Raw genomic sequence first — 59,977 nt, 5'->3', positions numbered from 1 at the left:
TTGCGAACCAAGCGTAAACCGTCATGCGGCTTACGGGCTGTTGGTTAAGAAATCGTAAGTTGGGCCTCGAGTCATGTCTTAGGTCCCTTTGGGCCGTCTTCTGACTCGAAGTGTTTATTATGGCTTCTTTCGATAAAGAACGAACTTTCCGCGGGTTTTACGGTAAAGTTTGATCGATAACTTAGAATGGCGGGGAACATGAAATGGGTTCGTTACGGTCTTTGGGAGATAGCATCGAAGGGTAGACAAGAATGCATGGGCTAATGTCGTATCGACGTTTCGGAAGAGCTCGGTCGCTATGTAGCGATCGAGAGGAACGGACGCTTGGTCGCTATGTAGCGACCGGGCTTTGGCTCGAGCTCGGTCGCTACGCAGCGATCGAGCGGAACACGCGTTTGGTCGCTGCGTAGCGACCCTTTTCGAGCTCTTGTCTGATGTCTCGTGTTTCCTCCGCAAAGCTTTTGGTAAGGAAGAATCTATTCCGAAAAAGTATTTGTCGAAGAAGTTTTTTTCGTTTTCTTCTTCGGACGTTCTTGAATGTTAACTTCGTCGTAACCGTTTTTTATCCCAACAAACAGACGATCGAAGCTCCCCGGCAACGACGCCAAATTTGATACCACTCAAATTACCCTAAGGAGTGATTTATACTCTCTCAAATAAGAGGTCGAGTTGTAGTACTTAGGGATCGAATTCACAGGGAGCTAGGGAACCTAAGAAATCTAATATGATTTGTTAAGTTGGATGTTTTAACGATTTTAAATGTAAATAGCAGCTTAGAAATCAAGCAAAGTATTTGCTCAATTGACTGGTTGAGGTTTTGGTGTTTATTAAGGAAATAGCTAGACTTAGGATTTTTATTCAGGAAAATTGAGATTATAATCCTACAGATGCCTAATGAGTTGCTTGCATGATAATGTAATGCGCAACTACTTGATCAACAAGTCCATCAGCGTTCGCAATGTTTGGACTCGTCCATTAACTATATCTATTGATCTCAACTGTCGTATTTTTATCAATAATCCTATAGGGATACATTTTGCCCCGCCGATCGATTATTCAAATGTGATATCGATCGACGCGCTCTAGTCAAGCTTTATGCGCGGGTTGAATTGCATCTTACTAAGCTCACTAGATCAGCTCTCGCCTAGCTCGTAGCAAGAAACATAGTTCTATTAGAATGTTTTCAGGATGAGATTAAAGCTCTCGCTTTTATCAATCGAATCTAAGGGGCAGGTTCTAGGTAGATAATCTAGACACATGCATTATATCACAATCCTAAAGATGATTATCACAACTCAGCAATCTATAGTTGGGGCTAATCCTTCCTAACCTATTAAAAAAATCTAACAAAGAAACTACTCAGACATTGCTAAGCAATTCATGAAAACAATTAGGTATAAAAACTGCATTAGAATAGTAAAAAATAGATATCAATGGAGTTCCAATCACAAATATAACTTTGGATCTTCTCTCCAATCTATCAAAATCCTAGAAAACTTTTGCTGTAAAACTAGTAAAATAATAAAGCACACTTTGCCTCTAACATGGTGGCAAAGCTTATATAGTTAGGTTAAAACTCATCAGGGGTAATCTTGTAAATTGGTGAAGACTTGGGCTTCAAGTCGGCTGTGACCAAACAGGCTTTATGCGCGCTTCGCTATCGATCGACATCACAATGTTAACATCGATCGATTGCTTCTCTTCGATATCAACTGATTGTCGAGCTCGATGGTCATCTCGGGTGCTTGCTCCAAATATCTCCAAAATGCTCCAAAATCATCACTTATCTCCAAATCACTCCTGATCTTATAAATATAGTAAATAGACTCTATAATATAATAATTATTAGAAAAAAGACCTACAAAACATGGGTAAAAGTAGGTCAAATCCATGGTCTATCAACGAGGGTACGTAGGCAACTCACGACACGAGTCCAGTCACCCTCCAACTACAAAACTCGGAGTGAGCATATCGCAACACCCGAGGAACAACGGCACGACAATATTAAACTGCCTTCTTTCCACAAATTTGTAACGAAAGAAAATCCGACATATTAATAATTATAGTTCTTTGATATCGCAGTTCGAGCATATCAGATTCCCTATATCTACAAATCGCAAAACTATGACAGTCGACCAAAAACCAAGACCCTGATCAAGTCTTTGGTTGCGGCCAACTCCGCCAACGAGCGCGACAAAACTAGCTAACAAAATCTTTTGTTACAGCAAAACCATCGATAAAAGTATCTACAACAAATCGACTCACGGCCCCAAAAGATTGGCCTCGCATAAACATAAAAATAACAGCAAACAAACCGGGACCCATGACCCCCTCTTTATTAAATAATAATAAATAAAGCAACAAAAAGCAAAAAGAGAAAACAGAAACAAAAAATCCCTAATGCTACTCCTCGATGCCGAATTCGCCATCCTCGAACTGACCACCCGAGCACTTCGTCACATCATCCGCCGCAGAAGGAACCTTAGCAAAGAAATATTCTGGTAGATCCTCCAAAATCTGAGGCGGACCGAGCTTCCCAATGGAGAAATCCGAAACCGCCTTCACATCGAGCTCGGACCCGAGCTCGACCTCCTTCGTTCGAAGTCGCAACAACTCGTCCGAATCCAGAAGATTGATGTTCATAATTTCCTTCAAGAGATCTATATTTTATATGACCTCCCTAAGACGAGCTTCACAATCAGTTGCGGCCTTCTTCTTCTCCCACTTCTCCTTAAGAGATACCAACACATCCAAGTAGCTGTCCGCTAGAGCCTTTTTAGCGTCATAAGTTGCGTGACGAAGGTCATCATAGAACTTATTAGCAGAAGATTCAACCTTCGCTTCCAAAAAGGAAACTTTCTCGAGGGTCGATTTCCTCTCGTTACTCACAACTCGCAGACGAGCTTCGAGTGAAGCAGCCTGATTCCCCAATTTCTCAGCAGTGGCCACTTGAGCGGCATTGGCACGCTCTCGATCTTGAGCCATCTTCAGACCAAGATTTAGCTCTCGAATGACCTTCTTTATCTCGTAAAGCTCGTCAGAGTGCGGGACGTCTTGCATGCGCTTTTCCAAAGTCGCCGTGAACTTGTTACTAGCCTCCATGGCCTGGAACATAGCATATCGGCACAGACAAAACGAACCAATCAACAAGGATCGAGTGTCAAAAAGAACGACCTTATCATAAGCCACAGCCAACTTCACATAAGCCTCACGTTCCACCATATTTCAGAAAGAAGGAAGCGGACACCCAGCAGGTTTGAAATGCCTCACCAAGTGAGCAACACTGTCTGGATCTTCCGTAATAGGGCAATTCTTGGAGTGTGAGAACTACCAATGAAACGGTTTAGCAACAACCGCTTCCCCTGAAACACCAAGACGATGGTCCGAACCATTCTTTTTCGCCTTCTTCGGGGGGCGGTCACGCCCCTCCGAACCTGTTGGGCTACTCGACTTAACACGAGCAACAGATTTTTCACCCTCGAGGTCCTTGGCCTCTTGGGTTAAAGTCCGCGGAAGTCGGATCTCCTCACGAAGAACTTCTGTGAGCGCTTCGCTCACGTCTCCACATCGAATGCGCTCCGCATTAGCACTACCAGTTCGAATTTGCACCCTATCAGAGTCGCGAGGGCTTGATCTTCTCGAAGCCATGTTCCTTTGACAAGCAATAACGAAATTAAACGAAACACTTTGGTAAATCCTAAAGAAAGTGAAGCTTTATAAGGATCAAGGTCTCGCCGTATCTCAACGACCCAAACAAAGAGAATCTCAAAGGCTAAGGAAACGAAAATATCCCGAAACATTATGCTTATCCATTAGAATATCCAAGATATCACGATCAAAGATCGCGAAAAACAAAAAGATATTAAAACAAAAAAAAAAACAGAAAAGAAAAATTTAACTAGAAGCGGAATCATCGGGGACAGACGACCCCCCGCCTTGATCCACTGAATCGTCTGAGACTTGAGGAAGATCAAGCTCGGAGATTGACCAATCCGGCACTGTGGCTGAAGCAACGAGATCCTCACAATCTCCTTCCATCTCCTTTAAACGAGCAAGCTCTGCGTCCACAGTCAAACCCCTATCCTTGAGTTCGTTCAGAAGATAGATGTTGGCGATCACTTCTTGCAGCTGAATCTCGGCAGACACTCCCTTTTCCTTTCTCTTCCACTTATCCTTCAAGGATTCAAGGATTTCCCGGTACCGAGTCGCGATATCACGACGAGCAACGCGAGAAGCACGACGAATGTCCCGTTCTCTCTCGGCCTCGAGCGCCGCGATTCTTGCCTTCTGAGCAACCATCTGGGTCATAAGAGCCTCGTTCTCCTGGTGAATTCTCTTCCAATCCTCAGTCAAAGCCTCGATCTTTTCGGCATCCTTCTTCCCTTCTCGCTTGGTGGCTTCGAGCTCCTTTGAAAGCCTCTTGATCTCGGAACCAATACTCTCGATTTCCTTGTCGTTCCGAGAAGCCACGACGTGATCTTCCATCACCACAACGTATTCAATGAAAGCTTTCATCACCTGAGAAGAAATCAAGATAAAAAAATAAGAACCTCGAAGCAAATTTTCAAGGAAAATAAGGTGGGAAACGAACCTTAGAGCTTGCCACCGCAACCTTGGCGTAAGCTTCCTTCTCGGCTGAGGAAGCAAGAGATGGAATACGGCAGCCTGCAGACCTCATGCGAGCAGCGAGGGAAATTAGGTCACCTTGGGCCGCAAACAAAGAACCATCTCCCTCAGGAACAAACCTAGGACGAAATGGGCCGGGCAAGGCACCCTTCGACGACCGGCGTTGCTTGAGAGTCGCCGCAACGGTATCGTCCTCCTAGCCAGGGCTCAACGAGACAGGAGATCGTCTCTCTTCCGAAGCGTCTTCATCGTCGGAGTCGTGAATCGAGACCAAGGGAGATTTTCCAGAAGCTCGGCCCCTCGATGCAGAACCGGAAGTGCGGAATGACGACCACCTCACGAGCTGTCTAGTTAATCGATCCGAAGACTGGGCCTGAATGGAAGGAGTCGCTATGACTTCCTGGGAGTGTTCGGCCTCGTCCTCAGAACCCCCAACCAGAGGGGCCCTGTTGATCCCCTCCGGCATAGCAAAGACGGTTCGAATCCGAGTTTGATCAAACAAAGACCAGTTAAAACGACCTCTCCGAAGAATCCCGATCAAACCACGAATCTCGTCTGACATCGAAGAGCTTTCGGAAGGAGCTGAATCGATCAAAGAAAAACAAAAAGTTGAGTCACCTATTTCCCAAAGAGAAAAATCGACACATAGACAAAAGAAAACTAACCGATATTCTCGGCCCAACTCCGAGGAAGCCGAGAGAAGTCAAATTCACCCATAGATGCTCGATCCATCTTGAAAATGAAAAATTGTTCACGCCACTTCTCATCGCGATAGGGGTTGTCCTCGATGACGTGGCAACCTGGGCGCGGAGACACAAGGAAGGTACCTGGGTTCTGCTGGTTCTGCTTCACCAGAACGAGCTGTCGGAACTCACTAAGGCCAAAAGAAAGACCTTCCTCCTTAGCCCTAACCAAGAAGGCGATAAGATACCTAAGAAAGTTTGGGAGGATCTGAGTAAGCGATAAACCAAGCTCCGCCAGAATCTCAAGTATGGGCTCCAGGATCGGGAAGATAAGACCACATGAGTGAAAGAAAGAAAGATAGGCTCCACAGTAACCTTCTCGCACGGTCTCGGAAGTCTCATTCGTACCGGCCAAACTGAGAACGACGGCATGATCGACCCCGACGTCTTGTAAAGGTCCTCAAGATCATCGGCTTTAGTAGTCGGAGAACGGAAATTGAACGACGAAGACATCTCGAGCTCAACAAACAGAAAATTTCAGAGCAAAGGAGAAAGAAACGAGAAAGAGGGAACAAAATTGAGACAAAAGAAGATCCCTTACGTATATATAGCCACCTTAACGGCTCTATCGTCGTTTTCAAGAAAGATAATGATGACCTAGTTTACGCCCTAGCAGCGGCTAAGATAGCCATTATGGATTAAAATAATAATAATAAAAACGCGCCAACAAACGGTTTTTCAAGAATCGTCATTAAGTCGAATCCGAGTGGTATCGGTTACCAAGCGATGAGACCCCGGTTAAAAGCTAACCGCCTCTTTTCTTTTCGATCAAATCAAAAGAGACTGGGGGATAAATGTTGGACCCAATATTGGTCAGTACATTAATGGGTCGCGATCAATGACATGGGCCGTAAGGAACTGAAGCCCATAGCAAGCAATCGAGCTCGAAAGCGAAGGAGTCGAGGTCCCGGAGATCGCGAAGCAGTCCCAGAGATCGCGGAGCAGTTACGAAGATCACGAGGTCGACTCACTATAAAGGAGGAGGAATGGGAATGAAGAAGGACACGTTGAAAACTCTAGAGAGAGCTACACACTTACATCGACCTTGTTTTCATCCCAATCTTAGATTCTTTCTTTACGAATCTCATTTGTATCACTCGATCTAGTTCCACTCATTGTATTCGATCTTATTCATCAATAAAGTCCATTTTTACCTACTGGAAACTGTTTAACATTGTTGTATTCTAAAGATTTCGTTGCCTACATCATTTGTCTTCCTTAGATCAAACCCCGATCACTATCAAATACTTAGTAGGGGTTATTGGTTGTTGTATTTTAATGGATTTGAAATTCCAAACTAAATCTAGTGTTATTGGTTCTATGATTTTCAAATCTGTATTAAAATCATGTGTTATTGGTTTAATGATTCATAAATTCTATATCAAATAAAGTGTTATTCAATCGTACGAATTTACTAATATATTTGATTTTATAATGGATTTGAATGGATTTTTTTGTTAAAAATACAAAGACTCAAATCTGAGAGAAAACCTCCGGATTTGCATATTTTATTTGGATTTATAAATACTATATGGATTTCTAAATCAATCAAAATATATAAACCAATAACACCTCGTTAGTGTAGATTTTAGGTTCTACACCATCTATTATGGGCATGAGTTTGGATTTTCTTTCATTAGAAAATCTCTCATTTCTCAAGTGTATTCAAACTAAATTTCCTTCTTCAAATATCATCTCCTGCCTTCCTTCGTTAGTTTATTTCGCATAGAGTCTGGTCTTTTTTTCTATATTTTATCACAATAGTATGTTTTTGATATTTTATAATGTTATAATATGTTAATATTAATAATTTATTATTAAACCGCTGCAGTATCTCATAATCAATCAGTCACAAATATCATGCAAACACACCAATTCTAACCATTGTACCAATCGTACAAATCGCTTAATAACACTAGAAACCATAATCACCCACATTCGCAAACTCCGCAACCGCACTCGTAACCGTTGTGTTTCAACCAGTCATGCCCTAAATCATACCCTTACCTCGTCTTCCTGGGTTGGTTATCTACCGGTTCAAAGTGTGGCTACCTTCCTATGTGACTAGCCGGCTTAGGTTCCAAATCATGTATAATCCTATCTTTGAATGATCAATATAATCTGTTAGTGAAAAAATATCATAAAATCAAAGCCAATTTATTTTTTTGTATAGTGATTCTACAATGGAAAAATTGATATATATTGTTTAAAATTCAGAAATTTTGACATAAACATAAATTTTTATCATATAGTGTGTAATATCAAAATTTCATTTAAGACTGTTAAACATGCATACAATCTGCAGCGATGAAATCTGTTTCGACATTGTACGCTAAGAAGAGATTTCCGGATCTCGGGCTAACAACGAATGGTTGTGTCAAAGTGAGCTTGATTGAAACTACTGTTTACATTTTTGGATTCTCCCAGCTGCATTTCTACTAACCTTTGCTTCAAGAGAGGTCACCATTTAAAAATATCAACTTTAAAGCCAAATTGGATTTCTTGAAGAACATTCATGAATCATGGATGGTGGGGATGTTCAAAAAGTTGGTCAAAGAAGAAGACTCAGCTAAAATATCTGAATCTCAAACCCCTTTTACCCATTTAAAGGAGCATCTTCAAGATCCAATACATAAAGGACTGGGCAGACATTTACAAGAGATCGAGCTAGATCGAGCAAGCGCAGCAATTGTATAACAACATCTATACGGTTACTTGATGCTTTATGTCTGATCAGGAAATTTAGTAACAATTCCTACGTGAACTACCATGATCTATCGGAAAGAACAAGAAAAATGCAAAAGACAAGTTTTAAACAAGCTCAAGTATGGAGATAAGAGTACTTCAAAGACAATTTTAAGTACAGATAAAATCCAATGTTAATCTATAACTGGTTGATTGACTGAAATATATTGCAATCATGGTAGTTTATACGTTTTTTTTAACCTAGGGTATCTCGGATCTATGGAAGGACACAGACTATTCCTCAATGTCAGATGCAGCCTATGAACGGACCTTCTTTCCGGGTAGTTAAATGAGACCTAAAACATGATTTCTTATCCACGTAGCCACAAAATAAAATGTATAAATATGCTTTGGAACCCGAATTGCTGAGTTCCCCAAAGTCCGTCTACCATTAAATAATGACCTTGTGGTTACGAGATCATGGAGCAAAATGTAGTTTCTAGGTTTGAAACATCAGACTTTATTAATAAGAAATGATACAATATATATATATATCCCCAAAGGACATCCCTAAACACACCAAACCAAATGAAAATCATGTCACTCTAGTTCATTTTGAAAATAATTGAATTGCAAAAAAAAAAAAAAACTCACACATAAACAAAAATAATTGAATTGCAAGGAAACAAAACTTGACGTGCAATTCCAGTTTTCCACAAACAAAAACTGACAGAACCACATATTGACGAACTTGATTGGTTTGAACCGACGAATTTGATTCTATGTGGACGCTTTAAAGAACTTAAACTTTTCTACATCTCGTTAAAAAATATTCCATCTAACTCAATTTAAACAAGACTAGATCTTGGGAAAGTAATCTGATTTGCTCCACTTACAAAAAAATTATTCTAGCTATCCCTTGTATTTTCTCACTACCCCATTTTTTTACCTTATCTTATTACCCTTCTTTTTATTATTACTTTTGACATCTCACCTTTTACAGATCCAATCTTTTTTCTTTATCTTTTTAATTTTTTTAAAGAGCCGCGGACCTCGCTTTCCTCATATTATATTAACTAGGGATCTTTAACCCCGCGCAAGCGCAGTGTTCTTTTGCTTTTTCATTGCCATTTCGTTGCTAATTAATAATTTGATTGACCGGTCTTGTAAAAAGCTTCGGAAGTGTGAGATTTTCAAGTGATTCCACTCAACTGTCTCTACGCAAAGACTGCGCAAATAGACCAGAGCTTGAAGATGCCTTTATCTGCCACATGCATGGCCACTGGTTTTGCTTATAAAAGAGAGCGATCGAAAGGTAAAACATAGACAGTATCCTCGCAGCACCGCACCACCTATCGAAGTTACCTTCCTGCGATTATTGATTCTCTGAAAGGCTTGGGATGGATTGTCCAATGTTGTCTTCTTCCAAAGGTTCCAATGCTCCGCTCTCTCACTTCTTTAACCTTTCTCTCCTTATTATGGTGTTTGTGTGTTCTGTTCACTATCTCCATTCTTCTTTCATGTGTTCTTCTCATTTTGTTCTCCTTTCTCTTTCTCTGCATGACTTAATCATTTGTCAAATAATGAAATATTAAATGTTTCAACATTTGCTTTTATGAAAAATAAAACAAATAATTCTCATTTTAAAACTTTGCTTCTGTTGTTTTGAAATTAGTACAAAATCGCTAGGATATTAAATCAAGAGTATAACAACATCAAAGGCAAGACCATAGACCGAACTTTTTGTCAGCTTTCAATCATGCATAATAAGTGAATTTAAGAAAACATGCTCCCTACCAATAAAAAAGTTAACAATTTTAGAAATTTATTTGGTTCCTGAGAGACAAATGCTCAGCTACGTCTTCTCTTGGTCTTCCTATGGGGCAGAGGCTTGCATCATTATGGTACAATCCGTCTTAGCTCCCATACGCTTGCTTTGTCTTGTTCTTGTGATGTAACTTGATCCTTCTTTCCCTTCTCTTTTCTGAAGTGTAGTTTATTTGCTTCCTTGGAAGTTATTTATATTAATGAAATGATGTATGTTGAAATGGCCGAGGTTTATGTATTGTTGACGCCATCTGACATTAGAAAATAAGCAAAGACACGTTACCGCTCACGTCCCTTTATTATTGAAAGTCATAATAATTCTTACACCAGTAAGAAATAGGTTGCAGCAGATCAAAGAGAAAATCAAAGTTCAAAGTAGAGAAAAAATATGAAAATTTAAAATTGAAATGAGAGTAAAGCTAAGTGGGGTTGACGGTTAGATGGCCTTGGGGAAATCACTCACGGGGCGTTTGCGTTTGTTCTGGTCGGTTGCAGGACCTGGCATACTTGGCTTCACCAACTTCCAGTGAAATCTTTTGCGCATCACCCCTATTGTTGGCAGATTCTGTTGCTTGTCCGACTGAAGCTGGGTTGAGAAACAGTAGCACATATGTGTTAATTTATATCAGCAAGTAAAAATACTGTGAATACATAGATGATCCCACCTGTGCCTGAGTGTCAAATAACACGTCATCACTGATTTCTTAGGCGGTGAACGGTGATTTAGAGTGAAATTCTCCTTTTTCTCGGTTTTTCTTGATTCTCCGTCTTTCCTGATGTTACCCAATCCAAGAAGCAGAGGAGGTGACCAACATGAATTGGGAAGTTCTCCCAAGTCGGAGAGCGTGAAGGTTGCATGGTGGTTGGCTGATTGGTCAACATGAAGTCATTTTCCTAGGAGGATTGTAGGGTTTCGAGAGTAAATAAACTGAGAGAACATGTTGGTGATGCTTGGTTCCACTCTCAACCCTCTCCTATATATAGGGTTTGAGGTGTTTTTTCGGTTTAGATACGTATGAAGCTTTGACTGTAAAAGGAGGGAGACAGAGAGTTTATAGGAGTTAATGAGTTAAATATAAACTAAGATTCATTGTATAGGTTACAGAAACGTTGAACGGAAGGTAAGGAAGAGACGGGCATGAAGATATAGGGGAGGTGGAAAGTTCAGTTAAAGGAGTTTTGGTTTTGTTTTGTACGGCAAAGAAAGATATGTTGAATTGTCGAATATGGAGACGACTCCAAACCTAATCGACTCGAACCTTAAACGCATACTTTGGATTTGTTTTGGGCTATAATGGGTTTGGAGATCAATTGGTTTTCTTTATTGGACTTGTAGCATTACCTAACCCAATTAAATTAAAAACACGTTAACAATTAAAGGAAGTTGACAGAATGAAAAATTACCGTAACTGCTTGCGTCTACACAGTAATTATGTGTGTGACCCAATAATGCTGACGTGGCAAAACCTTATAACATGATTGGTTGATTTTACCGTCTGACGTGGACAGTCTATCTGAGATTCTTATTCCCCCTTTATTACTTGTTTGATATTTAGTAGATCCTACTTGATGACAAAAAAAAAAGCTTAATGGACCCCCACTTTCTTACATGTGTTCATCTTCTTCCCCTTTCTCTAACCACAGACATATTCTCCTCCATTGGTTCTATATGACAATTTTGAATCTTATTTTGAAAATAATTTAGTATCATTTTTTCATAAAATTTTCATAAAAATATAGTAGTTATGTTGTATGTGCTATGGATAACAAAAATTATCACAGTTTAATTATAAAAATCATGGGGGGTTTTAAAACGAATATGAAAATGGTGTTTAAGGAATATTATGTATATTTCTCTACAATTTCAAAAATAATTTAATAAAAATATTTATATTTTTCCTAAACTAAATTTTTATCTATTTTATATAAACTTTTCAAATATAAAATAAGATATGTCATATTTTAATCAACAATTAATTTCAAAGTATTTATATAAATTATTTCAATAATATTTTAAAATATAAATTTAATAAAATATGTATTTCAATAATATTTTAATCAATAACCAAATTTTAAAATAAATTGAATAAAATATTTATATAAATTTTAGGTATAAAATTTGAAAATACAAATTTAATAAAATATTTATTTCGATAATATTTTAATCAAGAATTAATTTCAAAAATAAATTTAATAAAATATTTATATAAATTATATTCCTAAATTAAAGTTTTTATCTTTTTTATAAAAGCCTTCAAATTTAAAATAAGATATTTCATATATTTTATATTTATAATTGAATTAACAATTTATATGACTTATGAATAATATTCTCTTAGTTTCATAAAAAGTAATTTTGACACTTTTTATTGTTATATAAAGAATATCATTTTATAATTCCAATTCAGTTATATCTATTTTGACTTTAATATTATTTACAAAATACTTTGATTTATAAAAAAAATTGTTTTCTAAATTTTGATTTAATAGATGTATTTCCTAAGAACAAGAATGCTTTTAAATCATTTTTAATCTTTGTAAAAATATCAAAATTATATTCTTGACGAAAATAAGGATATATAGCTTTTTATATTTATTTGAAGATTTATATTATATTTTTATTTATAAAAAATTGATGAGTAAATACTATTAAGTACCGCTGGTACTATTTCGGATTATTATGTGTATTGTGGACAACTAGCACTACTAGGAATACCTTGGACTACTGTAGACTACCTTGAACTACTATGTATTATGTATATTTTTAAGAATTTTATATTTTTGGCTTATTATATATTTCTATCTGATATAACTTATATATTATGAAATTATATGTCTATACATTTGTTAATAACATAAAGAGATGTTTCAAAACCAGATGACTGAGTCAATAGTAAAAATCAGTTACCTTCAAGATTATCAAGTGAAGCCCTCATATAAGAGAGTAAATCAACATATGGAGAAGAGAAAGACGAAACTCGAGATACTCATTTTACTGATCTAGACCTACTTTGAACTACTTTGAATTACTATATGTTATGCATGTTTCTAAAAACCTTAATTTTCGTCTTATTATTTGTTTTTAGCATATCTATTTCATATATTTTGTATTTATATGTACGTATATGTGTTTAATTAGCAGTGTGACATAAAATATGTTTGATTTGTTAAGTTGATTGAGAACTTCTCATTTTCTAAAAAAACCTCCTTATACTTTTATGATTAATGCCTTGACGTTAAAGCCATAATGAGGTGAATATCACAAAATACATGTTTTCTGATTTTTTTCTGTCATTATGTTATATGCAATCTAAAAATGTCTAAATACATTGGTATTACTTATAAATTTAAATTTTTGACATGGTATTGCTGGTAAATGTTGAATTTTGCAAAAGTATTATTATAAAGAAAAAAATATTACTACAACCTTGAGTACTACTAAGTGTAAATATTCAAACATGTGTTAGACATATAATACGGTTAATTTGCCACGTTTAAAACATGTTTTTTTTTCACCTGAAATTTTTGTCACGTTTTAGACATGTTTTTTTTGTTCTTTTTTTTGTTTTGAAAATGTTATAGACAAGATTTAAATTTCTCAAAAATGAATTTTTAGGTATATCGATATAAAACAAATATGAAAACTATGTTTAAAGATTATTTGATATATTTTTTCCTTATTTTAAACGCTATTAAATCAATATAATACATTATATTTATAATTAAATTTACAATCCATAACTTATATATTTATATATCCGTATATGTGTTAAATATCAAATTAGTCATGAAATCTTTAATATTTCTTAAGTTGTTAGAAAACTTATCATTTCCACAAAAAACTTCTTTATACTAACAAATAATATCTAATAGTTTAGTTATCCAAATATGTTTTAGTCTTGTAAAATTTATAAAATCAAAATATTGAAATTCTACATAATCCAAAAAATCCAATAAAACATTTTTTGTATATTGCAGTTATACATTATTAAAAAAAGATTTGCTGATATTTTTCTTAAACAATTATTAAATATATATTTACACTTTTTAGACATGTTGTTAGATTTTATTATTTGTTCTGCTAATACCTAATAAACCAAATTGTTCAAAACCGAAGAAAAAATATTCAATAATTTTTATTATTATTTGTATTAGACATGTTTCAATAGTTTCTACTTTCTATTGAAAAAGTTTCTTTTGTCGCTTAAATGTGAGTATTAAAAAAAATTTCCACCATGCAAATACCTAATAATTTAATTACCCAAATATGTTCAATTTAGTAAATTTTTATAAAAGCTAAATATATATTATAAAATTTTACATATTTTCAAATACAAAATAACCAATATTACACATACAAATATGAAATAAAATATAAACCATTAGGAGAATTAATAAATCCATGGAATGATGCAAAAACAGTGCTCCATGACCTTAATCTCATCCTTGGTTGCTTCCACCTTCTCACCCAACTGACCATGTGTTGGCAGCAAGAATGGCGACTCTTTTATCCTCTATACTTTCTTCTTCTTCTTTTCCTCTATGCAAACCCAGATTCTAGACAACAATCTTCATATCTGGAATGGATTTCATCTCTTTTTAGCCTCAAGCAACTTTCTCCTTATCCATAATCTCTCTTGTCTCTCTGATGAATCTTTCTCTCCCCGTCAAACAGAATCGCCACAGAGATACCATTGTAATGTTTGATTCCTGAATTTCTCCAATTGAACATGGAACTGCGTATTAAAGTGATAAAGGCTTCTCCTTTGATTTTTGGATTCACTGAAATCAGTAGCTAGCCCGATGGAGATGGTGTCAGTGTTCGATGAGATGGTCTCCGGCATGAGATGAAAGTACTACATGCTTGGAGCGAAAGGAGGAGTGGGAAAAACTAGATGAACTGCTTGTAGAGATGTGAGATTCGCCAATAATGGACACCCTGAATCTTGTTTCAGTTGTTATCGTGTTTATGCTGCCAACACATAATCTCGTTTTGGTTCACTTTCCCGTATTTTTGGGTTTCCTTCGAATGGATTAAGAACAACCTCAAAAAATCCACCGAACTTTACAACTTTAACATCTATTTTTCAGGCAAAACCAAAAACCGAGGATCCTGATGTGAGAGAGAGAGAGTGAATTAGGTTAGATTGATGGTAGATTAGATTTGATTGTGTTTGGGTGGGTGCAGTGGGGGATCCCGAAATTTATTTCAGGGATGTCATAAATTAAATTATTATTTTATTATTATAATATTAGATTTCCTAATATTTTGTTATTTAAAATTTAAATTATTATATAAAAAATTTAGTTAGTAGTGTGGAAATTGTCAAAAATAAACATATATATTCAAGTTAGGTTTATAATCCCAAATAAATAAGAAAGACAATAAATAATTTAACTGAAAATTTCTGGCGCAGAAGATTAATTTTGGATTGAAACCAAAAAAATAAACATATTTTGGGCCTTTGGCCCGTAATAAATAAAAAAAAATAAACTGAAAAAAGAGTGCAATTTGAGAAATCGAACTTGGGTTTAGGATTTTAGGGATGTCAGAAGTAAGGGGTAGCAGAATCTCCGGCTCTTGGGTAAAGCCATGCCTAAACCGGAATTCATATTGAAACCGATTAAACGAGTCTCACGTCCGAGCATCCGTCATCTTTTCCAAGAAACTTGGAATTCATCTTCGTTTCAGAAGCGGCGGTCACGATTACGAAGGCCTCTCTTATGTCTCAGAGATGGAAAAAACGTTTATATTGATGGATCTGTCAAAGCTGAAAGAGATCGATATTAATATTGAAGACAACAGTGCGTGGGCTCAAGCTGGTGCTACCGTTGGTGAACTTTACTACAGGTATAAATAAAGTCAACAAAGTGTTAACACAAAACTGAAGAATTTTGGGGACGTACATATTTAGTAAGAACTTAAAAAAGAAAAAGAATTTCTCATGATTTGGCGTTTATGTCCATGTATATAACCTTCAAACTTTTAGGGGTAAAAGACAATGATGTCTCACTGAATGTACCAATATCCACCCTGATTATATAGCTGATCAAGAAACTGTTTTGGTGCATGTAGGATTGCAGAGAATAGCAGCGTCCATGGGTTTCCGGCTGGTTCGTGCACGAGCTTAGGCATAGGTGGCCATATAATAGGTGGTGCATATGGCTCCATGATGAGGAAATACGGTCTCGGTGGAGATAATGTGTTAGACGCAAAGATGGTTGATGCCAATGGTAAATTACTCGACAGAGCTTCTATGGGTGAAGATACGTTTTGGGCGATTAGAGGAGGCGGTGGAGCAAGTTTTGGGATAATTCTAGGATGGAAGATCAAGCTTGTTCCGGTTCCTGAGACAGTGACGGTCTTCACCGTTACCAAAACGTTAGAACTAGACGTGCGCAACAAGATTCTTTGGAAGTGGCAAGTGGTCGCTAACAAGCTTGTTGAAGCACTATTCATCAGAGTATTATTCAGCGTAGCTGTAAACAACGGAAGCAAGACGGCGAAGATCAAGTATGTAATGGCTTGGCCAAACAGCGACAAGAGACCGACCAGGCACATTATCTGGATAAGAGATATGTACAGTTACATGATGCCTTATGTCTCAAGCAACCCGCGAGAAGCCTATGTGAACTACCGTGATCTTGACCTGGGAAAGAACAAGAAAAACGCAAAGACTAGCTTCAAACAAGCTCAAGTCTGGGGAGAAAAGTACTTCAAAGACAATTTTAACAGATCGGTGACTATCAAATCAAAGGTTGATCCAGAGAACTTCTTTAGACATGAGCAGAGCATCCCACTCCTGCCCGTTTAAGGCTGAACTCGTTATATTATCACAACTATGTACAATAAGTACAAGGTATATTGCACCTTGCTTAAGAACTTGCAATAAACTAGAAGAAATCTATAGACTACAATGGTTCTTCCGTATTTTTTTTTCAATGGTTTGGCTATAATAATATTAAGGTATCCGTGTGATACTTATTTCTTATGAATCCCCTAAGTGGTTTTGAGTACGCACGGTGGAGGATCTAGAAATTTTTTTTAGTGAAACCATAAATTATGTAAATTTTTAAATAAAATTTGTTTATTAAAATTATTCATAAAAAATAATATAATATTTAAATTGAAAATAAGAATTATTATATATAATATTGTTTAAAAACAAATAGACATTAATTCAAAATTAATTTCTCCATATTTAATTTTCTCAAAGTAAATATACGCTGAAAAATAGTTATTCAATAGACAATAAATATGATTTAAAAAATAGATACAGTAAAAAATATATTATTGACAAATGAAAATTTTTCTAAGATAGTAATAAAAAAATTTTATCGTGGAAAAAACATGGGAAATACCCTAGGATAACACTAAAAAAGGTTATGTCACAATATAGACTCTATAGATCAAAATAACCAAAATATTTTATTAAAGAAGTAAATACACTTATACCCCTAGGGTTAACTTATCTAAATTTTAGGGTTTAGAGTTAAGTAGTGGAGATTTGGGATTGAGATTTAAAATTTTATAAAATAAAAAAATGAATATTAAAAATTAAAAATTTTAAAATAAAAATTTTAAAATAAAAATTTTAAAAATAGTTTCAAAAAGTATTTTCGAATTATGAAAAGAAAATATGGAAAAAAAATAAAAAACAAATTTCGAAAAAAAAAGTTTAAATTTTTTTTATATAAAAAAATCGAATTTGAAAACATATAATCTAAAACTATAAAAAAGTATTTTTTTAATTATTTTTATATATTTTTATATTTTTTTATATATCTAGGGAATTATGATCCATTTACCTATTAAATGAAATATTTTGGTCATTTTACTCCTTGTGGTCTATTTTTGTGACCAAAACTTGAAAATGATCTATTTAGAAGAATTGACTAAAAACATACAAGAGTCAAAATGACTAAAATTTTCATTAAAGAGGTCAAAATAGACTTATATCCCTGACGCTAACTAATCTAAATTTAGGATTTAGATTTGACGCTAACTAATCTAAATTTAGGATTTAGATTTAAGGGGAAGAGTTTTTGGGGTTGGGGTTTCTAAGATTTAAAATTTTGAAAATAATTTCAAAAATATTTCTGAAAAAATAAATATTTGCTTTAATTTTTAATTATTTCCTTAAATATTTATTTATATTTATATATCTATAAATTAAAAATAAAAGATAATTTAACCTCTTTAATAAAAAAAATTTTGGTACTTTTTTGTGTGCCCTTTTCATCAAAAAGTCTATTTTAGAGTCTTTTAGTAGATTTTTCCTTAACAAATATGTCGAATTCATAATGTAATGACAGTTAGATAAGCAGTTATGGGAAAGGTAATTAAAAATATTTTATGCTGGAAATTAAATAAATTTAACAAAGTAAAAACTAAGAAACAGAAAACAAAAACGTTACCAAAATATAAACAACAGGGGAAAATATTTTTAGTCAATGAGGGGCAATCATCACTGATTCGTTGTAGTCAGCATTATCTTTCAATTTTGAGACAATTAGGTAAATATACTTAGGGTCTGACTGGTTCAAACGCAATGGTTGCGGTTGCAGTTGCGGGAGTTTGCAGATGCGGGTGGTTGCGGTTTTAAAAGATTTGTACGACTGGTTCTACGGTTAGAAATTGGTGTGTTTGCGGGATACTTATAACTGGTTAACTACCAAATGCAGCAGCGGTTAAATAATAAATTAATAATATTTATATTTTATATAATTATAAAAATATCAAAATTATAATATTGTAATAAATATAAAAATTATATTTAGAAGGTTATAGTTTTAAATTTTTAAAAATTATATTTAGAAAGTTATAGTTTTAAATTTTTATAAATTATAGAAAATATTTTTATTTTTAAAATTTATATATTAATTAAAATATAATAGATATATTTTAGTATTTTCATAATTCCAATTTAAAATTTTTATTGAATATTTTTATTTTTGTATTTATATTGTTTTAAAAAAATTAGAAAAAAATTATCCTCCCGCAACCGTCAGCAACCGCTAGCTGGAACTAGCTTTTGAATTTATGAGGTTTAGAGCGGTTTACAGCAGTTTGAGTGATTGTTGTAAAACGTCAACAACCGTTACCAATCACAAAAGCTAAAGCTGCGTTTGCAGGTGGTAATGCAGAAACCAGTCATACCCTTAATGGAAGCATATATTTGCTAACTACATATTGATTGATGTTAATTAATGGTCTAGTGCATGGTACTTAAGTCATAAGTAGACGATTTTTCCCCTCCTTAATGATGAAAGCTTCTGATGCAAACTCTGACACTGCATAAAGCAAAAAGTGTGTCAGCTAAATAGAGTGATGTTTGAAGTCATAATCTACACCTCGAGCGTTTCTAGCCACATGATTTATATCCATATTTATAGCTATATCATTAAAAATAAAAATTGTAATTTATGAAGAGAAATTTATGGAGAAAAGTTAATAAAATGGCTATCCTTTACATAGTAAAGCACAAGTCACTCGACCAATAAAAATTTGATATTTGGAATTGCTTTAAAAAAAGGGTTTTTTACAAAAAACACCTTTAATGTGGTTTTTTTTTTTGCAAATTAATCCGCGAATTCAAAAACTCATGGGTCAATCCTCCAAGTGCCTGTCAAACCGCAATATAACCCTCAGTCGTATATATGTGTATTTGATTATGTATAATTTTAACATTTTTCAATACTACGTCGTTTTGACACTAAATTTTTAATGAAAAAAATTTGTTGAACCTTACATTTATTGTGCATTTACGCAAGCTCCCATGTCCAAGATAAGAAGAAGAAACAAGGTCATTTCGGAATAAATTTTTAGAAATCTATATAATTGCGTTTGTTAAGTAAACAAATATATTTGTTGGCCGAGATGGTTATATAGCATGCACATGGTGTTTAAGGTTCAAGTTTCAAACCCCGAGTTCAACAATTTTTTTTCATTAAAAAATTAGCGCCAAAACGACTTAGTATTGAAAAATGTTAAAATTATACACAGTCAAATACATATATATACGGCCGAGGGTTATATTGCAGTTTGACTGGCACTTGGAAGATTGATCCGTAGGTTTTTGAGTTCGCGGATTAATTTGCAAAACAAAACAACATTGAAGGTTTTTTTTGCAGAAACGGTTTTGCTTTCTATATAACTTTCACTCTTTCTTTTTTCTATTCTCTTTCTCAGTTTCAACTGCTTCATTTTTCTCTTCTGTTGAGATCTTCTACTGATGACAAAAAAATCCATACAAGTTTGTGATTACTCTTAATTAAGATTCAGTTTCCTCTTTTCTCAATTAACCATCTCTTAATTGTCTTTTTAGGTTTAAAAGGGCACTCGAGTGTACTGTTCCAAAGTTCTGTCAGCAACTAAGGTAATAATATGTATCTCCAACAAAAAAAAAAAAAAAAAAAAAAAAAAAAAAAAAAAAAAAAAAATAATAATACGTATCTCCAACTCTGTTAGCTACAAAATTGATATTTTACGAATCTTTGTTATTTCTATTTATCATTATTCATTAGTCAAATACTTGCCTTGCTTCTGTATCCAACAAAACCAGAGTCTTTCGCAAGAACGAAAGAGTTATCAGGTTAAGAGACAATCAAGAAAAAGAAAAGACTAAACTACAAACAAGAAGATGGATAGTTCTCTGTAGCAAACATAGTAAAGGAGCAAAATTGTACACAATCTAAAAACAAGTTGTATCCTTATTTTTTTTAGGATTCTCCCTCTCATGTTACGCTTTAATGTTTTGTTGATGTAGTCTTGAAAAAGTTATATCCCATGGTTGACAAAATAATGATCAAAATATGTGGAAAGACAGCAAAACAAACCTAACACTCTACCAAGAAAAAAGACTATCAAGTATAGCTATGATGATGCAATTTTGAACTATTACAAATTTGTTTGTTATGGTTTGAACTATTACAAATTTGTTTGTTATGGTTTGGCAAGCATATTCGACTATCATACCATTTTTTTGTTAGTCTATTACATAAAGACTTGACTACCATGTTTAGTTTCATTGTTTTATTTTAAATATTAATAGTAACTAAATCCGTATTTTAGAATAAATTCATATACAAAACATATACAAATAATCTAATATATTTTCTGGTGTCATGTTTCTATTTGACTAAAATAACGTTCAATTTTAGTTAAACACAAAAAAAATAAAGAACATTTCAATTCTATATATGAAAATTATAATTTAAGAGTACACAAAAATTGACCCGTGCTTAGCACGGGATTGATAATACTAGTAACAATATAAAACAAATTACTAGGAACAACTATATCTCTACACGACGATCAAACAAACTATATTTCACCACAATATAACAATATGGCTAACTCATTTCTATATGATATTTATAACCTCGCTAAAAAGACATTTGTCTTACAAATTTCTTTTCATTAGTCTCAAACTAAAAGAACTACGAGCATATGAAAAGGAATATATTTAGGGGATCTTCCGATCTGTCTAACAGCAATGGATAACACGTAAAGGTTTCAACTAATGTAATTTGTAATCGCTAAGGCATAGTGTTATATATAATCTAACATAACATTTACCAGATAACAAGTTATATATCCGCTAACAAAACATGTACCAGGAAACAAACCATCTATCAATTTTTTATATCAAAATTATATATCAGATAACAGAACATGTATCATGTAACAAATATTTTATCGGATAACAAAACCTTTATCAAATAACGTATTAACTCACAAAACAATATATCAACTCATTTGTCAGCTACCAAACCATGTATCAAATAATGTACAAACTGACAAACCATTTATCTGCTACACAATACAAACCATGTATCAGTTAACGAGAAGTCTATGTATCATACCAACCATTTATTAATAATTTGGTATCAAGCTATGTATAAGCTAAAATAACATGTACCATGTAACAAATAATTTATCAGATAACAAATAATTTATCAAAAAAGTATCAACTCGCAAACCATGTATCAACCATCTTGAAATATTTTGAAAACCATGTATCAACATCTGAGAATACAAACCATGTATCAACCATCTTGGAATCCAATCTACCAACTCACAAACATATTTTTAAGTATTTCGAAACAATTAACACTCTTGTCAAGCTACAATTACCCAAAAACTCAAAGGGAAAATTGAATCTTACATAAACATATTTAAAACAAGCATTCTAATCAATAAAAAATATTTTTTTGAAAAAAGATTGATTAGTTCTCACCTAATAGTCATGAGATTTCTTAACAATTAGCCGGTTCACTTGTCTTCAATTGATTCTTCTATTCATTAACCAACTATAAAATGGTGGAGAGAAAAGAAAAAGAAGATCAAGCGAAAAAAAAGAGAATAAGAGAAGATAAAAAAATCTAGAAAATGAATAAGAGAAGAAAGAAAAAAGAGAAAATACAAATTCAGTGTTTTTCACTTGACCGACACATTTCAGAACTTCATCGAACAATGCAATACAGCAGCATGCGCAGTATAGATCATAGGGGCAATATCGTCATGAAAATAATTTTGACAAAGGGGTGGTATATCACCAGTTATGGTTGTCTCTGGGGCTATAGATGTCAACTATGTCTTCGATTTTTTGGTGAGCCGGGACTGCCTGTCTTATCAATTTATCCCGTAAACTATTGGAAATATATTTAACTTAAAAATAATTACTGGATGCATCTGTCCATTTCCTTACGTCACCTAACTTCACCCCTAAATACGCCACCATCGTCTAGGTGTATACGTTCTTGATAGATTAAATCTTTATAGAATCATCTCTTAAGTTAACTCTTTTAAAGAAAAAATTAGAATATTTAATATTCTATCAGTCTGATTTAAGAGATGGTTTTGGATCATTGTGCTCTCGGTCTACAATATTTAAAGTTACCTTGGCTGCACTAATTTGCTGCATCGAACCACTAGAATGTTTTCTGTTTGAATTCTTGATCTTTTCATGAATGTCTTACATTGTTCTGTTCAAATTCTAGTGGTTGAAATATTGGCTCATGAGATGTCAATAGGCTAAACATGTAACAATTTCCTACCCCTCTTTCATAGGTAAAAAAAGCTGAATATAATACATCGTATTCAAAAATTCATCCAACAGATTTTCCAAGACAACCAACTTCTAGATCTCTTGATTCATAACGTTATTTTAGTCTTTGTCAAGATGATATTTGATATCTTACATTACACAGTATTCGATGATCTTGTTCTTATTTTCGTTCTGCATCACATTATGATTACCAAACTAAATAAAAGAACTTTTGTGTTGATTGAATACTAGCTTTGTTCTTAATATAAGCTGAACTAGACTACAAATATACACCTGAATTGTAATTTATATTTTATAACAACAATTATATAGTTTATGTTATATGTCAACCCAGAAATATACACCCGAGTTATAGTTTATATAGTCAGCGAGTAATCATTTTCATTTTTACTCAGACATCAATCACAATTAAGGAAGAAGAGACAATGGAAAGAGGTGAGGAGACATGGGTGGAGACGGTGGTGGCAAGGAAACAATTAATTGTTATGGTGTTGCGATGTTACAGTGGAAGATGATATTTGATATCTTACATTACACAGTATTCGATGATCTTGTTCTTACATTAGATCTCTTGATTCATAACGTTATTTTAGTCTTTGTTAAGATGATATTTGGTATCTTACATTACACAGTATTCGATGATTTTGTTCTTATTTTCATTCTACATCACATTATGATTACCAAACTAAATAAAAGAACTTTATGTGTTGATTAAATACTAGCTTTGTTCTTAATATAAGCTAAACTAGACTACAAATACACCTGAATTGTAATTTATATTCTACAATTATATATTTGTATGTTATATGTCAACCCCGAAATATACACCCGAGTTATAGTTTATATAGTCAGCGAGTAATCATTTTCATTTTTACTCAGACATCAATCACAATTAAGGAAGAAAAGACAATGGAAAGAGGTGAGGAGACATGGGTGGAGACAGTGGTGGCAAGGAAACAATCAATTGTTATGGTGGTGCCGATGTTACAGTGGAAGATGATATTTGATATCTTACACTACACAGTATTCGATGATCTTGTTCTTACATTAGATCTCTTGATTCATAAAGTTATTTTAATCTTTGTTAAGATGATATTTGATATCTTACATTACACAGTATTCGATGATCTTGTTCTTACATTAGATCTCTTGATTCATAAAGTTATTTTAATCTTTGTTAAGATGATATTTGATATCTTACATTACACAGTATTCGATGATCTTGTTCTTATTTTCGTTCTACATCACATTATGATTACCAAACTAAATAAAAGAACTTTTTGTGTTGATTGAATACTAGCTTTGTTCTTAATATAAACTAGACTACAAATATACACCTGAATTGTAATTTATATTTTATAACAACAATTATATATTTTTATGTTATATGTCAGCCCATAAATATACACCCGAGTTATAGTTTAAATAGTCAGCGAGTAATCATTTTCATTTTTACTCAGACATCAATCACAATTAAGGAAGAAGAGACAACGGAAAGAGGTGAGGAGACATGGGAGGAGACGGTGGTGGCAAGGAAACAATCAATTGTTATGGTTGTGCCGATGTTACAGTGGAAAAGGTGAGGAAAGGATAGCGATGGTGGAGGACACGAATACCGTGGCTAGGATGAAACAATCGGTGGCGATAGTGGGTACCGATTTTACATGTAGAGGTGATTGAGGCAGAGTAAACAAAGGTTTATATGTTCGCCGGTATCAAGGAGTAGCAGAAATCTGAGACTTATTCTATTTCATACAAACTGTATAAAAATACAAAAACCTTTGCATATTTTTAGCTTGGTAATCCGACGTGTGCTACCACTACGCAATGAAAGATGCAAAGACTGATAATGGCAATCGTACAATGGGTGGACCAGTGAAACTGATAGGTATGTTTGAAGAGACCAAAATGGTGGAAGGAAAATATTATTTTACAACCATTAAAAAGAATAGAACATGATAAATAATATATTACTTATTAATGAATACGCTAAAGAAAACAAGTATTGAGACTTAAGGGCACGACATACTGTTCATTTTCAATGAAATAGTACATAAATACAAGAGTAAGAAGAGACTATATCTTAAATAATATAGCAATCTTACAAAAATAGTTGTAGTAACAAAAATTATAGTATAACTTCTTCTCACATAATATAGAATAGTCGGTGAGCCATCTTCTACATCTACTCTTTTTCAAACACGGTGACACATTCACTGGTCCACATTTGTCACTCTTCACCATCAGATTTTCATAGTGGCCCGGATCTGTGTTGGTGCAAGATTCAGAATGAAAAACAGAGTATAAATACAAAGTCATGAAGGCAATTTCTGTTTGGCTTCCCTAGAGTTATTGCCGATCAGACAAACACCATTGGAGAAGACGAAAACAGAGAAAAATTAGTGATAAAAATAGACGCAAAAGAAAGGACAGAGATTTAAGGGTTCATCGTAACAAAAGTAGACATCTGAGAGTGGAGAAAGAAGAAAAAACAAAAGAGGTTATATGTTTTTTTTTTGTGACGTCAGAAGGCCATTCTATTACTCAAGCTTGAGGTGGTTTGGGTAACCAGACCGGAATAGAACAACCAATAAAATGTAACTCCCTATGGAAGGATCTAGCAGTCTTAGCTAAAAAGTATGGAAAATGATTTCGCGCTCGTGGAACATGAGTGATGTTGAAGTCCGGAAAGCATATATGTAGCGTCTCTATCCTCTCCAATTCCGTCGCAAAGCTTGGCCAAGCATGAGTTCATTTATCATTGCAATCGGCTCCTTACAGTTTGTCCTAAAGGTCTGGCATGTTGAGTGTTGAAGCATATTCTCCATTGCCTACCGCAATGTTTCTACTTCCGAATGCAAGGCTGATTCCCGTCGAGTGAAATTTCTTGTCCCAAGAAGTTGTATGTTCTCACCACAGTCCATCCAAACCTATCCACATCCACTAAAGTGAGCAGAGGCCTCCAAGAGCCATCTAACAAGCAAATATTACCCAAGCTTATGACTTGGGGTCCCTCAGTGTTGTTATCTTGAACCACTGTTTGTACCACTTCGTTCGCATCAAACCAGGCTTGGCATTCACTTTCTGCATGTCGAATTAGCTCCAAAGGATCTCTGGCTATCCTCCTGAAAAGTTTGTCATTCCTAGCCTTCCAAATATACCAGATTATCCAGAAGTAAGGATCCATGTCTCGTTCTGACACAATAATAATGTTTTTCCTCCAGAATAGGTAATCCATATTTGTGTAGACGCTTGGCACTGGAAATATATATGGGCTTGTTGGAGTCGATGATAAGGACCACACTTGTAGAGCTGGCGGACATTCGAAAATGGCATGGGTTACAAATTCTTCTAGTTCTCCACATCTTGGGCAGTAGTTATCACACCTCATATAGCGTCTTGCTAAGTTCCTCGTTACTGCCACATGACCAGTTAACAATTGTCATATAAGGTGGCATATCTTCTTAGGCGCTTTTAACTTCCAAGCAAAGGCTTGAAGCTTAGTGATACTCGGCTCCAAGACTTCCTTCTCTCCCTCTGTCTTTAATAAATTCTGAGCCATCCAATATTCAGATTTAACCGTGTATTGGCCATTCCTTGTGTAGTTCCAGCAGAAAATATCACGATGATGAGTTGAGCTTATGGCCAAACTCCTTATGAGTGGTATGTCTTCAAGATTGGCATAGTTCTCCAATAAACCAACATCCCAATTCTTCGTTACCTAATTAATGATATCGCTGACTCTCATATTATGATGCATAACTGGCGCTACAGGGATAGCTGGTCTCGCAGGGGTCGTTGGAATCCACGGATTCTCCCACACCTTGATTTCATAGCCAGAGTGTATCTTCTGTCTAATTCCCAATAATAACAACTTTCTTGCAGCAGAAATGCTAGTCCACACATATGATGGGCTGCTAGCAGAATTTACTCTCAGTGGTGAGCTAAATCTATAGTATCTGGTTATTTTACAAGGGTGTTTTGGCATAGATTTCATGAAATATATCTAATATCATGGTAAACTTTTTTTAGTTAGATATTCAATTATATATTTTTGGTATATAAAATCCAACTTTTCTTTCATGTTTCTCTTTTTAAATGGTCGATAAGTTTGATACACAGAACCACCAACAATTTTGACGCATCCTAAGTAGACCGTGTCTTTTTCTCTATCAGTCATTTATCACACTGCCATAAATTTAATTTTTACATTTATTATAGTGATACAGATACACAAGCGTGCTTCACACGCCGTACAGTTATCGAATCCAACAATTAAGATATCCGGATCCGGATCCGGCTTTGACGGATCCAACATTTTACTATCCGGATCCGGATTCGGCCCCTCCGGATATCCGGATTTTCGGATCGGATCCGGATCGAATCTCGGATCGAATCCGGATCTCGGATAAAAGTCCCAGGCCTACAACCACATAATAAAAAGATGGCAAACATTAAATGTATACAATTTGTTTTAAATATAATATAGAAGTATGTTCTATTCTATTATAAACTTATAAAATAAAAGTGTTATACAATTTGTATTTTGTTTATTTTCTCACTTGTAACATCATTATCATCATCACAACCGATTATTTCATCGATGTCATTTTTTTTTCTTCACCATCGTTGTCACTCGTCGTCTCCTCCCCTCTTTCTATCATTTTCTAACTCTTCCACTTCTCATGACAGTTTCTTTTCCTTTTCCTACCGTTTTTTTTTTTTTGCATTTATCTCATGTACTAATAACAATATTTCATCTTAATTCCTCCGTTAGATACATCTTTGCTTCTACCGACTTTAGATAAATAACTTGTTATTTTTATATGATATTATTATATACCTATAATATAGAAATGTTAACCATGTGTGATATATTTAGGTATGCCTTAGCAAAAAAAAAAAAAAAATTATTTAGGTATGCTGTAACTATAAATGAATTATTCTATATTGATAAATATAGTGCAGTATACATTCTTGGTTGCACACATCATGCTTGTTAAACTATCACAAGCGGAATAAATTGATCTATTTTAATTTAAATAAATTTGTAATATCATCCAACCACTTTATTACATAGTTATTTTGTAAAAACAAAATTCTTATATTATTCAGCTATTTTAACCATGGTTGGTGCCTTGGTGGAAGGTATGTTTGGTAAATATTCTTGAGAAAGTTTTCCAATAAATTCGTCAACTTTGTTGGGCTGGTGCCTATTAGTTAAAGAGTTAACTGTTTATTGGGTTATTTTATTATATAGATTTTAATATCTTATTCTTTAGCTTAGCTTGTGTGTTATAATTTTAGACTTTTTCTCTTTCTTTTGAAAAGAACAATTATTTTTGGCTGGTTTGGTTTATAGAACTTTTTGTTTTTGTTTTCTGCAGACTTTGTATCGTTTTAAAATCATTCACTTTAAATTTTTTAACATTAATAATTTAATAAGATAAAATATTATTATAATAAGTAAATATTTCAAATATTAGGAATTATCAAAAATAATTATTTAATTTTTAGTGAACTCCTAAACATCTAAAATATTATTTTTACTATAAAATGAGTTCTTAGACTTTTTGAAAAAATGCTAACTTTTACTTTTACTTTTTATATTTAAGTTGACAATGATAGAGATTGCTCTAATATTTTAGATAAAACTTTTTTTTAATTTTTTTAGATAAAGCTTTAGACGATAAGAAATCAAAAACGTGTATTTATAAAATTTGTTTAAACCAAATAGGCAAAAAAAATCAACACGTCCATGTTTCAAGACATGAGAAACGGATGTCTCAATGAAAAAGTAGTTGACCCATATTTCTGGCAGAATATTTGTGAATAATCTATCCTAATAAAGTAGAGATTTTTTGGGGCACTTTTCATCTTTACCTCTACTAAATAGATATTTTAAATTTATTTTTTCATTAAATGGTAAAAGACTCTTATGCCTTTGTTTTTTATATATATAATAAATAAATAAAAAAACTAAAAAGATAAAAAAATAATGTTTTAATATTTTTTGAATTATACAATTTCGAAATTCAAAACCCTAAACCCCAAAACTCAACTCTAAACCCTAAACCATCAATCCTAAAACCTTATATTCTTTTGAAATACGAACCCTAAAACCTAAACCATCAAATCCTAAACCTTTTTTTTGAAATACGAACCCGAAACCCCGAAACATCTAACTCTAAACCCTAAACCCTAAACCATCAACACTAAATCCTAAACTATCAACACTAAACCTTAAACCCTAAAAATTAATCCTAAACCCTGAAACATCAACTCTAAACCCTAAAACCTAAACCTTCAACTTTAAACCCTAAACTCTAAACCCTAAACTCTAAATGCTAGACCCTAAACCCTAAACCCTAGAGCTGATGTTTTAGGGTTTAGATTTGAAGGTTTAGGGTTTTAGGGTTTAGGGTTTATAGTTGATGTTTAGGGTTTAGATTCGAAGGTATAGGGTTTTAGGGTTTAGGGTTTGAATTTCATAAAATATATGGTTTAGGGTTTACGTTTTGGGTTTATAGTTGATATTTTAGGGTTTAGATTTGAAGTTTTAGGGTTTAGAATGGATATTTCGGGGTTTAGGGTTTAGAGTTGATGTTTCATGGTTTAGGGTTTAGAGTTGATGTTTTACGTTTAGATTAGTTAATCATATGTTTTTTTTATGTCAAAGTTGATCAAAAGGTTATAAATGTTTTTTACCCTTCATTAAAGATAATGGTAAAAGTGGTTAGTGTAAACATGAAAAATGGTATTTTGAAAATGATACTCTTCTTGGACCAGTAATTGTTGTGGTTTTTGTTTCTGATCGTAAGCTTTTTTTCAAACTTGTCTCATGATCTCAAGTTGTGAAGCATGTTGGTAAAGTTTAAGACGGTGCTTTTTAGGTTAGCTGTTGCCTGAAAATTGACTCGAGCCTGCTGCTTGATAGCCTGATTAGTTCAATGTTGGGTTTTCCTTTTATGATTGAGCTGCAGAAGTAAATTTCATAATATTTTTTTTGCTCTGATCAGTTGATTTTATCACAGCAGTTTCATGAATACCAAAAGAGACTTCAAAGGCCATGCATGATGACGCTGAGCCTCCTTATAAGTAGAAGTTCAATGAGTTGATCGAGAATGCCAATATCAAGAAAAAGGTGAATTCTTTTCCCTTTCCTGTTTTTACTGGACTTTTTAAAAAACCACCCGTTGATTTGTGGTTACGTGTACAAGATATGCTATCTGAGTTACATAGATGATGATGACGACGGCGAGATAAAGCGTGAAATACATAATGGTGAAATTGCTCATTCCAAAGCTGTAGCCAAATCTTTTGAATAACCATGTTCCAAAAGCAAGGCTACAATTCTAAGCACTGTAAATTGACCCATCTGATTGTCTTTGTTCTCTCATTGATCATAGCCAATTGAGTTTCTCAGTACCGGCAAGGTGATCAGGATTCAAACCGATAACCGATGGTGTTATATTTAATGCTCAAAATGTTCAAAGAAGCTATAGCAATAGGCATGTGATGATTCCCACGCTGTCGGTATCGTCAGGTTACAAACATATTACTGAACTTCTTCTCAAATTTCTTAGTTATTAAATTCATCAAGGGGAAGTAGATAAGAGTAAACTTAATTAAGGCTTTTATTTCCAGGTTTCTACTGATCAAAGAGAGAGGTTGGCTATGTCCGTGGAGAGGCTTGATCAGTCTAGCGAAAAAATCAGAGAAAGTAGAAGAATCATGATGGAGACGGAAGACCTTGGTGTCTCAGTTCTTCAAGATCTGATAATGACCTCCACACAGGCATTGATGTCTATGTAAAGATCATAAAGAACTAGAAAGATTTTTTTGACCAGAGCCGTGATAAGATCAAACTTCTCAAATATGTCAATCAGCATGATCCCGCTGACAAATACCATCGCTTTCGATTGTATGACTTCTTCTTTCGGGTAAGTGGAGGATTATGTCTTTATTACTTTTGATCATCTTACTTACGATGTTTCTAGAAGCTTTTATGTAGAATTTTTTTGTTGATGAGATTCAATGTAGAATGTGTAACCTGGGACTGCGTCTGCCTCTGATGCAATTAATTTAAAAATCTTTGTTTTGTAGGAGTTTTGTAGGAGCACCTGTTAATAATATGTGAAACTTCTCAAGGCAAACTTGTATGAGTTCCAAAAGATTAATACAAAATCAGGTGGAGAAGTTTATTTCATAATGCCAAGGTTGCCGGTTAGCCAAAAGTCATTACCACTCCCAAGTTTCACTTAAATAATGCTTTAGCAAGTCCTTATTATAGAACTCAATTTTCTTCGTTGTGGTGTCTATATTAATTACTAATATATAATTATATACCATATTTGTTATCGTCGTTATTCAATTGTTCAGTAAAATGAATGAGACAGCTGTTTGCACATGCCAACTAACTTAACCCGATAAGTTGTATATGCTTCTATACAGTACATTTATTCCCAAAGAAACAAAACCCATGTCGAAGTGAAACATTGAAATGCAGCATATCACAATATACCAACTTTACAGAAATTCCGATAATATTAGGCAACTGTGGTTCTGTCGTAGAGTTAAAAAGGAAGATCATCTACCACTTTGTAACTTCGAGCCACCCTTATGTGCAATAGCGTTGTGATTAGACCAGCGGTAATCCTAAGCACATATTTTACCACACTAGCTACCCTCATATATATAGTCTCATTTATACAAACATAGATACTTTAAATCGCAGTTCAAGCACGCTAAGGAAACAAACATACTTTCCCAAACCAACAAATTAAGGACCTGTGAAATACTTTCCCAGATGCAACGTTCGGCCTCGCTCCTTTATGTTACAGAGGATAGGCCATTCAACAGAGACGGTGATAATTAGTGCCAAGGTTGAGCTGATCCAATCAAGAAGCAGTGATGACGTGGAGGTGGTGTAACAAACTTAGGCGGGAAAGTTTGTTGAGTCTTGAGTTGTATCGTTTAGATATAAATAATGAGTCTTAAGAGTCTGTGGGAGGTTGGCTATTTTCTGGGAATTGTAGAGGACACAGAGAGAAAGGTCTCGTGTATGGGCTCAAGGTCTCTTTGAGATCTTGAGATTGTAATTGGCTCCGATAAGCAATAATGTAGTACTTGGCTGCTTATCAGACGGTTTTAATCTAATATTCTATACATGATACAACACCTGCTGCTTTGATTGACGTTTACGTAACAATACAATTTCTCACAGTAAGCCGTCACACCGTAGCACTATTATTTTTCACCTCATCTCTCAAACACAAGAAATACTTCTATCTGCTATCAAAAGTACAAAGAAAAATAGATTTAGTGTTTAAATTTTGTGATTTGGAGTATAAAGTCTAGGTTTAGAGTGTAAGAGTCTGAATATAATAATTGGAGTTTAGCTTTAAAATTTTAAAAATATCAAAATAGAAAAAAACAATTACAAATGCGGGGTTGTCGTTATGAGGAAACTTATTACAACTATAATTAAAGGCCTTTTTGCAAAAGTGACTCAAAACTTGGAGTCAAACAGAAAACTAACCTTTTCTTTTGACTCCTTTTTTTTTTGAGATTTTAACCCCACACCTGCACTTTATCTACGAAAATGCCATTAACATTTTTTTTTTTTTTTTCGAAAATGGCTTCTTTACTGTCTCAACCTCATCTTCTTCAAGTATTTACAATACTGCCACTGCAATGAATAGTGGCAACAACCTTGTACGAACTGTTTGGAGCTTTTAATGCCCTTTAATGCACGTAAATCTCTTTACACTCTCTCTGTTTCAATTGTTATGAACTAAAAACAACATTTCTTTCACTTTCTCTCTATATTCATCCAAAAAACTCAAGCTTTTGATTCAAAATATGGGCTATGGTTGCAGAGCCATATTTCTTTCGTTTTGACTTACGGTTGCTTTCGTTTGAGGTTCTGGGTGGTTGGAGAAGACCCTGTGTGCAAACGAAGTCATCTCACCTAGTTTAAGGTACGAATTTGAATTTTTTTTCAAGATCTGTTCGCGTAGAAGACTTACTAGTAAGTCATCTGTATGTAGAAGACTTACTGATGAGTCTTCTGGTCAAACGGACGACATAAATTAAGTCGTCCAGCTTTGTTTGTTAAAAAAAAACACTCCAGACGACTTATATATACGTCGTCTACGAGAAACGGGCTAGTTTTGCATTTGACCGAATCGTGTCAGATCTTTGACTATTTCTGGACGACTTATAATTCAGTCGTCTCTGGGAAAGTTAAAATTTCAATATTTTATGAAAACTTGACGACTTACGTGTAAGTCGTCCTAGGTTAGTTTTGTAATTGAAAAATAAAACTTCATAATTTAACTTTAACCAGACGACTTAATATAAAGTCGTCCCTCCAGAAGACTTAATTTAAAGTCGTCCGGGGAAAGCAAAGTCGTCCAGAATTTTTCCCAATTTTCTGGTCAAACCTTGCTTATCCCGGACGACCTTAAATTAAGTCGTTTAGCTGGACGACTTTATATTAAGTCGTCTGGTTAAAGTTAAATTATGAAGTTTTATTTTTCAATTACAAAACTAACCTAGGACGACTTACACGTAAGTCGTCAAGTTTTCATAAAATATTGAAATTTTAACTTTCCCAGAGACGACTGAATTATAAGTCGTCCAGAAATAGTCAAAGATCTGACACGATTCGGTCAAATGCAAAACTAGCCCGTTTCTCATAGACGACGTATATATAAGTCGTCTGAAGTGTTTTTTTTTAACAAACAAAGCTGGACGACTTAATTTAAGTCGTCCGTTTGACCAGAAGACTCATCAGTAAGTCTTCTACATACAGATGACTTACTAGTAAGTCTTCTACGCGAACAGATCTTGAAAAAAAATTCAAATTCGTACCTTAAACTAGGTGAGATGACTTCGTTTGCACACAAGGTCTTCTCCAACCTAATGATGTTGGTGATAATGATGAAGCTGGTCAAACATGGGACAAACACGTTTTGGGTAACAAAGTATGTGGAAAAACATTTATGCTCAGCGGGAGACCGAATCGCTCAGCGGAGACACTGTACTCCTTAATTAAGTCGTCCGATAAGTCGTCCAGCTGGGAAGACTTTCCAGACGCCTTATTATAAGTCGTCTAATAAGTCGTCCAGATGGAAGACTTTCCAGACGACTTAATTAAGTCGTCCGATAAGTCGTCCAGCTGGGAAGACTTTCCAGACGCCTTATTATAAGTCGTCTAATAAGTCGTCCAGATGGAAGACTTTCCAGACGACTTAATTAAGTCGTCCGATAAGTCGTCCAGCTGGGAAGACTTTCCAGACGCCTTATTATAAGTCGTCTAATAAGTCGTCCAGATGGAAGACTTTCCAGACGACTTAATTAAGTCGTCCGATAAGTCGTCCAGCTGGGAAGACTTTCCAGACGCCTTATTATAAGTCGTCTAATAAGTCGTCCAGATGGAAGACTTTCCAGACGACTTAATTAAGTCGTCCGATAAGTCGTCCAGCTGGGAAGACTTTCCAGACGCCTTATTATAAGTCGTCTAATAAGTCGTCCAGATGGAAGACTTTCCAGACGACTTAATTAAGTCGTCCGATAAGTCGTCCAGCTGGGAAGACTTTCCAGACGCCTTATTATAAGTCGTCTAATAAGTCGTCCAGATGGAAGACTTTCCAGACGACTTAATTAAGTCGTCCGATAAGTCGTCCAGCTGGGAAGACTTTCCAGACGCCTTATTATAAGTCGTCTAATAAGTCGTCCAGATGGAAGACTTTCCAGACGACTTAATTAAGTCGTCCGATAAGTCGTCCAGCTGGGAAGACTTTCCAGACGCCTTATTATAAGTCGTCTAATAAGTCGTCCAGATGGAAGACTTTCCAGACGACTTAATTAAGTCGTCCGATAAGTCGTCCAGCTGGGAAGACTTTCCAGACGCCTTATTATAAGTCGTCTAATAAGTCGTCCAGATGGAAGACTTTCCAGACGACTTAATTAAGTCGTCCGATAAGTCGTCCAGCTGGGAAGACTTTCCAGACGCCTTATTATAAGTCGTCTAATAAGTCGTCCAGATGGAAGACTTTCCAGACGACTTAATTAAGTCGTCCGATAAGTCGTCCAGCTGGGAAGACTTTCCAGACGCCTTATTATAAGTCGTCTAATAAGTCGTCCAGATGGAAGACTTTCCAGACGACTTAATTAAGTCGTCCGATAAGTCGTCCAGCTGGGAAGACTTTCCAGACGCCTTATTATAAGTCGTCTAATAAGTCGTCCAGATGGAAGACTTTCCAGACGACTTAATTAAGTCGTCCGATAAGTCGTCCAGCTGGGAAGACTTTCCAGACGCCTTATTATAAGTCGTCTAATAAGTCGTCCAGATGGAAGACTTTCCAGACGACTTAATTAAGTCGTCCGATAAGTCGTCCAGCTGGGAAGACTTTCCAGACGCCTTATTATAAGTCGTCTAATAAGTCGTCCAGATGGAAGACTTTCCAGACGACTTAATTAAGTCGTCCGATAAGTCGTCCAGCTGGGAAGACTTTCCAGACGCCTTATTATAAGTCGTCTAATAAGTCGTCCAGATGGAAGACTTTCCAGACGACTTAATTAAGTCGTCCGATAAGTCGTCCAGCTGGGAAGACTTTCCAGACGCCTTATTATAAGTCGTCTAATAAGTCGTCCAGATGGAAGACTTTCCAGACGACTTAATTAAGTCGTCCGATAAGTCGTCCAGCTGGGAAGACTTTCCAGACGCCTTATTATAAGTCGTCTAATAAGTCGTCCAGATGGAAGACTTTCCAGACGACTTAATTAAGTCGTCCGATAAGTCGTCCAGCTGGGAAGACTTTCCAGACGCCTTATTATAAGTCGTCTAATAAGTCGTCCAGATGGAAGACTTTCCAGACGACTTAATTAAGTCGTCCGATAAGTCGTCCAGCTGGGAAGACTTTCCAGACGCCTTATTATAAGTCGTCTAATAAGTCGTCCAGATGGAAGACTTTCCAGACGACTTAATTAAGTCGTCCGATAAGTCGTCCAGCTGGGAAGACTTTCCAGACGCCTTATTATAAGTCGTCTAATAAGTCGTCCAGATGGAAGACTTTCCAGACGACTTAATTAAGTCGTCCGATAAGTCGTCCAGCTGGGAAGACTTTCCAGACGCCTTATTATAAGTCGTCTAATAAGTCGTCCAGATGGAAGACTTTCCAGACGACTTAATTAAGTCGTCCGATAAGTCGTCCAGCTGGGAAGACTTTCCAGACGCCTTATTATAAGTCGTCTAATAAGTCGTCCAGATGGAAGACTTTCCAGACGACTTAATTAAGTCGTCCGATAAGTCGTCCAGCTGGGAAGACTTTCCAGACGCCTTATTATAAGTCGTCTAATAAGTCGTCCAGATGGAAGACTTTCCAGACGACTTAATTAAGTCGTCCGATAAGTCGTCCAGCTGGGAAGACTTTCCAGACGCCTTATTATAAGTCGTCTAATAAGTCGTCCAGATGGAAGACTTTCCAGACGACTTAATTAAGTCGTCCGATAAGTCGTCCAGCTGGGAAGACTTTCCAGACGCCTTATTATAAGTCGTCTAATAAGTCGTCCAGATGGAAGACTTTCCAGACGACTTAATTAAGTCGTCCGATAAGTCGTCCAGCTGGGAAGACTTTCCAGACGCCTTATTATAAGTCGTCTAATAAGTCGTCCAGATGGAAGACTTTCCAGACGACTTAATTAAGTCGTCCGATAAGTCGTCCAGCTGGGAAGACTTTCCAGACGCCTTATTATAAGTCGTCTAATAAGTCGTCCAGATGGAAGACTTTCCAGACGACTTAATTAAGTCGTCCGATAAGTCGTCCAGCTGGGAAGACTTTCCAGACGCCTTATTATAAGTCGTCTAATAAGTCGTCCAGATGGAAGACTTTCCAGACGACTTAATTAAGTCGTCCGATAAGTCGTCCAGCTGGGAAGACTTTCCAGACGCCTTATTATAAGTCGTCTAATAAGTCGTCCAGATGGAAGACTTTCCAGACGACTTAATTAAGTCGTCCGATAAGTCGTCCAGCTGGGAAGACTTTCCAGACGCCTTATTATAAGTCGTCTAATAAGTCGTCCAGATGGAAGACTTTCCAGACGACTTAATTAAGTCGTCCGATAAGTCGTCCAGCTGGGAAGACTTTCCAGACGCCTTATTATAAGTCGTCTAATAAGTCGTCCAGATGGAAGACTTTCCAGACGACTTATAATAAGTCGTCTGCGCAGTCTTTTGGATTGAAGTAAATACCTGACTCAAGATAGCAGCTTTCATTGATCTGCGGCCTCTGCTGCCCTCGTAAGCCAGTATCGGTGGAGACGGACTGTCTGCTCTGGGACCACCAATACTAGCACCCAATTCCGGCATAGCTGTGTACGTCTAGACCTGAAGAACTTGTATAAACCCATCCACGGTGTAACAGCCAGCAATTTCTTTGTTCCACAAAGAGTCCATCAGCACCTTAAACGCGACTCTCCCCCATGGATAATTCTCAAACCGTTCTAAATCCATCACTAGCCTTGCCAGAGTAGATCGTGTAGCGGTTGAAAACTTTCTCCCTTCAATGAATCCAGTGAAGATGGAGAGGTACGCGAGCCGCTTGCGATCTTCCCTGGACCAATCCCCGCATCTCTTCAGTGCTGCTATTATCTGATCAGTAGTTGGCCCAGCTTCCAGATGAACTCCCAGCATCCCCCAGAAAGAAACCATCTCTGGGGTAACGTCACATTTTGGTGTCTCAAGGTCCTCGATGTACTCGCAGTTTAGACCAGTGAGGTTTTCAAACTCTAACAGTGAAAACCTCAAAGGTTCTGGACCAACGAGAGACCACATCTCATACTTCTTCTTAATGTCCAGCTTGAAACTGAGCATGTAGTGAACCAGCCTTGAAGCCCAACCAAATCCCTGCTCCTTGAACTTGATGAAAACTCCCAAACTCGACTCCTTGAGCTCTTCAAATTCGTCATCAGTAAGAGCTTTCCTAAGAGCAGTATGCAACTTGCTGTTATCCGTATGATACGAAATGCTATTGTGGGCTTCTGGTTCTTCCCCTGATGTGTATAACCTACGGGGGAGTTCTGGAATATCCATCCTTTTTGTCTGCAAAATAATCAAAGACAACAATATAAGTCCAGACGACTTAGTAGACGACTTAAATTACTTACAAGTCTTCCAGTCGCAGAAGGAGTTGGAGTACTCGTCATTGCGGTTATAGATCTGAAAAAATAAACGTGAAACGGTGAGAATGAGTAAATTGATAGAGACAACGTTTTATGTTCATCTTTTCCTCGAGATTGATGACTTAGCGGCGTTAGGGTTTACAGAGAAACGGCGCTAAGGTTTACAGAGAAGAAGCGGCGGCGCTAGGGTTTAGAAGAAGCGGCGGCGCTAGTGTTTAGAACGTTGGTGACCACGGTGGCGAGGGCGACGGTTTGTTCGGAAATAGTGGAATCGGCGGCGCTAGGGTTTAGAGGAATCGGCGCGGCTAGGGTTAGAAGAAGCTGCGGCGACAACGGTGAGAATGAAGTGAGATAGATAGCCGATGTTGAGAACGATGGTTTGTTCGGAAATCGTGGGAATTCGAAATCGCCTTTGAGAGGGAGAACTGTTAGGGTTTCTGAATTTCGCGAAAAATGAAACAAAAAAAATAAAAATCACCTTATATATTGGGTAAATAATCCGGTTAGCTTTAAAATTACATTGGTAAACTTTAAGGTTTGGTCCGGTTTAGACGACTTATTCTGGCTGATAATGTACAACAGACGACTTAATATTTAGTCGTCTGTTTTCAGACGACAAAATATTAAGTCGTCCTAGACCCTAAAATGAACCCCTAAACTAAAATGACTAGATTAACTAACTAACCACGTTATAAAATCAAATTATACTTAAATAGTGTTTACTATACACAGAAATGAACACGCATAAGTAATTTTAAAAATTTTCAAAAACGGTTTTAATTCTTTCCAAAATCTAACCCTAAGAACACATACAATACTACAATATATGTTGATGAAACATAAACTTAAGAATATCATGACTCACTACTTTCACTCATCTATGCTGAAAACAATTGAAATTTGTTATATCTTAATTTATACCTCCTAAGACATATGTTAATTACATAATTCCCATTTTTCACTTATCAAAATATTTTTTACAAAATTTTTAAATTATGTTTAAGACTAACTGTCCAGACGACTTTAAGTTAAGTCGTCTGGACGACTTATTTTCAAGTCGTCTAAACAGACGACTTGCGAGGGGTAGAAACGTAAAAAGAATTCCGTTTTTTTGTTTGGTCACAAGGGGATAGTTGTAATTTCAATAGCCTTTTAGGTTACTTTTGCCTTTGACCCAAGTTGGGGTATTGTTTTGGGTTTGACTCCAAATTTTGAGTCACACTTGGCAATTCTCCCATATACTTCGAAATGTACTTTTGAATGTCGACATGATACACATAGAGGACAAGTCACTCGATCGATCTCTTAGGACAGACATAGTGTTAGAGGAAATATTTTATTTATTTTTTCAAATTAAGATTTTTTTGTTAGTATCTAAATGTAAATATAATTATAATTCTTTTAATAATAATAATAATATATTTGTAAAATTTCAATTTTTTATAGAACTCTTACTAATAAATATGTTGAATAAGTATATTTTAAAATAATAATTATTTAAAATATCAAATTTATTATAATAATTAAGTATTAATGATAATAACGATTAATATTGATGTATATTAACTTGACTAAATTATCTTTACTAATTAGTAATGGACTGAATTAGTTTATAAAGTCTTAGTGTAATTTATATTAAATATATGATATCTGATAAAATATAAAAAACATATTGTTGTATTAGATAAATCGGTTTCTGTTTTCAAATTATCCGTTTTGGATGAACAGGGTTATTGCTTTAATATTTTTGTTTATTTTATTTATTGCCGAGTAGGAGCAACTTATTCAAACAATAGGGAATTTACATTATTAATCAACATACTCATGTATCACTCAACTTTTTTTCATTGACTTTACTTTATGTTTTAAATTCAACTATATTTATTTTGTGCAACTATCAGCTATTTATTCTATTTTTATTGCATTAATCTATCAAAACCATTTATGCTATTTTCTTTTGACCTAAAAAATTACAAAACAAAGTAATACACTACTATTACTAACTATTATCAAATAAATCAAATAAACCATTTTAAATTCATTAGAGAACAAAATATACGAAGGTTTTCTCTCCTGTGAGGCTGCCACATGGAACTTCATGTCAGAAAGTCGAGCTCCCACATCGCGCCACGTGTCCGCTTAAATGAAACTCTGCGTTTCATTAAATCAGGTTTGTTATTAGTTGATTATACTCAAAGCCCAACAATATTACCTTCTTTTTTTAAAGTATACTAGGTGACTAGCCCGCACCCTGTGCGGACATAAAAATATTCAAAATGTGGAATAAATATTATACAGTTGTTGACGTTACAGATTTTATATTATCACTAAGTAGAATTGTATTGTATATATGTTGTAACTGTGTATTTTTGGTGACGAATATATTTACGTTTATATTTTTCGTTTTAAAATAGTGACATATTTAAAGAAAATATAATAAAAGTCGAAATATAATCTATAAGTAATATAAATTAAGAAGTACAATTCTCAATAAGGAAAACAAACCTGCAAAAAATTATTAAATTTTGTAAGCAGTTGGACGAAATAAAATAATTTCATAGATATATAATTTTATAAATTTTAGCTAGCATATATTTTCAAGATGCTATATATTATTTCTCATGGATCTATGTTATTATAAATAGAGCTTCATATGCATACATATTCTGTATATTAAGTTTTGCCAAAGAGATTGGATTGCCAACTCTATATATCTTCCATTGTATTTAAAAATAATGACATATTTAAAGAAAATATAATAAAAACCAGAATATAATCCATAAGTAATATAAATTAAGAAGTACCATTTTCGATAAAGAAAACAAAATCCATTAAAACCTGCAAAAAATTATTAAATTTTGTAAGCAGTTGTACGAAATAAAATAATTTCATAGATATATAATTTTATAAATTTTAGCTAGCATATATTTTCAAGATGCTATATATTATTTCTCATGGATCTATGTTATTATAAATAGAGCTTCATATGCATAGTTTATATATCAGAGTACTATCAATGATCTCTCTTATGGTTCTTTTCTCATTAATAACAAAAAATTTGGCACGAACAGATGCAGCAGTACCAACAGACCATTGGGTACTATCGTCGTTTGTATGAGCAAGTGAATCATTAGTGAGACTGCAAAATCAAGATAAATCAAGCTTATAAAAACATTGTATTATGTTGCCAAGGTAAATTAGCTAACAAAAGAGTACTAACTGGAGTAGTACCTTGTTTTGAACAGGTCAACCAAATCCATGTTGGGTTGAGTAAAATTTGGATTGAATTCCACCCGCTAGATATGGAGTAAGCACCTACAATATATAGATTTTATTAACATGTTGTACATATAATTATTTTAGAAAGATAGATGTATTATATACCTTTTCACTCTTTAATAGAAGAGAACTAACACAAATAATCATTGTGGGCATGTTACTCATACTATAATCGTATACTTGTTTAGCATAACGACCCTACAGAGTACACATCATCTTCTCATTATTGTATAATATAAACTTAAGTTAATAAATCTAATATACATATTTAGGTAGCAAATAAGAAAAAGTAAAGTACTTAAGCTTACTTTTGGTCACGTAACTCAATCAAGAGCCTCATGTTATCTTTTCCTTTTATCAATTTGTTTTCAAGCGAACCGAAGTTAACTATTTGACCAATAACATCTACATTCCAAAATAAAAATAATTAAATTAACACAAATAATACAAAACCAAAAGAATATCTAAACATTAAAAATTCAATTAAGTAGCTATAATATTAAAGTTATTTAATAAACAGATTAATAGCCTTAAAATCATATATAAATTATTAGTGCATGAACAATTCCCAGTTGAAAATTATTTACCAACCAAATAGCTATTATCAGCTTTTCCACCAGGAATTTCAGTGTAATCAGCCAAATACTTCTCGGGAACTTCACTTGGAAAATCATTTGGTTTTGCAACAAAAGTCGCGTGGAAGAACCCAATTTTGTACGGATGAGAGTTTGTCCGATAATCACCAATAGCATCGTACACTTTGAATAACTGGACAACCTTCAAATTTTTTGATGAGCTGTTCACAAACTAAAGCATGAAATTTTGTCCCTGATCGAATATATGAAAGTTATGAGTTAGACAAATAAATTATAAGAGTTGACGGAAAGCAGAATAAGTAGTTTTGAAACACTATAAAAAAAAATATTGTTCATTGTAAAGTAAATATAATATATGACGATTCTGAGTTTTGAAAAATGTAGTAATAAAAACAAATACCATTTCCATGGTGTTGCCGGATTCTTTGTTATAATTTCTCCACAAGCGAAGAATCCGTACTTCAATACGCCATGTATCTTTAGACGGGTTTTTAAAAATTGTTAGGAAAAGAGAATAGTTGTATTGTAAGACGTTAGACGTTTGGGGTCTTAGTTATATATATAGTCCACCTTCCACGTTAGACATTTATTAGGGGATATTTTACATAATAAATGACGTTTTCGAAATGATTTTTATCAAGTAAGAAATTAAAATTATATCGCCATAAGGTGAAATGCAATAAACACAATACCAACTTGCGCAAGTAATTCATATTCAAAAATGGTAAATTATTAAAAGCGAGCTAACAAATTAGAATGCATTAACTATTATCAACTTGCGCAACTAATAGGAGAATTCAAAAAATGGTAAAGTTATAAATAAACGGGCAAAAAATTATAAACATTAAGGTTACTTAGGTAAGTTATTAAAAACAATAAGGTAAATTACATTTAAACAATGCAATAAATATTAGCAACTTGCGCAAGTAATAGAAAATTAAGGTAAGTTATTATAAACGTTACAATTAATTAAAACATCAATGTAAATTACATTTTAAAGATCCATGTCTACAATATAATTAATTTTATAAATTTATTTATAATTTAATAAATGATTTATAAAGCATGCATGGAATTTATTAGACATTAATAGTTATTATGATAATTTATATACAAATATAAGGCTTTCTATACAAAAATAAAATCATTATATCAATTCAAATAAACATTTTTGTTTCTTATTTTTTGTAGTTTATAAATATATAAAAAATTTGATCACATTATTACTCTTTCATAGTCTCAACAATTAGTTACCATAAATAATTATTTCTAAAATTATGTAGATTATTTTAGAAAGTTGTAATTGAATTATCATTTTCTTTTAGATATAATTATAATAAATAAAATTAAAAATCATCGGCCAATCAAATTATAACAATTTGAAGAGTTCATTTATGATCGACACGTAATAAAAAATCACTTATGTGACTTCTCAATCAATATATAGTAGGTTTATATTTTTATAAATAATTTATAACAATTTATAAATTATTTTAAAATTCTGATAAATTTATTCTTTAAACAACAATAAATAATGTAAAAATAATATTAATAAACATGTTTGGATTTTGTAATATTAAAAATAGTTATTATATAATTATATTCGAATACAGTTCATCAAGTAGAGTATAAAACTATTATAATTATCTTATATAAATTTTTCGTTCATTATATTTTATAGTTTATAAATATTAAAAGTAATAAATAAAATATTATTAATCTTTCTATAATTTCGAGAATTAGTTTCCATAAATTGTTATTTGTAATATTCTTTAGATTATATGGCAAGTGATGTTAAAAGATTTTAGACTTACCTTAAATTTTTAAATATAAATTAAATAAATAAAAATTAAGAACAATCGACCAATCAAATTATAACAATTTCTTGAAAAACTTTACCTATGAGCGATATGTCACCAAAATTCATTAAAGTGACTTCTCATTTAATATATAGGTGGATTCTGAGTGCAGAATAAGTAAAAGCAATTAAGGAAATAATGATAACCGTACCAAAAGTCAAACATTAATCGTAGAAAATAGGAAACACTAAAACATCTTCCCAACTTATTATATAAGCCAGATTTGCATCATGGTCCCTCCAGAAGCAAAGAAATTAACAACCGTGTAGCTACTAACAACTTTAGGCCTGGGCATTTCGGGTATCGGTTCGGTTCGGTTCAGGTATTTCAGGTTTCGGGTAGTTCGGATAGAAGCTAGAGGATCCATTTAGTACTTGACCTATTTTCGGTTCGGTTCGGTTCGGATAGTTTCGGGTTCGGTTCGGTTCGGATACTAAATGTAGGAACCGAAAAATATTCGGAAAAAGTTCGGTTCTCATTTGGATCCGGTTCGGATTTGGATAGTATATTTCGGATAAAACTATCCGGATACTTTCGGATACTTTCGGGTAGTTTAGATATTTTATAATAATTTAGTTATCATAAACTATTTTCAGATACTTTTAATAGAATTTTAAATTTAAAATATATATTTAATGATGTTATATGTATATATAATTAATATTTTTATATATTTGGGTACCCGTTCGGTTCTCGGTTCGGTTCCGGTTCGGTTCGGTTATTTCGGATATAAAAATATAGGAACCGTTCGGGTATTTGAGGGTATTGGTCCGTTTCCGGTTTCGGGTATTTCGGTTCGGTTCCGGTTCGGTTCTTCGGTTCCGGTTATTTTGCCCAGGCCTAAACAACTTATTAAGCCAAGCAACCGTTAGAAAAAAAGGTAAGCTAGACGAACATCATTACAAAATCTGCTAACATAGGAAAATCAATCACATGTTCATGTTTCCTGTCTCCCACAACAGACATTCTCAGATTTCTATTCAAAACCAACAACCTCTAAATAATTAAATGGTTAAAAGATCTACAAAAATATGGGCAAAGGCGTTGGCCAACCCTTCACAAAGCAAAGCACCGAGAGCAGCAACTCTACGCTAATAAGTTATTGGGATAATATTGTTTATTTAGTCTTAAAATATAGTATATAAAATATTCAGTCATATATTTATTTAAGTATTGATAATTAATATTATGTTCTGATTCGTTTTTTTTTACAAATAATTTCCTATTATAGTGAATTATATATTCATGTTCAATTATTTTAATTTTAATTTTAAAATAAAATATGTTAAAGAAATTAAAAATACAAGTACATTCAATATATACAAAATATAAAATATTGATATTATACCTAAATAATATGACAATTGTTAACTGGTCTTGTGGCAGTAACAAAGAATTTAGTAAGACGCAATATGAGGTGTGATAACTACTGCCCAAGATGCGGAGAACCTAAAAAATCAGTAACCCATGCCTTTTTTGAGTGTCCACCAGCTCTGCAGGCCTGGTCATTATCATCAACTCCAACAAGTCCAAATTTATTCCCAGTATCAAGCGTCTACACAAACATGGATTACCTATTCTTGAGGAAAAACGGCATCATTGAGCCAGCACAAGACATGGATCCTTATCCCTGGATAATCTGGTATATCTGGAAGGCTAGGAATGACAAGCTCTTCAGGGGGATAGACAGAGACCCATTAGAGCTGGTTAGATATGCAGAAAGTGAATACCAAGCCTGGTTTGATGCGAATGAAGTGCCACAACCAGTGATACAGGAAAACAATACCGAGGAACCCCAAGTCTTAAGCTTGGGTAATATCTGCCTGTTAGATGGATCTTGGACATCTGCTGCTCACTTTAGCGGATGTGGATGAGTTTGGATGGACAGTGGTGGGAACATACAGCTTATGGGGACCAGAAATATCACTCGACGTGAATCAGCCCTGCATTCGGAACTAGAAGCACTGCGATGGGCAATGGAGAATATGCTTCAACACCTGACATGTCAGAGCTTTGGGATAGACTGTAAGGACCTGATCGTAATGATAAAGGAACCTCATGTGCGGCCAAGCTTTGCGACGGAATTGGAGAGGATAGAGAAGCTTCAAATATGCTTCCCGGACTTCAGCATCACTCATGTGCCAAGAGCGCGAAATCAGATTTCAGATTTTTTTAGCAAAAACTGCAAGATCCTTCCATAGGGAGTTATTTTTTATTGGTTGCTTTATTCCGGTCTCGTTACCCAGACCACCTCTAGCCTGAGTAATAGAATGAACTTTCGACGTAAAAAAAAAAAAGAGAGTAGAAGAATCTTTCGTAAAAATGAATCTTAGATATTGTAGAGTTGATCAGGAAACTGTTTTGGTACCTGTAGGATTGCAGAGAAGAGCAAAGTCCATGGATTTCCGGCGGGTTTGTGTACGAGCTTAGGCATAGGAGGGCACATAACAGGAGGTGCATACGGTTCCTTGATGAGAAAATACGGTCTCGGTGGAGATAACGTGCTAGATGCAGAGATTGTTGATGCCAACGGTAAATTACTCAACAAAACCTCGATGGGTGAGGATATGTTTTGGGCCATTAGAGGAGGTGGTGGAGCCAGTTTTGGTATAATTCTAGCATGGAAGATCAAACTTGTTCCTGTTCCCAAAACTGTAACCGTGTTCACCGTTACCAAAACGTTGGAACAAGACGTGGGTAATAAGATTCTTTCAAAGTGGCAAGTGGTCGCTGACAAGCTTGTTGAAGAGCTATTTATCCGAGTGATCTTCAACATAGTTGCAAACAACGGAAGAAAGACCGTGACCATGTCATACAATGCTCTGTTTCTCGGAAACAAAAGCATGTTGATGAAAGTTATGAAGAAGAGTTTCCCGGAGCTAGGTCTAACATCGAGTGATTGTGTCCAAATGAGTCCGATTCCCCAGTCTGGGCTGATGGGGATGTTAAGGAAGTTGCTCAAAGAAGACTCTCCATCAATGTTATGGAGTCCTTACGGAGGAAGGATGTCTGCAGTCCCCAAGTCTGAAATCTTTTTCCACATAGAAAAGGTGTCATCTTCAAGATCTTGTACGTAACGATTTGGCCAAACAGCGACAAGAGACCGAGCAGGCACATCAACTGGATAAGAGATATGTACAGTTACATGATGCCTTATGTCTCGAGCAATCCAAGACAATCATATGTGAACTACAGAGATCTAGACCTGGGACAGAACATGAAAACACACAAAATCGAACTTCAAAAAAGCTCAAGTCTGGGGAACTAAGACCATGATTATAGCTGATCTTTAATGGGTTTTTAAACAAAAGAATTGATTTAATTAAATCAAAACTAATTAAAAGGAAAGTTACCGATCCTTAACTTGGGACTTTGAGGACCGATTACTAATAGGGTTTTTATTCCACGTGTCAACTTTCGATCGATCAAAATCGGAGATGGCATCGACTGCGGCGGTTCCGTTCTGGAGAGCGGCGGGGATGACGTATATAAGGTACTCAAACATCTGCGCGAATATCGTGAGGAACTGCCTGAAAGAACCTTTCAAAGCTGAATCCATGAGCCGCGAGAAGGTTCACTTCTCCCTCTCCAAATGGGCCGATGTAAAGCCCCAGAAACCAGGTATCTTCTTCTTCACTCCCTTTCCTCAGGATCCTTGACCAATGCTCTTTCTTGTTTGATCGAGATCTAGCTTCTTGTTTGTGTGTTTCTGTGTGATTCTCTCTGTTTCAAGATGGTAAAGATTCCTACTTTAATTAGAACCCATCAAAAACTATGATTCCGTTTCTGTTGATGAAGGGATTGTCACTCTTAAATGTCTTTTGAGCTCACATTTGATGATATTTGTTCTGTCTCATTTTACCAAAAAAAATATTTGTTCTGTCTCTGTAGATTGATTACATGTCTGATCCATCCATTGTTTGGTTTTAATATTTGAGATGAATGTTTGTGTGTCTGAAGCCTAAAAAGCTTATTTCTTTGTTCATTGTCTTTGGACGAATGTGGTTATGTTTAGTATACAAGTCAAGTTACACGGGCAAACACAATTACGAGTCATGTGTTATATAAAGCTTCATCCTTTTTTTTACTTGACTGCGTTATTCGAGTCATGTCTTATCTAAAGTTTCAGACTTTCTTCTTGTAACTATCACCATGTTTTACAATCAACATTTTCATTTGAATGATTTAATGATCTGTGTTACAGGGTGAGCCAGGTTTCCACTGGTTTGGATTCATTATGTGCATTAGTGCAACTGCAGCAAGAGCTTTTAAATCTGTTCTTCAAGGCATTTTACTTTCTTCCGAGTGGTAAGAAGATCATTACTCAATGATACAGAACACAACAGATTAATGAGTTTTGGAGTTTTTAACATGTCTCTTGCAGAGAAAAGTTGAATTCGATGAGTTTAATGTTGTACATGTTCCCTATAGCCGTCATTGCGCTTCTACCCGTCACAATAGTAATGGAACCAAATGTGATGAGTGTGATTCTATCGCTCGCAAGACAACATCCGTGTGTGTGTATATGAAAAAATGAAAACATTTCAACATTGACAAAAATAGTGGTGCTCAAAATTGGATCAAACGTGTGTGTATTTTCAATGTGTAAAATGTGTGTGTGCGTGTATGAAAAAGTGTGTATTTTAACAAAACAATGTTTAATTTTTTTTTTAAGAACTTTTGTTTAAGAAACTACCACTGGAACATAGAAAATAGGTGTTTCTTAACTAACATTTATTATTTAAAAAAGTTATTAAGAAACTCAAATGAGATTATAGGGTTAATCATGCTCTAAGTACATCAAAGGCAATTTTAACAGATTGGTGAGGATCAAATCAAAGGTTGATCCAGAGAACTTCTTTAGGCACGAGCAGAGCATCCCACTTCTTCCTGTTCAAGGCTAACCAGCCTCAGATCATGATATTATCGCACTAAATAAAATAAAAATATAGGTATTTTGCACCTAGCTTAAGAACATGCAATGAAATTAGAAGAAATCTACAATGGTTCTTTTGTATTTCAGAAAATGTTTTTGCTATAATAATAAAAGTATGCATGCGATACGCTGTGTCATCTCAAATTCGAATAATTGCAAGTTATGAGTCACAAGGGGTTCCTAAAGCACTTCCAATGGAGATATTAATTAGGACTGAAGAGAAGATTTTATAATTTCACTATATGCTATATTCTTCGAGAGCAAAATTGAACTGCAAACCACTTAGCAAAAAACGCTCCAATTTTTCATAGGAATTTATTTTTGTTGGTTGTTTTATTTCAGTTTAGTTATCGAAACCATTTCAAATTTGGATAATAGAATAATTTTTTGATGACAAACAAAAAAACTCTCAAAAGCTCGGACAAAAACTGAATGAGTATAATATTTATATTTGAAAATATATAAAAAATGATTTTATAAAATAATTTTACATTAATTTTGCATATCTGACAGCTATCATCATTTTGTGTCTGTTTGTGCCTCCGCCATTGTCCATCAGTGTTCCGAAGGATCTAGACCTAAACTGATATAGGCACATAAACCACACCTGAACCAGGGACCAACCGGATACATCATTCAGCCAACCGAAAAACCAACCAGGATATGTGTTTCATCAAAACGGCGTATCTCATCAACCAGGAGGAATTTTGCCATGAAACCAATTTTCGTGCATTAGACACTCAACAAGGAGTCAGAAATAATTGGAATCATTGTCAAATCTACTCGGACCAGGAAGATATGAATTTTACAAACTGGAGGTTCCCCAACCCGTCCATCTGCGAGTATCCGAGTTTAAAAGTTGTTTCAAGCCTAATGAATAAGCGTTCCGACCAAACCCAACTCATGGATATCATATCTTTCCAACAAGCCAATAACCAGGAGAAAATTCCACGGAAATATGAAGTTATAGCCCAATCTCCAAAACCGGCCAAACCAGCTCTACACTTGCCTAAATTGAAAGATCCGGGTTTGACATCAAACCAAACTCAATTTTGGAAACCAGGTGACTTTTTCCAGCTTCAAGAGGCCCTCTAAAATATCCTAGGTAGCACAAGACCACACTGGATCAGGCGGATCCTTGAAGAATCAATCCAACCAAACTATAGCCGATTATGGAAAGATTTGGCAATCTGTCGGTTTAATCATTTCCAAGCCAACCAACTCCGACCAGAAGACGTTATGATTAAACGAAGATATCGATAAGACATATCTAACCATCCAGGAGAATAAGTGACGTTCTTACAATGCACCAACATGCATAGGATCAGGAGGATCTACATTTGCTTCAACTTGCCTTATTTGGAGCCTCTTGCAATAAAGCTCCAACAGCTCTTTTCCTATCAATTGAAGCACGACCTCAGCACATTCCAGACAATAAAGAAGGTTCCCAGGAAGCTCTCTTATCCCCTTAAACCGTCCAGATTCCAAGAAACTCAAGACAAAGCAAAATCCCAAAGATATCTCTCCAACGGCTATATTTCGATCATGATCAGCACCATTGCAGCCTTTTGTTTATATTTGTTTCCATTATTTTCATATGACCATTTGGTTTTTGTTTAAGGTCGAGCCCTATATAAGCAGACTCATTTGTACATTTTAGATTCACCTTTCAATCAATAAAATAGTATGCAAGGCATTTTCTTTTCAAAGAGTGTTCTTTGAGTGTTCTTTAGATTCTAAGTTGTGAGAAGCATTGAAGTCTACTGAGCTCGTGGTTCATAGGGTCTCTGTGTGATTCAGAAGCCTTGATACACAGATTGAGAGAGTCAATCAGCACACACGGATTGAGAGAATCAATCTTCATCTATCCCATATCATCTGTCCATCATCCATCTTCAAACAACTATTCATCAATCATTCTATCCCTTTATCTTTTTCAGTTTTTGTTATTATTTTAATCATTCATAAACTCATTGTTCTTCATTTGTTTTCAGGTTAGATTGGATTAAAAGTAACAGCAAGTCGGCCCTCTTCACCATCTTTCCATCCTTACCGATAAGATTGACCCATCGCCCATCCTATCCATCGACCCAGCTTCCGTGCCTAAAACATTTGGTATCAAAGCTTAAAGCTCCTATATCAGGTGGTATCAATCCATATCTATCCCTGTTCTTGTTTCATTCCTTGTTAGTTTTCATTTATAAAATCAAAAATCCATAAAAATTCTTATTTGCTTCAAGTTTGAATTTCTGCATTTTGTGTTCTTGAGAAAAGAAAATTAAAGAAGAAGGAGTTGTCTTGTTTTTATCCACGAAAATCTTTTGAAACATCAGTATAGTTGTTTGCATTCATTCCCATCAGCTCCACATGCCATATTTGATTTTTTATTTTTTTGCATTAGTTCATTTCCTAGTTTCTTTTTTCAGTTTATTGCATTCAGATTAAAAAAAAAAAAAAAAAAGGAATCTCATATATATCTCATACCATTTCGTGCATACCATATAGTAGTTATATTGTGCACTTAAATATCAAGAAAAAAAAATCATTTAGTCTTATTTGCAGAGTTGTTTCCTTTTTATTTTTCTGTTCTGCATTCCAAACCAAGAGAAAAACAAAAAAAAAATTGCATTTGTTACTTGCCATTTTGTTTTTTGCATATTTCATATTAGTTTGACTTAGTTCTTGCATATCATTGTTGCATTCAAAAAAAAAATTACATTTTGTTATATGTAGAGAAAAGAGAAAGAGAAATTAGTGTGTCTTATTCCATGAATAATGAACACCTTATATAGGGATACAATATGAGGGTTTAGCTTGGAGACCAAGTACAAGTAAATTTTGCTGAACAAGACTTTCTATAATCGACATCACAATGTTCATAACACTTCCCCTTGATGTATATTATACCAAAGTACTTTCAAAACGCTGTAGATGCCGTCTCTTTAAAAACCTTTCCAGGAAAACCCAGTGGGAAAAACCATGGTTAAGGGAAAAAGAGTGCAACGCGTAATGACTTCCCCTCATGTGTACATACGTCAAGATATTTGAGATGACTTAGTCTGATAAGATGAACTAACTTCTTGATAGTTGCAGTGGTTAGCACTTTGGTGAATAAGTCAGAGTCACTTGAACAAACTTGTCGGACGAACATCGCCATTCTTCTACAGTGTATGAGTCTTGATATGATTTGATCTTCTTCGATTCTCGTGACTTCAAAGACTTTAGATCTGTGATAGACTTTCAACTTTGAAATTATAATAATTCTTTCAGGTGTCTATCATTTGTGTGTTCTTTGTTGCCTCGTTAAAACCTTGTTAAGGAAAAACCCAGTGGCATCAAAACCATAATAAGGAAAAAGAGTGCAACCACACATATTTCACATTTCTTTCCCTGAAAGCAATATCTTCAGGATATGCATTCCAATCAGATAATCTCTTTTGATATTGAGAATATCATAATGCTCTTTCCATTAGAGTATGCAAAGTCTATAGACTTCTGATCCACAATTCTTATTTGATATGGACAATACTTTCTTGGTCTATTTGGACTTCAAACCAAATTTCTTACATACAATCTTCTAGAGATTCGTCTCGTACATAAGAGTAACTCATTCATAACTATAAAAGGTACTATTATGACTTTCTTTCTTGTCATATGAAATTGCATCTTTGAGTTATGAAAAAGATTAATAATTTGCTCAATAACACCTTATATATGGTACTTCAAGACCAAATATATATGAGCATCTTAAATAAAATCCTTTAAGGATCTTTATGCTAACATCTCATTTTTAGATCTCCAGTTTGGAATACATAAAGACAATATTATATTGTCAAGAGTTTTCTTCCATAATACAACTTTTCTATAACTCTTCAGGAGTTTTTGATTATATTCAAATCAATGACTCTATTGATCTATAACCTCTTGATAAATACAAAGATGTATTGATTAACTTCAAATATTTCATATATCCCATAAAGCATATTTCGATCGAATAGCTAGAGTTTCTGGGAACATGACTTTGATATCACCAATCTTTCATGGATTATATCTTTTAGGGATTCTATCTCTTAGAGATTATCAGTTTCCAATGGGTTGTATAATTCAAGTTCTTCCTTTATTGCCAGATTATTAAAGAACATGAAAGTAGTTGCATCTACCACATGAGACTATGTCTCTTCACAATCAATTCCATATTGATCTTTCTTTGGTGCAACAACTCAATTCTATCCCACTTGTTTTACACCTTCTAGTATATGAACTACTGGTCCAAATACCTCTCTCTTTCACAAGAGTTTTTATCTTTGTTTATTGCTTCTTTCTGATTGGCCAATCATCTTTTTGTGTACACTTTTCAATAGACTTTCTTTCATGATCCTCTTTCTCATTCGTCATATCAACTGCTACTTTGTAGGAATAAATATCATCGACGTCGATTTGCTTATTGGTTCCATTTTATTTCGTACGTGACATAGCTTATTGAGATCTCTTCATTGTCTCAGGTACATGAATTTCTTTTAGTCATGTTAATGTCTCTTCTGGAGACCATTCAAAAACTCTATTGTCTCGTTTTGACCATTATCAATATATGCTCCTTTTTATATACGAGGATTCTTATCTTAGGAACCAACACGTCTACCACTCTGCAGGCGTGACTAGCAGTTTGATATTGTTTTTCTAGAACATATATTCTTATTGGAGCATTTACAGCTGGTATATATGACTTGATCACTACATTTATTTGGGTCAACAAATGTGTGTGGAAACTGCTTTACTAAGCGCTATAATTGAATTATCTTTTAGACTTCTATGTGACATTTTCTTTAGTCCGATGATCAATGATAACTCATATCAACTTATTTTCTTTTCCAGCTTTTTATTTTCTCCCTCTTATGTTGGAAATACTAATTCACTTTTAGCATTCATATAGAGCCTTACTTATATCCTTCGGGGATGGCTTTAGATACTTAAGTATCAACGGAGATTCATATCCAACATATATCTTCAAACTTATTAACACATCTTAACTAAGCTTTATGGTGGAGCAACTGGAATGTATACTGTACATCCAAAATTCTTAGATGGAAAATGGTTGGTTTCTGACCCAATACCAACGATGGGGAGAATCAGTGATTACTTGTTGGCTTGATGCGAATCAGTGTTGCTCAAAATGTTTAACACTTATCCCATTGATTTTTCTATAATCATCAAAGACTTAAGACGTGAATTCACCACCAAGATTCTAAAGATGAATAGTGGGTGATCAGTCCACCAACATCTTATTTATTCATGCCAATAACTTCCTTTGGCTGGTGAAAACCGTATAACTATTTTATATTGTGAGCAAGCAACAAATGTCAAATCTTTCGGAAGAATCTTCTGGATCTTCAATGACAATTTATATAAATTTTAAAATATTTTTCGCATCATTACTGAACCAAAATGGTCTAAATAGTTCATGCCAAATATTTTTTATACTTCTAGTTTACTATATATTTATCTCCATTACACTAATCTTTGTGTAGTACAATCTATAAGAGGATGTAGGCACTTTCTATACTTTTACTGTCTTGAGAAATATTTTTTTGATTTGAAATGAATTGTTATGTTTCTTCTAGATGTTTCACTTATCATAAAATGTGAGATTCATTAACTCTTCCCCTCGAGATGATAACGTAAGTCAAAGATCACTTTTTCATCATTGGACGGTGACGGCATGGACGGTGATGTTAGGCGGCTGAAATTGTTGACGTTGGTTTTGTCAAAGATTGTGAGCTCACCAAACACCTTCTTCATGCCTATAAAAGGAGAGATACGGTGAACCATTTCATTCATTCCAAAACAAGAAAACAAAGTGAGAGAGAACAAGAGATCGAAGAAGAAGAGAGAGTGCAAGAAAAAAAAATATTTTTTTCTCACAAAAATCTTCTTTAAGAAATTACGAGACGGGGTGTATTTGAGTGTATTTGGGATCAGAGTGTGAGTAAGTTGAGTGTATTTGTGATCGGGGTGTGAGTTGAGAGCTTGTAAAATTTTTTTGGGTTGATATTAAAAGATCTGTAACAGGTCCGGAGACGTAGGCAACATTGGCCGAACTCCGTTAACAATTTTGTGTGTGTGCTCTTTTCCCGCTACCATAAATTCTGGGTTTTCACAAAATTTGACCGCATATTTCCTAACAGATAATACTACAGGTTTATCAATTTCGAATGAATCTCATTTTTGAATCAACAACATACCATACATGGGTTATGTATTCTTTCTTAGATCCTTCTAACTTTTGAGACTTATAAGAAATCAATACCTTAAGAACTTTAAATTGCATTCTAAGGAACTTTAAATTTCATTCTTATGTGCAGTAATACTATGTACTCTTCTGGAGCATTCATGTCCTCTTATTAAACATTCTATAAGCTTTATATTAGCTTGTATTGTACTCACAATAATTTTCTTTCATCTTTAGATGAATGAATCATATATCTTCTTTATTACCATGTTTATTTTCTCAATTTCAAGTGAGAGTATGAGTTTTAAAAATAAACTCTTTGGATCTTGACCTAATTTATATCCTACATTCACGTCTACAACCACTTTTATGTTCATTTGCTTGAAACAATACTATTTCTGATTAATAAAATATAGATCATTCTTGGCATGAACTTTATATGCATGAGCTAGTATTGAATCAGCGAAAAACAGGTTACTGAATGTTCATTAAACCATAGTAATACAATAGCGAATATTAATCAGTGATTCATATACGACAACCATCTATTTTAAACGCTAAGCGAGAAATCAACAAACATATATTGAAATAAAGCATGAGGTCTTATAAAGCAATCAATCATGATGACAAGGCAAACTTAAGTCATAAAGCATTAACATGTAAATACTTATCTCGTTCTCGAGGACATAGACATAGCGAACAGCTTTTGTTTGTAATAGATACGAAAAACTAAATATACTCGGATTAGGGTTTTCGCTCAGGCGGATAGGGTTTCGTGCTGATAATGTGTTATAAGTAGAGAAAGGAGAAAGATGAATTAGTGTGTCTTATTCCATGAATAATGAATTAGTGTGTCTTATTCCATGAATAATGAATTCACAAAAATCTTCTTTAAGAAATTCTTAAGCGTATTTGGGATCGGGGTGTGAGTTGAGAGCCTGTAAAAATTTCCAGGGTTGATAATAAAATATCTGTAGCAGATCCGGAAACGTAGGCAACATTGGCCGAACTCCGTTAACAATTTTGTGTGTGTGCTCTTTTCCCGCTCCTATAAATTCTGATTTTCCGCAAAATTTGACAGCGTATTTCCTAACAACTGCTATCAGAGCTTGAGTTACGGTGATCGGCCAATTTTTTTACGGAATTACTATTCATGTGAAGAGTAATTCGTGAATAGTGAATTTTGTCGTGACATTGGTTTGTCGACAAAGGTGTTCTAATACACGGTGGTTCAAGAAACGATGGGAGGCGAAGATGGTTCGACGCACAGTATCGGAAAATTTGACGGTACAAATTATGCGTTTTGGAGAATGCAAATTGAAGATTATCTGTACGGAAAGAAGCTTCATCAACCGCTGAGCAAGAAGCCTGAGAAGATGGATCAGGATGAGTGGGAGCTTTTTGACAGACAAATTCTGGGTGTTATAAGGTTAACACTGTCGAAAAACGTTGCTCACAACGTTGCAAAGGAGAAGACCACGGAAGGACTTCATGAAAGTTCTCTCGGATATGTATGAGAAACCTTCGGCAAACAATAAGGTGTTTCTCATGAAGAAACTCTTTCATTTGAAGATGGAAGAAGGTGGCCTGGTTGCCGCACATGTGAACGAGTTCAAAACGATTGTCAACCAACTGTCATCGGTTGAAATCGAGTTTGATGATGAAGTGCGAGCACTGATTTTGTTGGCATCTCTGCCAAATAGTTGGGAGCCAATGCGGGCAGCGGTTAGTAATTCTGTGGGTACTCAAAAGCTCAAATTCAATGATGTCAGAGATCGTATCCTTGGTGAGGAAGTTCGAAGGATAGACTCTGGGGAGGCATCAACGAGCTCTGCTTTCAACGTGGAAAACAGAGGGAGAAACCCATATAGAAATAACCGGAGTAATGGCAAGTCGAAGTCTAGGAATTGACAAGGTCAGTCCAAATTCAGACAGCCTGCAGAGTGCTGGAATTGTGGAAAGGCAGGTCACACTAAGAAGAATTTCCGAGCACCATCGAAGAAGGAAGACAACACTAGAGGCGGAGCCAATGCAGTGACACGTGAAATCACTGATGCATTGGTAGTGTGTATTGATTCCCGGAGGAAAATTGAAGCTCGTGATGAAACTGCAAATACCACCAAAGCGTCAATCTCCTATGTCGAGAGCCCAGTCGATTCATGGGTGCTTGACTCAGGAGCATCATTCCACACCACACCACACCATAACATCATGGAAAATTATGTTGCGGGAAATTACGGAAAGGTATATCTTGATGATGGATTACCTTTGGACATTGTTGGTATTGGAGATATTAACCTGAAGATGTCAGACAGACGTGTGTGGAAGATTACGAAGGTCAGACATGTGCCAAAATTGATGCGAAATCTGATCTCAGTAGGCCAACTTGATGATACGGGGCACGATGTTAATTTTGGTGGTGGAGCCTGGAGAGTCAAGAAAGGTTCCATGGTGGTGGCTAGAGGTCATAAAAGAGGCACTCTTTATATGACGACGAGTTATCAAGACACTGTTGCTGTTGTCGAGAATGCCAAACAGACCAAGTTGTGGCATTGTAGGTTGGGACACATGAGTGAGAAAGGGATGAAACTCATGGTGGAAAATGGCGCTATTCCGGATCTGAAGATGGTGGATCATCAGATGTGTGAAAGCTCCATCCTTGGAAAACAGAAATGAGTTAGTTTCTCTAAAGAAGGAAGAGAGCCAAAATCTGAGAAGTTAGAGCTGGTGCACACTGACGTGTGGGGACCCGCTCCTGTTGCATCGCTGGGAGGTTCATACTACTATGTGACCTTTATCGACGACTCCACAAGAAAAGTGTGGGTTTACTTCATGAAAAACAAGCATGAAGTGTTTTCGGTTTTCAAAATATGGAAAGCCACGGTTGAGATTGAGACGAATCTCAAGTTGAAGTGTCTAAGGTCTGATAATGGTGGTGAGTACATCAGCGGCGAGTTCAAGAGATATTGCGCTGATAATGGGATCAAGATGGAGAAGACTATTCCTGGAACGCCTCAACAGAATGGAATAGCGGAAAGGATGAACCGAACCTTGAATGAGCGTGCAAGGAGCATGAGATTGCACTGTGGATTGCCAAAGACGTTTTGGGCAGATGCAATCAATACCGCAGCCTTCTTAATAAACAGAGGACCGTCTGTACCATTGGGATTTAACATCCCTGAAGAAGATTGGAGCGGAAAGAACGTAAATCTTTCTTATCTAAAGGTGTTCGGATGCTTAGCTTATGCTCATATTGATGATGCTGCAAGAAGTAAACTTGACTCGAAGTCTAAGAAGTTTTACTTCGTCGGCTATGGTAACGCGGAGTTTGGTTACCGGTTTTGGGATGATGAAAATCGAAAGATCATCCGCAGCAAGAATGTTGTATTCAACGAAAAAGTTCTGTACAAGGATAAGCTAAGAGAAGGCTCAGAGAGGAAAGAGCCTGGAGCTGTTGACTTAGAAGATATCCTGACACCGGAGTTGCCACAGGATACCCGCAACAACAGAAGAAGAAATCTCTCAAGACGAGAGTGGTGAAGTGAAGAAAGTGATGATTCCGAAGTGGTCTCATATACACCAGTCACGGAGTTACGACGGTCAAGCAGAATCATCCGAAAGCCAATAAGCTCCATCGCTCAACTACATTCTGCTCACAGACAGAGGCGAGCCTGAATGTTATGAGGAAGCTATGCAAGTTGATGAGTTGCTCAAGTGGGAGCTTGCAATGAACGACGAGATGGACTCATTGTTATCCAATCACACATGGGAGTTAGCATATTTGCCTAAGGAGAAAAATGCATTGCATAACAAGTGGGTCTACTGGATAAAAGAAGAACCTGATGGGAGTAAGCGATATAAAGCGAGGCTTGTTGTGAAGGAATTCCAACAAAAAGAAGGCGTTAACTACACTGAAATCTTCTCTCCTGTAGTCAAGATGGTGACCATCAAAACGGTTCTTGGGCTGGTAGCACAAGAAGATCTGCATCTTCAACTTCAACAAATGGATGTGAAGACGGCATTTCTTCACGGTGATTTGGATGAGGAACCTTCGGCAAACAATAAGGTGTTTCTTATGAAGAAACTCTTTCATTTGAAGATGGAAGAAGTTGGCCTGGTTGCCGCACATGTGAACGAGTTCAACACGATTGTCAACCAACTATCATCAGTTGAAATCGAGTTTGACGATGAAGTGCGAGCACTGATTCTGTTGGCATCTCTGCCAAATAGTTGGGAGCCGATGAGCGCAGCGGTTAGTAATTCTCTGGGTACTCAAAAGCTCAAATTCAATGATGTTAGAGATCGTACCCTTGCTGAGGAAGTTCGAAGGATAGACTCTGGGGAGGCATCAACGAGCTCTGCTTTCAACGTGGAAAACAGAGGGAGAAACCCAGATAGAAATTACCGGAGTAATGGCAGATCGAAGTCAAGGAATGGACGGGGTCAGTCCAAATTCAGACAGCCTGCGGAGTGCTGGAATTGTGGAAAGACAGGTCACATTAAGAAGAATTTCCGAGCACCACCGAAGAAGGAAGAAAACACTAGAGGCGGAGCCAATGCAGTGACACGTGAAATCGCTGATGCATTGGCAGTGTCTGTTGATTCCCCGAAGAAAATTGAAGCTCGTGATGCAACTGCAAATACCACCAAAGCGTCAATCTCCTATGTCGATAGCCCAGTCGATTCAAGGGTGCTTGACTCAGGAGCATCATTCCACACCACACCGCACCATAACATCATGGAAAATTATGTTGCGGGAAATTACGGAAAGGTATATCTTGATGATGGATTACCTTTGAACATTGTTGGTATTGGAGATATTAACCTGAAGATGTCAGACGGACGTGTGTGGAAGATTACGAAGGTCAGACATGTGCCAAAGTTGATGCGAAATCTGATCTCAGTAGGTCAACTTGATGATACGGGGCACGATGTTAA

At 35.2% G+C, this 59,977-nt stretch overlaps 1 long non-coding RNA gene and 1 pseudogene across 1 annotated transcript; both read left to right on the top strand.

Moving 5' to 3' along the window:
• The first annotated feature begins 14,684 nt into the window (after nt 1–14,684).
• On the top strand, nt 14,685–48,781 carry LOC106324167 (annotated as a pseudogene).
• On the top strand, nt 20,080–20,664 carry LOC106325909. The gene is made up of 3 exons (XR_001267091.1): nt 20,080–20,137; nt 20,210–20,260; nt 20,447–20,664. It is a non-coding gene; the product is annotated as an uncharacterized LOC106325909 (long non-coding RNA).
• Nucleotides 48,782–59,977: the final 11,196 nt, after the last annotated feature.

This window comes from Brassica oleracea, chromosome C2 (assembly GCF_000695525.1).
Source record: "Brassica oleracea var. oleracea cultivar TO1000 chromosome C2, BOL, whole genome shotgun sequence".
Classification (NCBI taxonomy): Eukaryota; Viridiplantae; Streptophyta; class Magnoliopsida; order Brassicales; family Brassicaceae; genus Brassica; species Brassica oleracea.
This window is presented reverse-complemented; position numbering and strand designations above follow the sequence as displayed.